Genomic DNA, 72089 nt, shown 5'->3' with positions numbered 1-72089 from the left:
CATACACTTGACTTTTATTTTACTATGTATTTATGACCTTGAATATCTTTATGTAATATCAATGAACTTGTATTTAAAAAGCCTATAAAATAAAAAATATAGCATTCCATTTTAAAAAATAAAATTTACTTTGTAATGCTCTCAATGTTTCAACTCATCAAATAATCGTTTATTACTATATGATGTCCCCCTTTGTACTGAATATGTCGGTATAAACTATTTTTTCATGTCTTCAAATTTCACAAATAATTTATTCGGTTATGTTATATGTGTGTGTGTGTGTGTGTGTGTGTGGTGTGTGTGTAAATATATACGGGGTCATCGAAAAGTATCGGACCTCCCTAATATTTTCAGTTAGAATGCATTTTGGAGAAAATGTCCAATAGCAAAGTTGTATGGTTTCAAGCGGGGAGTAAAATGATGACCTTGAATTTGACCTTGACCATGTCCTTCAAGGTCATTTCAAGATCAACTTTTTTTTTAAATGAAACCCTCTACTTTTTATTGCATATTCTTATAGCTTATCTCGAGAGCTTTCCAAAAACCTATAATAAAGTATTTTTTCATGGAGTACTTTTTGAGTTATAAAGGTTTGAAGTTAACAATTTTTTGACACAAAATGTAAAATATCTTGTAAATTATTTATTTTTCGGTAATCATACCTTAAACTTTTGTGCTTGGAATAATGAGAGCAATCAATTGGTTTAAAGAAAACAGGTTATGATTACCGAAAACTACATATTTTACAAGATATTTTACATTTTGAGTAAAAAAATTGTTTCAAACCTTTATAACTCAAAAAGTACTCTATGAAAAAATATTTTATTATAAGTTTTTGGAAAGCTCTCCAGATAAGCTATAAGAATATGCAATAAAAAGTAAGGGGTTCCATTAAAAAAAATTAAGTTGATCTTGAAGGACATGGTCAAGGTCAAAGTCAAGGTCATCATCTTACTCCCCGCTTGAAACCATACAACTTTGCTATTGGACATTTTCTCCAAAATACATTCTAACTGAAAATATTAGGGGGATCCGATACTTTTCGATGACCCTGTGTATATATTGGATGATTGCAAAAGTTCGTGCCCGATTTGCATAGATGGTGGTAATAACTTCAAATCGGGCACGAACTTTTGCAATCATCCAATACATATATATATATATTTATATATATATATATATATATATATATATATATATATATATAGGTGTATACAATTTTAATATAAGTTTCAAATAGATGTTTTGGCGAAAAATTTATTTTCGAGTAAAATATCAAATATTAAATATAACATAAAAATTAAATATTAAATATATATAATATTAAAATATTTTTTTTTCTCTGAAAGATAATGCAATCCTTTGTTTACTTTTTCATGAAAATTATTATAATTTTATAGTAGTTAGTGCCAGAGGCGGTCTATTCGTGTGCTGGTTGTTTCATAAAATAATTCCAGAGGCGATCTATTCGTGTGCTGGTTGCTTTAAAATATAATTCCAGAGGCGATCTATTCGTGTGCTGGTTTTAAAATATAATTCCAGAGGCGATCTATTCGTGTGCTGGTTGTTTCACAAAATATTTTATACCAAATGCGGTTAGCATGTGCACTTTGGTTTAGTGAAAAATATGGCATTTATATTGTCTAAAAATTTTTAATAATAATTATTATTTCTATTATAAATCTACGATTTTAGATTTTATGAACAAAGGATTGCACTTATTTTTCAGAGACTTGTAACAAAGACTTGTAAAAAAATATTTTTAAATATATAGAATTGTTAGAAATCATGTTACAAATGTGGCATTTGATTTCTTTGCATAAGATTTTATAATATAATAATCTATTTATTTTTCTTTGCAGGCAACAATTTTTACAGGAATTGAAGGCCCAAGAAGCTAAAAACTCCAACATTATAAAGATTACCAAGGGTACTGACGACGAATCCATCGATTTTTGTAAATCAATGGGATCACCCAACATGGATTCGAAAATCAGTACCCAGGTAATGCAATGCTTGGAGTCAAATAAAGGTATGTATAATTAAAATGACAATTGCGATGATAACAATTCTGTTGTTATTGACAACGAAGCCCTTCCAGACAGTTCTTGTATACAAGAAAACTTGCCTGAAGGCCGTCGCAATGTCTTCTTCTTTTTGGCTGGAAGGCTTCAGAGAAACGGTCGCATTGTCGATGACAATTGCGATGATAACAATTCTGTTGTTATTGACAACGAAGCCCTTTCAGACAGTTCTTGTGTACAAGAAAACTTGCGTGAAGGCCGTCGCATTGTTAACAATTGCGATGATAACAATTCTGTTGTTATTGACGACGAAACCCTTTCAGACAGTTCTTGTGTACAAGAAAACTTGCGTGAAGGCCGTCGCATTGTTAACAATTGCGATGATAACAATTTTGTTGTTATTGACAACGAAGCCCTTTCAGACAGTTCTTGTGTACAAGAAAACTTGCGTGAAGGCCGTCGCATTGTTAACAATTGCGATGATAACAATTCTGTTGTTATTGACAACGAAGCCCTTTCAGACAGTTCTTGTGTACAAGAAAACTTGCGTGAAGGCCGTCGCATTGTTAACAATTGCGATGATAACAATTCTGTTGTTATTGACAACGAAGCTTCTGTAGACAGTTGTTGTATACAAGAAGACGTGCCTGAAGGCCGTCGCATTGTCGACATTTCACATATGTGGAATGAAATCCAAAGAACATTTAATAATCATATGCAAGGAATAGAGTGCCAATTTAGAGATTGGAAACTCATAAAGACTGATACCAAAGAGTTTAAGACGCATTTGACTTTCCAGTGCCAAATGTGCCATAGTAAAGCCACTATCTACTCAGAACCCGAAGAGCCAGAAACATTAGATATTGGTATGGCTGCTGTAGCAGGAACTGTTACAGTAGGAATTGACTATGCCCAGTTGAATGAGCAATGTGCAATCATGAATATTTCTTGCATATCCGAGTCAAAATACATAAAAAATAGAGAAAAATTAGTCGATGCTTTTGAAAAAACAGCCATGGAAAGTATGAAAATAGCTGGCGAAGTTGAAAAGCAACTCGCTCTTGAGAGAAACGAAGTTATAAACGGTAATATTCCGTATATAACAGTTGTAGCAGATGGTAGTTGGATGAAGAGATCGTATGGCAGTGCCTACAATTCTCCTTCCGGTATCGGAGCTATAATTGGTTATCGTACGAAAAAGATTCTCTTCGTCGGTGTCCGCAATAAATTTTGCGCAATATGTGAGATAGCAGAGCGAAAAGGTACTGAACCAAAAGCTCACAAATGCTACAAAAATTTTGATCGCAACGAAAGCTCCACAAGGATGGAGAGCGATGCCGTCGCGGAAGGTTTCAAATGTAGCCTCGAAATGCATGGGCTGATTTTTAAAACAGTTATTGCCGATGGTGATAGTAGTGTTTATCAGGCCATTATTGATAATAGACCATATAGTGAACAAATGGTTACAGTAAAAAAAATAGAATGCACGAATCATTTACTTCGCAATTTATGTAAAAAGCTCAAAGCTGTGGCAGAGACAATTCAGCCAAAAACGCAGAGGCAGCGTGGCTTTACAGAGTTACGAAATGTTGTGAAAAACAACATAAAACATATCAGAAAAGAGGTAGAAAAGGCAGCCGAATTACGAAGAAAAGACCAACAAACACCTCAACATTGTAAGGCTATGGAATTGCAGAAAGATATATTGAACATTCCTAGCCATGTTTTTGGCGAACATAAGCGATGCGAAGCACGCGGTCATATATGCGAAGAGAAGGATAGTAAAACAAACAAAAATTATGTTCCACTTTTGAAAATACATGGTTTATATCAAAAGATAGAAAGCGCTATCACATATCTAAGCGGTTATTCCGACAGCTTATTGCTGAATTTAACCAATAATCCTGCAGAATCGTTTAATTCGATAATCTGCAAAGAAATTGGTGGAAAGCGCATTCATTTTGATAAACGAGGCTCTTACAATGCCAGAGTTGCGGCAGCAGCTGTGCAATTTAATACGCAACAAGCGATTACAGAATTGCATAACAGCATGGATAAAACTGTTCCGCCCATTGTTGAGAAACTAGAAAAACAACGACAAATAAAAGTTGCAAAAACCAGAGAATCTCGACAAGTGCAAGGAAGGCAAAAAAATTCAAACAAGAGACAGGAACAGATCGTTATTATGGTCCGCAGTCTCAAAAACCAGATCTTTCATCTGATGTATTTGAGCAACTTCGGCAAAATCATTTAGAAAAATTGTCCGAAAATGCGAAAAACTGGAAAAAAATTGAATTCGATACGAGAGACCAAAGGGACTCGGAATTATGGTTATCATTGAGACGAGAAATGTTAACAGCATCCAATTTTGGACCTGTATGTCGCATGAGACCGACAACGTCTTGTGCAACAACAGTAAAAGCCATTTTATATCCTTCGTTCATTGATACCACAGCCCTAAAATATGGTCGCGAGAACGAAGAAGTAGCAAGGAAAGAATTGGCTATAAAATTAAATAAAGAAATAGAACCTTGCGGATTATTTATCGATACTGAAAATCCGTGCTTGGGTGCTTCTCCTGACGGAATTATTGATGAAAATGGTCTTAGTGGAAATAAAATGTCCTCTGTCAGCTGAACATTTGACAGCAGAAATAGCTGTAGAGACATTGCCTTCTTTGAAAGGTATTTTTGATAAAAAAGATGCACATAAAATAAATCGAAATCATCGATATTTTTATCAAGTTCAAGGTCAATTGAACATAACACGGCGAGAATATTGTATTTTTGCTGTTTGGACTCCACAAAGCATGAAAATATTGCGCATTGAGGCAGACAATATTTTTTGGAGAAATCAAATGCTGCCTTTCTTAACACGCTTCTATAATGAATGCATGCTTCCAGAAATCTTGGACAGTCGTCACAATAGGCATATGCCAATCAGAAATCCAAGATACATTATAGAAGCTAAAGAAGAAGCAACAAAAAAAATGACAATAAATCAAATAAAGAGACCAAATATAATAAAAAGTGAAAATGACATAGAAGAGAGCAAACGATTCAAACCGAACGTTTCGATGGAAGCAATAATAACTGATATTGCTGATATTGCTCTGAATAAAGAGCAAGATGATGATTGCATTATCATAAACTACACAAATAACGAACGAGCTATATCTGAAGATGATATAAAAAGAAATGAAAAACTGTTAAACACATTTGCTCCTCTTTATTTGGTAAAGGACAATATCTTGCGTGTGACAAGTCAATTAAACGATGAATCGTTGGATCTATTTTTGCGTATTATAAGAGAAACTTCTCATTTCGAAACGCAAAGTGTGCTATATATAGAATACCTTCACATGATTAAAGCTAGTCGTAGTGATAAAAGCTTACAAATAATTGGAGGGAATTGTAGTAATCACTGGAGATGTATTTCCTTTGACGGCACCAAACTTCGCGTGTACGATAGTCTACCTGGCTGTACATACGATAAATTGGTAGCTAAAGAAAAAAATTATATACATCTTCGTTACCCTACAGTAAACTCGAGTGACATCATTTTTGAAAAGGTTCAAACACAACCTGATGGAATATGTTGTGGAATTTTTGCTGCAGCTTTTGCCACGACTATAGCCTTAGGAGGCAATCCTTGCGAGGAAAAGTACTCCAAAAATGTAAAATACATGAGAGAACATTTCTATAAAATTCTAGAAAGCAATAAACTCTCACCTTTTCCAAAATAATAAGAAATTATTTTAAAAAATCTATTCTGGTAAGAATATAGACTTCAAAAATCTATACTCTATAATTGGCCAGAAAAAGCTGCATCAATCATCTAGATTGCAAATTATAATCGGAGAGACGAAAAACATATTGGTTGCGTTCTCACGGGAATGGACGGGGAGGGGTCCATTCTATATTTAAAATATTTAGAATATTGTAAAAGTATTCTGTTGCAATCGAGACAAACAATGTATTGTAAGTGTGTGTGCACACACATAATATTGAAGTAATAAATTTTTATCTGTTGATTATATCGATTGGAAATAATGAACTGTATTAGATAGATTGTGACTTATAGAAAGCTACATTATAAATATTCAGAATATATAAGTATTATATATTCATAAATACATGCATCATACATTTCTTATATTTACATGTATGCATACATACATAATATACGTATATATATATATATATATATATATATATATATATATACAAGATATTTTATTTGATACAGTGGATTATCAGAAAAATAAAACATTTGTGGGAAAAATGTTTTCTATAAAAATTATAAGATTTCGAAGGAGGATAATTTCGTGAAATTGTTCTTCAATGCATTTTTCAAAGATATTTAGAGAACCTAATTTTTTAAATGAACCTATCTTATTTTTATTATATAAATCGAATCTTCGCAATATAAAAAGTTATAAAATGGGTAGGAAATGAAATCGTTACAAGAAATTTTTATAATTACATAAACTATGAAATATATTTCATAAAATATTCATTTTTTTATAATCTTACCTCTACTTATGCACAAAATAATGAGATAAATAAATTAGTGTAAAAAATAGTTGTTTTCAAGAAAAAGTATCTAAATTGAAACTATAGCAGCTACATGTTTTTTTACAACTATATATTTCCTTTACACCAATTTTTTTTTATTTTGTGCATAAGTATTGAGGTAAAATTAACGAAAAATGAATATTTTATGAGATATTTCATAGTTTATATAAAATTATATCAATTATAAAATATCTCATAAAGATTTCATTTTTTAGCCATATCCTATAATTTTTTTTATTGAATGTTGCGAGAGTTCGATTTACATAATGCAAATAAGATAGTTCTAAAACAAACTAGATCTAAATATAATTGGAAAATGTTACTCAAGAGCAATTTCATGATATTGTCCCCCTTCAAAATCTTACAATTGTTATATAAAAAATTTTTACCGAAAATTTTTTATTTTTATGATAATATCTACTGTATCAAATAAAATATCTTGTATATATATGTATACGTATTATGTATGTATGTAAATATAAGAAATATATGACGCATACAGATGTATGTGTATAATACATATATATATAACTGGATATTATAATGTAACTTTCTAGTAAATTACAATCTAATGCAGTTCAATTTTTTGCAATTGATATAATCGACGATTATATAATCCAGCAAACACAGGAGATGTAACATATATCTATCAGAGTTATAACATGATGTATCATACCTAGCAAACACATGTATAACTGATATTTCCCGTTATATAAACAGAAAGTATCTGGAAAGTATCATTGATATGTAACTAATTTGTGTATATAATACATAAATGTGCTTTTGCTTATTTCATATATGTAAAAATAGCATATAAAAGATACGTAATTATACTACTATCTGATACGTATCATTATCTGTGAAACGATATTATGTAGCAGGGCCGGATTAACGTAATGGCCAACCCGGCTTTTGCCGGGGGCCTCGCAATTAGGGGGGCCTCAAGTTTGTTGAAATATTTTCCAAAAAAAAAGAAAAAAAACCATTTAACAGCAAATTAGCAAATGAAAACTTTTTTTTAATTTGTGAAAATTCTCGTAGCGCTCGGTGCTTGACGCTCAGTGATGCGCCGACGATGCCGACAGCGTCGAGCCGTCAAGCCGTCGAGCCGTCGAGCCGCCGAGCGCCGCCGAGTCGCCGAGCGCCGAGCCGCCGAGCACCGAGCTACGATTTTCATTTCTTGTATGCGCCCCCACCACGCGCTCCGGCAGCAGGCAGCTAGCGTAGCGTCCCGAAATCCGAAATCACTGATAGCTGATAGCGGCGGCAGCGGCGCGCGGCGCTTCGACTCTATTCGACAAGTCGGCAATAGGCTCCATTTGTCCGCTACTACTTCTTGCGCTCGCTAGAGAAATGTAACTCTAGATCAAGGAACAGCTTCGTATATTTTCTAAGAGATAATTTAGTTTTTTAGCGCTCAGGGTTAATGAAACTTCTAAGTTTTGATTGAGAATAAAGTAATTTATTTCAAACGCTTGTAATAAGAAATACTAAAAAAAGAGAAGCCAGGAAATTAATTAGTGTCTTTTTTGTTGCTTTGTGTCTTTCTATTTCCTTGTCTTTTGCTATTTTTTACGGCACATTTATAGCAAAATGAAACGAAATTTTGAAAGTGGAGCTCAAAAAAGGAAAAAAGTTAAAAAAGAAGAATTATTCATTAAAAATCTGAAAAATATAAATTCGTATTTTCAAACAACAAATACTAGCACTGAAAATAGTACAGATGTCACTACTCTGTCTGTTAATTTAGATTCATCTGTGTCTAATTCTTCTTCCATTTTACCTGTCGATCAAAATGATAATACTGAAACTGTCATTTCTTATTCTGACAATGACAACGGATCTAAAGAACAGAGTACAGATCCACCATTGGAACCACACGTTTTGGAAATCGGTCCATCTACATCTAATACTCCCAACTATATTGAATCAAATTATACTGATGATCGGATAAATGATAATGGACAAAGTGCTATTCCTCATATTTCTGATAGTCAATTAAATGAACCAAGTTCAGATCCAGCTTTATGGGAGCTTTTTCGAGGAAGTCGAAACGCATTACAGGAATACTGGATTAAAAATGGATTTACAAAATGCCAAAATTTCGATATACATGCGGATTATAAGGCGTCAGTTCGAAACTATGAAAGTATTGAAGGAAACAAAAAAATCAATCGACCCAGAAAATTACAAAATTCCTATTTTTACCGGGAACTTCAAAATGGAGAAAAGGTTAAACGCGAGTGGGTTTTACATTCGCCGTCTCAAGGCAAAATTTTTTGCTTTCCTTGTAAATTGTTCAATGAGTCGGATACTTCATTTACAACTGGCTTTAATGATTGGAAACATGGATTAAAATCCATTTCAGATCATGAAAATAGCTCTGAGCATAGAAAAAATTTATATACTTATATCAGGCGCACAAAAGTAGTCGGAAGAATAGATACTGAACTACAACTTCAACTTAACGAAGAACGTAATTACTGGATCGAAGTATTTCGAAGAATAGTTGCTGTAATAAAATTTCTAGCATCAAGAGGTTTGCCTTTTAGAGGTAGCAATGAAATTTTCGGTTCTAACAGAAATGGTAATTACTTAGGAATGTTAGAACTAATAAGCGAATTTGATCCATTTTTGCGCGAACATATAAAAAAGTTTGGAAATAGTGGACGAGGAAAAACTTCTTTTCTTTCCTCAACAATATGTGAAGAATTAATCGAGATTATGGGGAAAAAAGTATTTATGGGAATTATAGCCGAGATACGACAAGCGAAATATTATTCTATTTCAATAGATTCAACGCCTGATGTAAGTCATGTAGATCAGTTGACTTTCATTATCCGATATTGTAAAAACGGTAAATCAGTTGAACGATTCTTAAAGTTTATACCGATTTATGGGCACGACGCAGAGAATCTGTGTGAAGTTGTCATCAAGTTTCTAAATGAAAATGATATATCCATTTCAAATTGCCGAGGCCAGTCGTATGATAATGCCGCAAATATGGCTGGACGATATAATGGATTGCAGGTCAGAATTAATGACATTAATTCTTTAGCATTTTTTATTCCCTGTAGTGCACATTCTCTAAATCTTGTTGGCGTTCAGGCCGCAGAATCAACAGAAGAAGTTTGTAAATATTTTGATTTCGTTCAAAACCTATATACTTTCTTTTCTGCGTCAACGCACCGATGGGCTGTATTAATAAGAGCATTAGCTACTTTAGGTCCAAGACAAAAAGTAGTTAAAAATTTGTCTAATACGCGCTGGTCAGCTCGTGATGCTGTTTTCGCATTAAATAATGGATATAAACCTATCAAAACAGCTTTAGAAACACTCATTACTGCTGAAAATGAATCCGAAGAAACTAAAACCCGAGCTACTGGTTTGAAGAAAAATATGGAAAGATTGGAAACGGTTTTTCTAACTATTTTTTGGAACGATGTATTAATGAGACTTAATAAAACGAATAAGATGTTACAGAAAACAACGTTGACCTTGTCTGTTGCTGTCAAAATGTTGAAATCTTTAACGTTATATATTAGCGAAAAGAGAAATAAATTTGATTGGTACGAAAAGCGTGCAAATGAGATTGCGCCAAATTCTGTTTACAAAGATATTAACGCATCAAAAAACGTAGTACTCGTTTGACTTATTTCGATAATACAGATACACCAGATCCAGATGTGATTCTAGAAGGAAGTGAAAAATTTAAAATTGAAACTTTCTTGCCTATTATTGACACACTTTTAAATAATTTGACTAAACGCTCTAAAGCTTATGAAAACATTTTTGAAATATTTGGATTTTTGGAAATTTTGACTGATATAAATGAACAAACGTTGACAAATTCATGTACACATTTTGCTTCTATTTACAATAAGGACGTAAATGAAACAGAATTGATATCAGAATGTTTTCATTTAAGAGCATATTTGAAAAATGAATTAAAAATTAATTCACACTTATTGCAAAAAGAAAAATTTTCTACAGAGAAGGAGGAATTTAAAGATGGGACAAAAGATATAGAAGGTCAGGAAAAAATAAAAAAGCAGGAGGAAGAAATGAGTGAATCGGAAAGAACTACCAATAGAGAAAGTGACAGTGATCAAGAAGCAGATCTTAATGAAGAAAAATCTGAAAATGCCTCAATACAAAAATTAAATTTAAAAAGTTTGTATTACTATTTATATGAAAATCACCTCTTTGAAGCTTTTCCAAATGTAGAAATAGCATTGCGCATTCATCTCTGTATGATGATCAGTAATGCTACAGGGGAGAGATCATTTTCAAAATTGAAATTAATTAAGAATGTTTTAAGAAATACAATGACAGAAGGAAGATTGAACAATTTGAGTATTATTAGCATTGAAAACGAGTTTTTTAAAACATTAAATTTCAATGATGTTATTCAAGATTTCGCGAATAAAAAGTTAAGAAGACGTTTGGTACATTAATGTGATTTATTTGAAAATTATATATATATATATATATATATATATATACTAATATTAACACTAAGATATATATTAAAAGAAAGACAAATAAAAATTTTTTATTGTTCATTAAAAAGTAAAAAAAAAACAAAAATCTCAAAAAAATAATTAAAAAAAATCATAAAAATCATAAAAACTATACAATAAAAAAACATAAAAACTATAAAAACACAAAAAAAACAAGAAGAAAAAACTCCATTGACGGGTCTCCACCTTGACGTGGTAATGGAGCTTAGGAATACGATTTCTGACCAAGAGAAACCCAATATTTAATAAAGCCAAATAGCCAGTATTATTGGACATGGTACTAAGGGGCCTCATTACAAGAGATAGCCGGGGGCCCCAAACATGTTTAATCCAGCCCTGTTATGTAGTATAGTAGCATGATTATGTAACATAAATATATTTACATTATATAGATATATCTCTGATATATCAGAGAAGTACTTTTGTTGCTGACATTTAGCAGTACATGTAACATACATGTATGTTACTTATTATGTAACTATATATAACTATGATACGTATCAGATAATAATATAATTATGTATCTTTTGTGCTATTTTTACATATACGAAATGTAAAGCAAAAGCACATTTATGTATTATATACATAAATTAGTTACATATCAATGATACTTTCCAGATACTTTCTGGTTATATAACGGGAAATATCAGTTACATGTGTGTTTGCTGGGAATAATAATGTATTATTTATATAAACATTATAAGTATATATATGTTTGATTATATAAATAAGTATATTTATATAAATATAATTACATATATGTAATAGATATTTATAAGCGCAATACGCTCACACATATAAACAATTGTGTTGAAACATGTAATAAAGGCAGACACACATATGATATACTGTTATCTATGCGCTTCGCTTCGATACTTTTTGATACGCGTGTAAAGCGATAGAATAATAGAAATATATGATGTTGTCTTTTCAATATATTGAACACAATTTTTATTCGCTTTTTTATTGCCCTGTAACATGTATAACGCTGTCGGTAATGGCAGAACTACAATTATCGATAATTATCGACAATTTTAGTTCCGCTCAGATGAGGGCGCAAATCCGTCGGAGTTCGACCATCCGACTAGGATCCCCTTAACACGCGAAATTATGAACTCTTTCGCACATCTGATTTACGCGAGTGGTATGAGCGGCACGTCATCGAATCCATTTTGGCGTCTCTCGAAGAATTCCAGGAACGTGATAGCGGATGGGCATTGTCACGAATCCTTGATCTTACGGTCAATATCAACAAGTGCAATCCTATGCGTGTTATTTAAACTTGCCGCGAGAAATTGTGACGAAGAGAGCAGTGGTGAACGTGCGATCAACGGACAATGCATGTTTCGCATGGTTAGTGGTGGCCGCTCTGTACCCCGCAGAAAGACATGTGGAACGAGAATTTTCATATCCCCATTACACGACAGTGTTAAATCTTCAGGACATTGAGTTTCCGATGACGTTAAACCAAATTAAAAAGTTTGAACTGGCAAATAACATCTCAATCAACGTCTACGGCATTGAGAGGAAGAAGGAATTATCTATTCTTCCGATACAGCGATCGGAAGAGAGAAAAACATGTAAATATGCTGTATGTGGAGGAGGACGACAACGTTGGGCATTTCGCGTATATCAAAAATCTGTCTCGCCTCGTAAGCTCGCAACTGAGCAAACACAATGGTCAAAAATATATCTGCGATCGGTACGTATATTTATTGCAAACTATATAATAATTGTAAATAAAATTGTAATTTTCATTTTACAGATGCTTGCACTTCTTTAATTTGAGCGAAAAATTGGAGGCTCACATTGCGGACTGTCGAGAAATGAACGACTGCGCTAACCAAGTGATAAAGACAAGTGGCTCGACTTCGACAACTACAACAGAAAGGAGCGACTTCCATTCGTGGTGTACGCCGACTTGGAGTGTGTGCTGAAGAAGACGCCGGAACATGCGTCATACTCCCAACATCACGAGGTATTCAGCATCGCTTATTATATACATTGTTCGTACGACAACTCGTTATCCGCGTATAATTCTCGCCGTAGTATCGATTGCGTTTCATGGTTCGCCGAAGAACTTAAAAATTTAGCGCATCGCGTAAAGGGTATTTTGTTTGATAATGTCCCCATGACAAAATTAACGCAAGATGAATGGGAAAAATTTCATAGCGCCACGTATTGTCATATATGCGAGAAACTGTTCGTACAAGACGATACACGCGTACGCGATCATTGTCATCTGACCGGGCGATACAGGGGTCCCGCGCACTCAAACAGTAATATAAATTACAAAGACTCTTATGTCATTCCTGTAGTTTTCCATAATCTATCCGGCTATGACGCACATTTCATCATAAAAGAAATAGCTACCGCGTATAAAGGATGCGTAGATGTGCTTCCAATAACAAAAGAAAAATACATTTCATTTACGAAGACTGTCAATAGTACCGATGACGACAAAGATTGGAAAACTTTCGTGAAATTACGATTCATCGATTCATACAAATTTCTCAGTGCTAGTCTTGACAAATTGGCATCCTTCCTCGATAAGAGTAAGTTAAAAATTTTGCGTTCCAATTTTTCCGCATTATCCGCTAACAATTTTGAATTATTAACGCGAAAAGGTGTCTTTCCGTACGAGTACATTGACTGCGTGGACAAGCTGCAGGACACGCGTTTACCACCACGCGAATCGTTTTACAGTTCTTTAACCGGTGACACTGTATCCGAGAGCGACTACGCACACGCCGTCAACGTGTGGCAGCAGTTCTCCATTCAAATTTTGGGTGAATACAGCGATCTGTACTTAAAAACTGATGTCTTGTTGTTGGCAGATATATTTGAAAACGGCATTTGAGTGGCGTCCCATTGAAAAGTATTCTCTTATCGTATTTTGTTTGTCGCACGCCACGTCATCGAAAACGAAAATCGATTTTGGACATGCTTCACTCGGTGGAATGACGTCACTGTTATTGGAGATTGTAAAATAGCCGATTTCATCGATCGACGTCAACAAATTCTCCAGATACTGATATTTTAGCTGTTGCAACGACTTTGAGTACACGTACACGTTTTCAAAGCGGACGCCGTGCGGGCTTTCAATCAAACTAATCAACACGTTAGTTTTACCACAATTCGAGGGGCCGCAAACGATCGCGCGTATAGTAGTCGGCGGTATCGTACCGTGTCTACGCATCTCCGCGTTGTCCCCCATCGATCGTAATCTGGCGTCGTAATTCATCACGCGTATCGCGAAAGGTTGTCGCACGAAATTCATTTTCACACTCCTGACTGGATCGAACGTCTGCCTATTTATAGCTGCGCGGAACCGCGAATTGCTCAGTAACGAAAAAATGTTTGTCTTGCTATCAAGTCCTTACGATATTTGTAATTTGAACGCCGAACAGCTACAATTTGTGTCGAAAACAGTTTTATTGCGAATGTGCGGCAATTACGTCCACTACGTGTGGGACAAGCTTCCGGAACATATAAAGGCGGATTTGGAGGTTCAAACCTATCGCCGCTGTTTCGAACATTACAATCGACCGTGGCAGCAAACGCACATTGACGGCCCAGCGCCGATGATAAAAGATTGCAGCGAATGTCAACGAAAATAGGTAGAGGCCTATTAAATCTCGCGATAAACGCACTTCCGATCGAATTCCATATCCCCGGTTATCAGTTTTGCGGTCCGGGCACGCGACTACAAAAGCGATTAGCCAGAGGCGATCGAGGTATCAACCCATTGGACGCGGCGTGCCGTGAACACGATATAGCGTACTCTCGAAGCAACGATCTCATCGAGAGACACGCGGCAGATAGGATACTCGCCAAGGAAGCGCAAACTCGCATCGTTGCGAGAGATTCGACTCTCGGTGAGAGAGCCGCCGCCACAGCTGTCTGGGCAGCGATGAAAGCCAAGACGAAGTTCGGTATGGGCCTGAAGACGACAAAGACGAAGACGAAGAAAAAGATGGCGAAGAAACGAATACTTCCGGTAGCGAAACGTGGGGGTGTATTACCGATTTTACCAATGTTGGGCGCGCTCGGATCTCTGGTCGGTGGAGCGGCTGGTGTAGCAAAGATGGTGAACGACGGAAAAGCTGCACAACGTCAGTTGCAAGAGATGCTACGTCACAATCGCGCCATGGAAGGTCAGGGATTGTATCTCGCTCCATATAAACACGGACGAGGAGTTTCAACGAGAAAAAAGGGGGGGAAAAAACGCTAAAGAGACGCTAAAAATGCCACAGGGCGTAACTACCAACATACAATTGCTACAACTGGCAAAACGTATGCACATTCCGTATTTTAGAGGTGTTTTCATGCGTGATTCATTACCGATCGATGGTATATATCGAAACGAGAGCGGCATCGTAAATTTGGATAACGCTAAAGGATCGGGTACTCATTGGGTAGCGTATGCAAAGAGGGGGGATCGCGCTATATATTTTGACAGTTTCGGCAATCTTCGACCGCCGAATGAATTGGTGCGATATTTAAATGTGACAAAGATACAATTACACACCTGTTCAAACTTACAATCAAAGCATCTGTGGACAATTGTGCTTACAGTTTCTCCGAGCGGTCGATGCACGTGAATTTAAAGACTGACATTGCGCTATTTAACTCAGTATTCGTTTAACAGTTTTGTCAACATGTCTATGACATTCACATTGACCGGGAAGAGTAGTGTTCTCGCGGTAAACTACTTTCCCGCCGTAGATTTGAGCGACGATGAATACGAGCTAGGTCTAGCGGATTTTGAGACTTATTATACGATATCGAACGTGAATTCCTCGAATAATAAATTTTATTTTGGCAAAGATGACGCGGAAATTACGATTCCCGAGGGATCGTACGAGCTGCAAGCGATACATGAGTTTTTGAAACATGCAATTTCACGAAAACGTCCGCGACACGCTGTTCGTGACGATGATAAAAAACACGCTGACACCACGCATATTCGGACGAATGACGACGGTGACTTTGAAGATGGAGAATATCCGATAGTGCTCCGCGCTAATTATAATACGATGAGGAGAGAGATTAAATGCGCCTACTGAATGAATTTTAGCAAGCCTAACAACATTGGATCGCTGCTAGGATTCTCGAACCGTATACTACAGCCGCGAAAATGGTACAAGTCGGACATGCCGATTAATATTATCAACGTGAACATTATCCGCGTAGAATGTAATGTGACCGCGGGCGCGTACAGCAACGGCAAACTCGTTCATACGATACATGAATTTTCATCGAGGGTACCACCAGGATATAAGATATCGGAAACACCGGCGCACATCATTTACCTGCCGATCATCGTGCGGAGCATTACAGATTTAACGTTACGCATTGTCGACCAGGACAGACGATTGCTCAATTTTCGAGGAGAAGAGATCACCACTAGATTGCACGTACGACGACGACAGCGATAACGTACGTGTGCGGCGTATGAGATGCTCGTGTTGAACGGATCGAAAGATACGAGAGAGACACAATCTTTACGGAGCCAGCGACAACAACAACAACGTCGGCATTCACTAATATCCAATCATCCGGTTGCACTAAGAAAAAGAAACTGAACGCATCAAACGTTGCGTTTTTACAATCTTTGGGATTCGCGGTGCGAAACATCTGAACAATGATCGACATCCTCAACATTGGAGACGAGCCAATCTTCGACGATCGTATTGTCAAGAGACTCACACGTACAACCCGTTCGCTAACACAACATTCGGACACAGTGATGAGATAAGAATACCCATACAACAACAGGATCTGTATACGTTGCCGTATGAGAGTTTCCTATACATCGAGGGAGAACTAAAGATAAATAAACCAGCCGAAGGATCTGCTGTGATACTGGGAAATAATTGTGTCGCATTCATGTTCGATGAGATTCGATACGAACTCGATGCGTGGAGATTGATCGCAACAGAAACGTGGGAATAACAAGTTTGCTCAAAAACTATGTAACGATATCTTCCGATAGAAGCCTGATTATGAGAAACGCCGGCTGGACTGATCCGACTACTGCGAATGGAAACTTCAATTTTTGCGTACCGCTCTACATGTTATTGGGATTTTGCGAGGATTACAGACGAGTGGTGATTAACGCTCGTCATGAGTTAATCTTAATACGATCGCGCAACGACAACAATTGTCTGGTTGGAGATTCGACGCTGGAGCCTGTGATCAACATATTCAAGATACAATGGCGAATGCCACATGTGTTGTTGAGCGAGATTAAGAAGCTGTCGATGCTGCGCGCTCTGGAAAGCGGGCATTACCTCAGCATGGGTTTTCGCTCGTGGGATCTGTATGAGTATCCGCTATTGCAGCGTACAACCAAGCATTCATGGGCCATTAAGACAGCGACCCAGCTGAGAAGCCACGATATGTTATCTTCTCTCTGCAGACAGGTCGGAAAAATATCATGTCTGAGGATATGAGTCGATTCGACGATTGCAAGATGACCAATGTGAAACTCTATCTGAACTCGGAATGTTATCCGTACGACGATATCAATCTGGATTTCGATAAAAACAGATGGTCGATTCTGTACGATACGTATGCGCGTTTCTGCAAGAACTATTATGGATACGAGTATCTCGAGCCGAGTCTCATCGTCTCAATGTTTCTACGTAACGGCCCATTCGTAATCATCGATTGTTCTCAACAAAACGAATCGATCAAGAGCGCAACCGTGGATGTGAGATTGGAATTTGAGTGTAAGGAAAACGTGCCGATGAATACTTCTGCATACTGTCTCATCATACACGATCGCGTGATCCAGTACAACCCGTTGACCAACGTTGTGCGCAAAATCACCTAAACGCACCAACAATTTAGAGAGAGGGGGAAGCATAGCAGAATATAAATCAAAGTGTTATGAGATGGTTGTCATTCTTCTTTTTTAACTGATACATCGAAGAGAGAGAGATCTCATCATGTCCGTATTAACGTTTATGGATCTACAGGGGTTTATCCTCAATAAACAATTCATTGTAAAGGAAGCGGCAATCTTGAGAAGAGGATTTATTTTGTCACATTATTTTTTCGCATGTCCTGTACCATGGGGTGTGCTCATAAAATCGGAGAGACACCAAGCCTCATGGTTGACTCGAAATCATCATGGATTGCAATGGGAAGATGGAAACGTTCCATACAGCATGGCTCAGCGTTTGATTACAACAGCTATCGTTGGTGGACCACATGAAGAAGAAGAAGAATCCATTCTCGTATATGTAAAAGGACTTGAGAAGCGAGAATGGTTAGCCGATATATTGGATGATGCGGGAAACGGTTTCATTATTGAGACCTTGGATGCTGATTATGACGATATCGAGTCTCTAAATAATCTAGATGTTAAAAACACTATGCGATGTGGAAAACATGTTAAGAATTGCGCATTACAAAATGTATTCAAAATATTTAACTGGTGGTCGCAACGCCAGAAATAATTGCAAGATTTGGAAAAATAAAATATTTAAACATTAATGTGTTTTATCTCTTATTCCCCTTCCCCAATCCTTTCCTCACGAATCGTTTCTAAGAATTCTTTTTATCCGAGCACCGTTTCCCCTTCTCCTAAATTTCATAGCGCTAATAGTATTCTAGAATCTCCCACCACATTTACCCCACTACTTTTAAAAATAAGCGTCATGTATATTCTTAATTTTATACGATCAATGTTGCGTTAACCGTTCGTGCTGGTGGTTCACTTTTAAAATCTGGAAATATGTACTACGCTGAAAGAAGCAGTGGCTCCGGCAGACGTGTGAATAATTACGTACCGAGTCGTGATGACACTCCATCGTTTGAGAATAAATGTGACGAGTAAGTTTTGTTTAACTTCTTTCTATCTTTATATTTTTTTTTACAAATTGTATTATTTTCAAACTAATTTTATTTTTTTTTTTTACAGCATTTCGTTAGAGCGTCGTGTGGTTCGTATACTAGGCAGACGATACGCATTGACAGCTACGGAATTTAAATTCCTCGAAATTGGTATCAAAGTGGATCCACCGAGTTACGTGGAAATCGCCATAGGAGATCATCGAGGAAAGGAACTGATACTATCTCTCGAAGCGTGGAAAGGACTCTACGAGCAACGTCACAATATTCAGAATCTGCTTCGAAACGATTCTAAAGATGCCTACAGTTTTATAAGCGTTGGACCGTGCGAGTTCGTACGATCAACGATGCCAAGTTAATAAGTCTTGAATCTTCAAATGTATGTATGATGATGATTGAATCGACGTTACACCGTATGTTCGATCTCGATCCATGCATTGATGTAACTTTTGACCGATTGGTTAAAATTACCAATACAGTCGATATCAAGTTTACGCAATTTTCAAATATCGCGTCCAATGTAACGAATCCTTTTTTTTTTTTTTTTTTTACGATGAGGAATGTGCTCTACACATACCCGTCGCCTCGGAGGAGACTTTGGGTTATGCGGGGATGGGGTGGTAGCAGAAGGCTACACCCCGACCGCGCTAAACCTCACCGATGGCTACTTAATACTATACAGCAGCCTTCCAGGGGCCGCTCGTCGCATACTTCTGGAAGAATGTAACGAATCCTAAAGAAGTATCAAATGTAATACGCGCTAGCGACGCCTTCAACAAGCATCAGCTCATCGATTGCGAGCTGGCAGCTTTAGTTTTTAGTCCATAATATGTAAGAAAAAAAAAAAAAAAAAAATATTTAAAAGAAGAATAAAGAGTTTTTAAGTCTAAATTATGATGTAATTTCTTTGCACGCATTTCCATTCCACACTCTCTCCCACCTGTAAACAGTTCCCTAGCTTTTATACGTATAGCTCCCAATAGTTGCTTGGTCCTTGCGGGGGATGACGTCATGCGGAAGGGGGAACGTGACGCTAGAGACTGAGAGACTAGGGATCGCGAGGCTAGGGACCGAGAGGCTAGGGATCGCGAGGCTAGGGACCGAGAGGCTAGGGACTGCGAGGCTAGGGATCGCGAAAGATAGCGCTTAGAGGAGACTAGGGACCGCAAGAGAGGTGTCGCAGCGAGAAACATGAAAGAGAGAGAGATAGCGCGAGGTTAGGGACTGCTAGAGAGATAGCGCTTAGGCGAGAAAGAGAGAGCGCGAGGTGAATGCGAGAGACAGAGATAGCGAGAGGCGCACGCGAGAGATGACGCAGTGAAGGAAAAGAAGAGGAATTTTTAAAATGAATATATTAATTTAATATTAATTATTTTTAATTATGAATAAATGTGTATTATACATTTGTGTGTGTGTGTGTTTAAAAGAATATAAATGGATATAAATGTATATAAATGTATATAAATGTGAATATATAAATGTGAATATAAAATAGATATAAAATTATAATATAAAATGGATATAAATTTTTTAAAAAATATAAATGAATATGAAGATAAGAATATAAAGATGAGAAACAAATGAATATTATAATATATAAAAATTGTCGGTGGTGGAGGTGGCTATGGTGGAGCCGACGATTGTGGATGCGAGGCGGTGAGGCGGCCGGGCGGCTGTGCCGACGATGGTGGGGGTGGTAAGGCGACGGCCGTGGGACTGCTGCGAGGCGGGACTCCTGCATAACAGAAAAAACATTAATAATCTTAAAATTTTTTTATTTATTATTATTATAAAATTAAAACTTACAATATAATCTTGCCCTCTTCACCACCAAATTCTCGGGCTCCTCGGGCTCCTCGGGCTCCTGGGGATTCCAATCTTCTATTATATCTTCAGGATATGGTTCCAATCCGAAGAGCTCGCGAAGTGAAAGTATATCTACCCGCATCCACGGGTTGTTTTCCTCCTACTCGCGGGCGTCCACAGTATCACCCCACATGTGATCAAACCAATACCTATCATCGCGGCGCACCATGCGTATCCACCGACGATTCTCAATGTTCATAAAGCCATCAATTCTAATTGAGTCCATTGTTATTATAGCGTCCTGGAAAAAATTTTTATTATACATATATAAGTAACATAAGGAAATTTAATAATTCAATTCACACACAATAAAAAACAATACTTACAGGCGAAACGAACATCAAAAATATGGTCCTAATGACGCTCTCAATAAACCGCGTTCCAAAAAATGTATCCTTAAAAATCTCCTTCGATCCTAGGAAAGGAACATTTGTGAATATTCTCCTAAACAGGTTCTTCCAAAAACTTGGCCCGAAAATGTCTCCTGATTCAAAATCCATTTTAACACTTTATTCACTGGCACTTCGCTCGGCGACTGTTCGAGACTTTTTGATGTGGAGACGGACCCTCTCTCCATAAGCTTCAACCCCCATCCCTCTCAAAATTATCGCAATTCTTCCTTAAAAAATATTAAGGAAAATGTTTCGCTCTCGTTTACGACCGATTTTCTGCTAGGGTACAAAACTGCTGAACGTTGGCGCCGATACGTTGCATTCTTCCTTAAAAAATATTAAGGAAGATGTTTCGCTCTCGTTTTTATGGGAGATTTTTCGCGAGGGTACAAAGCTGCCGAACGTCAACGCTTTTACATTTGCACCCCTATAAATAACGTTTGACATGTTCGTCGCAGCGTCGGCCCTAAAATCTTCATTCCTTTCCTAATGATAAAATGTCCATAAAATGAAAAACATAGTTTTATGGCTTCGGATAGCCATAAATCACAAAGATAATCAGTTGCCGAACATGGTTAGCCCTCCCCTTCTTTATCGAAACATCCCCTCCACCCGCGTGACGTCAGCCCCCGCGCCGCCGAGATACCCCCGCCCCGCGTGACGTCATACCCCTCGCCACGGAGAACCCCCCGCGCCCCGCACCCCCCTCAGAGGACCTGGGTTAGAACTCTCATAGTATATCTACTCCCGCTGTCGGTGGAGGACCAGGGGCGTCGTCGGCGAGACCGGGATGGACGGAAAGCCGAGAGGTCGACGTGGAGCCGGCTGCCGACGGGAGAACCGAATTGCCAGAATCGAGGCGGGTGCGGTGTTATCGGTGCGGCGAGGTGGGGCACGTTGCGGCGCGGTGCGGGCGGCCGCCGACGGACCGTGCATGCTATTTTTGCGGAGCGTCAGGGCACTTGACGGCGGAGTGTCCCGGGAGGCCGGCGGGGGCGAGGCCGGCGACGGGGTCGGCGGAGATCGCGTCGACGGATGTGGCTCGGCCCGGTGCGTTTCCGGAGCCTTATATGGTTGATGTGAATATCTCGGCGGCGGACGAAAACGCGAATTATGATCGTGCCGACGGTGCGGTGGTCGACTCGGGATCACCGATCAGCCTCATTAAAAGTAATAACGTTCCGAGTGAATTATGTTCGCCTGTCGATAGAGGCGCGGGTCAGTTTCGCGGAATTGATGGCTCGTTGCTTCGCGTTAATAGTATTTTTTATAAATAGTTATGTAAAAATTCAGGACGTCCGCATAGAAATAAAGTTTTACACCGTTTCGGACGATGCCATGATCTACAATGTCCTCCTCGGTAGAGATTTCCTGACTTGTCCGTTGATACGAGTTTCGTTCGGAGAAACTATCGAAATTGCAGCGGTTAAGGCGGCGTGCGTTGGTGGCGAAATAATGTCGATCGAAAGCTGCGACGAGTCGGTTAACATGCGTGATAAACTCCGAATTAACGAGGATATCGGCTTATCGGAAAACATTAAGAAAAATTACGAGAGCGAGATTGTTCACCGCCCGGGGGGGCGCGCGAGCTGCGTGGATGCGCTCGGTCGTTGCCGCGGCGTCCTCGTGCTTGAGGGCAATATATTTAAGCGTACGATTTGCCAAGATCGCGACGAGGAGATCACAAAAACTCGTGACGAGCTCGAAAAGAGCGAAATGAAATTTTATGAATTACGCGACGGATTAATGTATCGAAGAGATAAAAATAAAGAACTGTTATTTTATGTGTCACGATCGACGGAAAATAACGTGATTGGAACCTGTCACGATGACCTTAGTCATGTCGGTGTTGACAGGGTTATCGGTAGTGCAGCTAAAATTCACTGGTTCCCGCGGAGGCGAGATAAGATCAGGGAATTTGTGGCGCCCGATCAAATGCGTCCATACGTAAAATTTTAATTAAAGTAAGTTTCTCGGACATGCGCTCATTCGAGATGCGATGAATGTATATTATATTTATTTCGCGTCATTTTTTGTGACTAGGGGTACTTTCCGATTCACGCATGATGCGCATGAAGTGACAGAAAATCTATAGTTTATGTCACGCATATTATACATTTTCTGTCACTTCATGCGCATCATGCATGAATCGGAAAGTACCCTATGTTAGGCCGGGACGGCCTAATGTCAGAATGGCCGAACTGTTAGCGGTATCTAATGTAGCGGGATGTCCGGGAAATCACCTTATGTATTGTTATTATTATCGTGTCGGGTCGTTGTCGTGTTTTCGTATATACTTATATCTGTCCGTTGCTTCGATATTTTATCTAGTATTTCTGACGAAACGTGCCCTGCCATGATTGGCGTCATTTAAAAGAATAAGCGTTTGAACTGTTTTGTATATAAACGGCGACCGCTCGATCATACGCGGCTCTCTCTCTGAGAATTTATAAGAGTAAAGTAATAAAGTGTTTATATACGATTCTGAATTATAACGAGTTGAAGAATATTTAATATATATATATCTCCTATCGACATCCGAAATCCGCTAACACGTTACAATAATTAATTGTGCACGGGGCACGAAAATTTACTTGGTATACTGCCAAGGCTTATGAGGAATTTTACTTAATTCCTGTGTTCCCCTCTAACCCCCCTAAAGAAATTATTATTATTATTATTATTATTATTATTATTATATTATTAATAATTTGCAATAATTTAAATATATTTCTATTGCAGACACAAAATAAAAGGAACACACAATTTAAAACTTAAAGAATGTTTCAAGAATTAAATTATTAAAATTATTTAAAATTATTTAAAATTTAAATCGGTAATAGATAGGCTATTCGAGCCGTACGCGGATGTCGGTGCGTCGATTCCAACGAAAATTAATTTTTCGTTGGAATTAACTAATTGTGCACGGGGCACACATTTTGCTTGGTACACCGCCAAGACTTTATTACGGAACAATCTCAATTCGAGATTTTTAATTCCACATTTTGCTTGGTACACCGCCAAGTTTATTACGGAACAATCTCAATTCGAGATTTTTAATTCCAAAGATCCCCTCTAACCCCCCTACAGAATTATAGGCGAGAAAAATATAGATCCGAAAGTCGCTGTTTCCGAAAGTTATTTACAAATAGTTATTTATCAAGACAGAGAAAAATATAGAGTCGAAGGGTCTGAATAGCTCAGATGGTGAGAGCAGTCGTCCGGCAAGCGAAAGGTCTTGGGTTCGATTCCCGATTCAGCGACTTTCGGATCTATATTTTTCTCGCCTATAATTCTGTAGGGGGGTTAGAGGGGATCTTTGGAATTAAAAATCTCGAATTGAGATTGTTCCGTAATAAACTTGGCGGTGTACCAAGCAAAATGTGTGCCCCGTGCACAATTAGTTAATTCCAAGAAAAATTAATTTTCGTTGGAATCGACGCACCGACATCCACGTACGGCTCGAATAGCCTATCTATTACCGATTTATATTTGATATATATCGAGCCTTTATATTCTTAGTTATTTAAAATTATTATTTAATTATTTAAATTATTCAATTAATTCTTTTTAATTATATGGTAAATGTAATTATTATTAATTAATATTATTATGTAAATATTATTATGTGATTAAATTATTGAAAATAAATGTTATTTTTTGCAACAAAAAACAATTTTAAAAAATATATTTGTATTATTCCTTCTTCTACTTTATTATCCACTTATTAATTAATTTTTAATTTATTTCTATATTTTAAATTTAAATTTGTAAATTGTTATAAAAACTTTATTAAATATTTTACTCACAAATATTACATAATTGTTTTCTTAAAATTTAAAATAATTAAATGATAAATTGTAATTAATACATTTTTTTATTTATTTATTTAATAATTTATTTCTAATAATGTAAACAATTAAAGGGCGCGCGCGATGCGCGCGCCTGTGTTGTTCTAGTATGATAATATATGAAGTAATGTCATGTAAATAGCTACTCAAGGATATATGTAACAAGAATGTTATTCGATTATTACTATGTTGATAGAAATCAATAACATACAGTTAATCTGTTCTCCTAAAGATAACATACAGTTAATCTGTCTCTAAAAGATATACTTTAGCTTTTACATTTAATAAAATAATTTTTCGTGAAAAGAAAATTTATATCTTTTATTGTCTGATATAAATTTTCTTTTTATGAATTAAAAAGTTAAAGTTCAAATAAGATTTAAAAAAAAATATTTTTTAGGGGAATTATGGAAAAATATAATAAAAAACGCAAACGGCTACGTGAAATGTCAGTTAGGCATTTGAGAAGACTTGTGCAAAATGAAACAAATTTGTTAGACTATAATGATCAGGAAAAGATCAGAAAAGATCAGGAAAAATTATCCGAAAATCATACATTGCCAAGTACAAGTGCCAAATTTTATGAAAATGATCATGTAAATGAATATGTAAATAAATCTGATAATCATATAGAATTTATATGCAGTGAAACCGAAAATGACAATATGAATATAATACATGAATTAAATGAAATAACAAATAATACAGGAAATAATGCAGTTTATTTAGACAATCCAAATACTGAGAATGTTAAAGAGGAAAGAAACTTTAAATTCTTATTACGTGACTGGGCTGTAACAAATAACGTTAATCACATTACACTAAGTCAACTTTTGAAAATTCTTCGTATGCATGAATGCTTTTCTGATTTACCAGTAGATCCTAGAACTTTATTGCAAACGCCAAAAAATACTACAATCAAAACTGTTTTACCTGGTTTATATTCTCATTTTGGAGTTCGTGTTATATTAGAGCAGAAATATTGTAGAAAATATAATCACAGATTTCATAATATACATACAATAAATCTAGGAATCAATATTGATGGTTTACCTATATCAAGATCTTCAACATCATCATTATGGCCAATCTTAGGATGTGTTTTGCCATATAAAGAAATTTTTATAATTGGTGCATATTATGGATTTAAGAAACCAGCAAATTGCAATGAGTATTTACAAGATTTTGTCGAAGAAATGATAGAATTGATAAATAATGGAATTTTTCTGTATGAGAAATTATATAATATCAAAATTAAACAAATTTTATGCGATGCTCCTGCAAAATCTTTTATATTAAATGTAGAAGGTCACAATGGTTACTTCAGTTGCACAAAGTGCATAATTGAAGGTGAATATCGAAACGGACGTATTTGTTTTGCAGATATTTATGCTGCAAAAAGAACAAATAATGATTTTTTAAATGAAACCGATGAAAATTTCCACTTAGACTACACCAATTTAAAACAAATACCGCAGACATTTTATAGAAAATATTCCTCTTGATTATATGCATCTACTTTGTCTCGGAATTATGAGAAAATGTTTGTATATGTGGACAACAGGTGATTTAAAAATTCGTTTGCAACATCGTAAATGTCAAACAATATCAAACAATTTAGAAACTATTAAACAGACTGTACCAGTTGAATTTGGTAGAAAACCGAGATCTTTGGATTATTTAAAACAATGGAAGGCAACTGAATATCGACAAATTTTATTATATACAGGCCCTGTTGTTTTTCAAGGAATACTTCAAAATGATTTATATGATCATTTTCTAACTCTTCACGTAGCTATTAGAATTTTATGCAGCAAAAATTTATGTAAGGATTATTTGAATTATGCTGAAGAATTATTGAATCATTATGTCAAAAGTTTTAAAATTTTGTATGGAGAATACAATGTCTCTCATAATGTTTACGGTCTGATTCATTTATGCGACGATGTTCGAATACATGGCACTTTAGATTTATTTAGTGCTTTTAAATATGAGAACTTTTTACAAGAAGTAAAGAGCGCAATTCGCAAAGCTGATAAACCGTTACAACAATTACATAGAAGATACGTAGAGAAAGATGCTATATGTAACAATGAAGTTTTGATATACAAAGAAAATCCTAAAATACAGTTACTTAAGGAACATTCTAATGGTCCCATTATTCAAAACTGCACAAATCCTCAGTATGAAGTTATTAATATTTCAAATTATGTTGTAAAAGTGAATGATAATGCTAATAATTGTTGTCTTATGAAAGATGAAAGTATTATATAAAAGTTGAAAATATTGCATATTGTAACACAAGAAAATGCTTAGTTGTCATCGGTAGAAAATATATGATTAAACAAGATTTATTTCATGTTCCATGTGTGTCATCATTACTTGAAATTTATAAAGTTAGCAATTTGTCTGAATTATGTTCATGGCCCATATCGGATATCAGCAAGAAAATGTTTATTATGCAATACTCAAACAATGATGCATTCGTTGTTTTACCGTTATTGCATATTGAATAATTAATAAAAAATTTAATTTGTAGATATTTAAAATAAAATAAAAATAAACAATATCTCTCTCACACACACACATTATGAGTAAGAAATATTATATTGTCGAATTTGAAGATGGTCTTCAAATTATATCTAACAATTGGTTTACGTGTGAAAAAAAATCTGCAGCATATTGGCCAAATTTGACAAATCAAAAGAAATATGATAAAGCAGTTGAGAAAATGAAAGAATATAATAATATTAATCCAACAATTGTATCCATTAAAAGAATATTTGGAAGTACAGGTACAAGTTTAATTTATTTTGTTGCTGAAATTTTTATTTACAGCTTTAAGAAAAAAATATTTTTAAAATATTATTGTTTTCAAATAATTTCCTTAATGCAAAAAATAAGCTAAAATTAGCTGAAAAATTATCAGATTTGAATTCAGATGAAGATGACGCAGAAATTGTAAAAAAAAGGAGAAGACTTTATGCAACAAAAGTATTTTCTTCAAGCAATGAAGAGGAAATTGATAACCTTGTTACAAATAAAAAAATTGATAATTATCCAAAAGTACCACAAATTTCGAAGGGTTCTAATAAATCACGTCGCATGTTGCAAGATAAAGAAAACTGTCCATCAGAACAAAAAAATGAAACGCAACATGCACGATTTGAACAAAATTATAATTTTTCTTCAAATATTCATCAAACAATAAAAGGTAACAATTAGATACTTATATCTGCTGTGTATTATAACGATGTATAGATGAATGTATGTCCAAGATAATGAAACTTCTTAATTTTATTTTATTACATATATAGATATACTTTAAAAAAAATATATTATAATATTATAAAATATATTAAAATATATAAAAATATTTTAAAACAGAAGAAATTTTAATTTATAATTATTGTTTTATTAAAAATAAGACAAATTTTTTTTATAATTATTTAATATATTTTTACATAGTTTTTGAAATTTTTTGTTTCTTTAAATAAAATAGATGTTATAGCATTATTTATATAGAGCTCTACAATTACAGATTCGCAAAATGTCCATCGAGTTTCAAATCAAAACGTTTCTTGTGGAAATATTTCTAATGTTCAACATGACACAACAGGTATAGAATTTCTTATGTTTATTTAAATTTTAAAGTAATTACTATTATATTTTTACATAGTTTTTAAAATTTTTTGTTTCTTTACATAAAATAGATGTAATATAGCATTATTTATATAGAGCTCTATACTGCAATTTCAGATTCGCGAAATGTCCAGCGAGTTTCAAATCAAAACGTTTCTTGTGGAAGTATTTCCAATATTCAACATGACACAACAGGTATAGAATTTCTTATGTTTATTTAAAATTAATAACATTATTTATATAGAGCTTTACAATTTCAGATTCGCAGCGAGTGTCAAATCAAAACGTTTCTTGTAGTCGAAGTATTTATAATGTTCAACATGACACAACAGGTATAGAATTTCCTATGTTTATTTAAATTTTAAAGTAATTACTATATTTTAATACACATTTTTGTATATTAAATAGAAAGATTTGTTTTTTAAAACTATATAAATAAAATCATATTTTCTATCAAACTGTATGTATTTTGAATATTTTTCTCTTTTAGGATTTGATGAATTTAAGCATCACGTATATAGAAGCCTTTCTCTGCTTAAGCAGAAATTAGATTTGATTTTACAAAATCAATTAGATTTCCACGAACAATGGCAAAATGACAATACAAGACGCATCCCCAATGAAGATGATGATGTAGATGTTATGTTACAATTTCCAATAGAAACTGATAACAGTTTGAATCAATTAGAATTAGAAGAAGCTCTTATTGATAATAATTATCGTACTAAATTGGTAAAATAAAATAATATGTTATATATACCTATATTAATTATATCTTTACAAGATTTATAAATTATAAATAATATACCCATTTATTCGTTGATTTTTCGATGTTTATCTATTATCAAAAAATAAAACATTTTGTTTGCATTTTTATTACAGTTAATAAAATTATAATTAATTTAACATTTTATATTTGTTTATTAAAATATTTTATTTTCTAGGTAAATAAACTTTCAAAAATTGGTGGCAAAAATTTAAGACAACTTGTTTTAAATTTAATGAAAAGAATTTTTGCAGTAACCGTTGCAAAAGAGTATAGTTTTGGTATGGAAAAAAACAAAACAAAACTTTCTCAGATTTAAAACTTTGCTCAGTTATTATCAATGAGTATATGTATAATATATATTATATATGTATATATTTATATTATTTATTAAAATATATTTATATGTATACACTTAAATTATAACTTATCAAATGTACATATACATTAGATCTAGTTATAAATATAATAATTATATTTATTATATATTATATTTAAATTAGATTCATGAGAGAGTGAGAGAGAGAGAGAGAGAGTGAGAGAGAGAGAGAGAGAGAGAGAGAGAGAGAGAGAGAGAGAGAGAGAGAGAGAGAGAGAGAGAGAGAGAGAGAGAGAGAGAGAGAGAGAGAGAGAGAGAGAGAGAGAGAGAGAGAGAGAGAGAGAGAGAGAGAGAGAGAGAGAGAGAGAGAGAGAATGTATTTATTTATGCTCTGGGATTTCTCTCTTGAGAGCAATAAGCAACAGTATACAATATACTTACAATAAAGATCAATTCGATGTTTGTACCCGAGTGCTAAAGCTATACTTTAGTATTGGTACATGTGGTAACGCGTAATTATAATTGTGAATTTACAACAATAATAAGGAACAGAGAAAAAAAAACAAAAAAACAACAGACAAAATAAGTGATTTCGAGAATGGGCAATGCTAGCGAGAACAACAAAGAAATTTGATGTACTGACTTATTGACTTATTGACTAAAATCGTGAGCACTTCTTCACTCGTGCGTCGGGCGCGTCCGCGTACGGTTGTGTGAACGTGCGATGGATGAGTGTGTGAGTAAGAGTGAGCCCCCTTTCGGAAATTCCTCACTATACTCTTCATTAGAGTCCACTTTTGAGTACCTCATGACATATTATTTCACTTTGTCTATTTAATGGGATATCGATAGGGGGGCTCACGGCTTTTGCGCTGCGTGCGGTAGTATGTAGATTCCCCATTATAATTTATTGTATTAAATTTACTGAATAAGGTCCAAAGAAAGGACTGAAACGTTTAGATTCAATAAATTTGTTATTCCAACAAGTTTGTTTTTAATATTTGCGTACCTACACCCTACGCGTGGCTCCATATAGCCTCCTTTTGAATTTGTAATTTATCAATGCAGGGAGCCTACATTGTTACTTATTAATATATATTATATGTTTATATGTATTCTAGGTCCAGTTCAAGTTAAATATCCACAGGCTACTGAATATGAAATTTCGGAACCAATCAAATCATGGCTTCGTCATGCATCTGAAAAAGCACAAAAAATGAATGCTGCTGGCGTATAATTTAATTAATGATCAATTGTGATGATTTCTATTATATTTTTATTATCTTTTGACCCTCCAATCCAATTCTATGAATACACAGAATTACGTATGTATTTTATATTTTTCGAATTTTACATCAATATAGCCGAAAGACAAGGGAAATCTTTAAGACTATTAGATTGATAAGTATTAGATTTTAATAAGATTTAAGATATAGTTTGTTAATTTCAAAATGATTAACTTTTTGCATTGTTTTGTTTTTATTTATCACTTGTTTATTAGACAGTAGTAGATTTTAATAAGGTTTATAAGATATAATTTTTTAATTTAAAAATGATTAACTTTTTGCAAAATATGTTTTGTTTTTATTTATCATTTGTTTATTAGGCAGCATTACAATTTATCCGAAGCAAGATTTGACTATGGATTTTTTATAAGTAAATTATTTAAAACAAAAGTGATAAAAGTCGTTCATAGTTTCGAAGATATTAAAATAAATCTAATTTTTTTCATTCGAAAAACGAAATATACACACACGCACAAACTGAAACAAATTTATGCGAATTATTTCGTTTCTCCAAAGTTGCAATAAAATAAAGTTGATATCTCCAAGCGGCGATGTAGCACTTTTTAAACTTTTGTTCTAAGTGGTCCAGTTATAAAGAATCCATTAGACAAATTTGGACGCCTCGAATAAAGTATCCTCGTTTATTAAAATAATATAAGATTATATAAGATAATTATATAATTATATGATAATCGTTTATTATTTTTCGGAGTCACTATTAGAATGCCTCTTTTTTATATATTGCCGATTGCTATGTTTTCCTTTTACATTACACGTCCTGGCGTTTTTGTTTGTAACGCGTTAATATTGCCACGACAGGCGCACTCTCTCGATTAAATGTTGAAAAAATATATATATATAATACATATAATATGTACAAAAAAAAATATATATATGTACATTTTTTAAAATAAAGTTTAATTATTTTAACGAGACTTTTATTATCATTTTAGTTATAACTTTTTCTATTTATAATATAAAGATGAGATTGCATTCTTATAAGAATTTTATACGTAAATAATATTATATAAGCTTTTAAGAAAGTTGTAAATATAATTTTACATCTATCTTAAGAAATTGATATTTGAACATTTATCGATAGTTAAGAAAAACTAACACGTTAACATATTTATATTATATACATATATTAAATATATTTCATAAAATATAAGGTAAACATGTTACTTCAACGACTTTTATTTTTAGAGAAGCTTCATTAGCTGATCATTTTTCTTTTATATCTGGTGACTCATTTTAAATGCCTATTCACTTAAAATGAAACAACATTTGTCAGAAATATTTGTCGAATAATGTATCCAAGATATTTTAGGTAAGCATTTAAAATCCTTAACAGCACACATATCCGAAAGACGTTTAGAGGACATCCATAAAACATCCAAATACCCTCTGGATGTCCTCTGAACATCTTTAGGATATGTAACGCTGTTAGGATGGATTACCCTATATATTCAATTACTGCATATCGATCAACCTAGGATAGCAAAAAGGTATTTATAGAAACATCCAGTGGACATTGTTGGGATCGAATTTTGTTATATAATTATATCCTAAGGATATCCATTTTTAGATCTCTCACAGATATCTTATGAGCGGACATTTAAACATCCTCAGTATATCCTAAATACATCCTCATCGTTTAACCGAAGATTAAAGTTAACCGACGTTGGTGAAATTGGTCCTTAATGTGTTATTAAGGAGATATTAATTATATTATTTTTTGTATAAGTATATTATTTAAATATATATTGCAATATATTACAAATATATATTGCACGAAATAATGTACTAGCATTTTTTAGACTCAAATTATAGATATTAACTCGATTTAAAATACAAATTAAAATATGAATATTATAATTTCTCTAACAATATCAGTTAATATGTGTCAATCTTACCTTTTTATTTTGTTTCTTTATTAACTATATCTACATCATTTTTTAAAATTTATATCATTTAAAAAATTGAGATTTAAAAAAAATATATTTTAAAATATTGTAATTTAAGAAAACTTGAAGCTTTTGGGATAAATATAAATTTTATCACGTAAGTAGATAAGTTAAATTTTAAATATATAATAAATGGATTAGAAAATAATCTGATAATTACCATTTTTGTTTGTTAATGTAATACTTATGCATTATAATGAACTTTACATGATCGCATAAACTATTAACTGTGCGCAGCCCCTATATTTGTATATTTTAATATATAACACAAAAATAATAAAACAATTTTTATCATGTTCATGAATATGTAAATGTACCATGTACATATAAAAAAAATAAGAATTTTTAATACTTTTATTTGCTTGGCATATATTTTTTAGTTTTTTAAAGAAAATTATGTAAGTTATTGTTTTAATGAAAAAGTTAACATACAATTTCTTAAATTTTTTTATATGAAATTAACATAATTTCTTAACTTTTTTTTCTGAAATTGCGCTCTAGTTAATTTTTGATGATTAATATACATATACAATGTTATATATGTATATGTATACATGCAATACACTCACCGATACAATGTGCAACAGCAGAGCTCTAGTACAAAGCGTTGATCTATAATCTATAACATAAAAAATACAAATTATATGTATACAATATAGTTTTTAAAATAATTAATATTTGAAAAAGTCAATAATGCGCAATTAAATTTTTATTTGTACCGTAAGATATATAGGTGATCAAAACAAATCATACGAAATGTGTTTTTAATTTTTAATTTATATTCCCAAATAACACAGTCTGGCTATATTCGCTGCGACAGCAAAAATGTAGCTGGTATAACGCCCTGCCAGCCTTAATTACATCTATTTGGCAGCAAATGCTATTTTGTTGGATTTTTAACTGCAAAAGCGCTGTGATAGTTAATAAAAAAGTCAAAATACAGCCACAGCTATTTTAGCTGTATTAATAGCTGTAAAGTCGCTGTGACAGCGATCAGAAAAGCCAAAATGTAGCCAAAGCTATTTTAGCTGTATTAACAGCTGTAAAGTCGCTGTGACAGCGATCAGAAAAGCCAAAATGTAGCCACAGCTATTTTAGCTGTATTAATAGCTGTAAAGTCGCTGTGACAGCGATCAGAAAAGCCAAAATGTAGCCACAGCTATTTTAGCTGTATAAAAAGCTGTAAAGTCGTTGTGACAGCAATAAAAAAACCAAAATTAGCCACAGCGATTTTAGCTGCATTAATTGCTATGAATTTGTTGTGATAGCAATAATAAAAAGCAAAAATTTAGCCACAGCTATTTTAGCTGTATTAATGATTGTAAAGACATCATGACAACTATTAAGAAAGGCAAGGAGTAACATGACTATCAGTTTTATGTTAAATTTAGCATATATCAGCGATGGTCAGCGGACCTAATGCGTTCATTTATGCGGCTCTAAAATTATTACTTAAGGATTTGTATGTAGTTCTGTAATCACTGTACTTATGAATTTGCGTCCGCTCTAGTATACTTATATGTAAGTTATAAATTGTAATAATTTGCAATGATTAATTAATCTTTTTTTTTATCTAAGTTTACCTAAGTTTTTGAAGCGAAGGTTTCGGGTTGTCAGAAGTTCAATCCCAGTTAAAGTAAAAAAATTTTTTAAATATTCTTTTCAATCTTTTTACATAATTTTAAAATTAAAATTTAACTTTTATTGAATATTAATTTACCATATGAAAAACATTATCCATTTATTAATTATATCCGTTATTTTTATATCTTTACTCCGACTGCCGTAATGTGGCTATGACAACGTCTTTACAGCAAAATAGCTGTGCAACCATATGGCTGTGACATCATTTTCAAAGCCTAAAAATGTTGTCCCATTTTTGCTGCTACGACTTTGTCAAAACGTCACAATGACGTTGTGGCAGTAGCTGTGGTAGACAAAAATGCTGCAGTTTAAGCTACGACAACGTTATCGCAGACGTTTTAAAGCTTCATGTGCTACTTGGGTTATAAAAATGATCAAATGGTGATGCTACAATTCACGCCTATTAACTGTAAAATATGCAGAGAATAATAATTGAATTAAAAAGGAACATGTAAATGTTTTCTTCAAGAGACTAAATAAAATATATTTTAAATAATTAAAATTCTATAATTTTCTTTCACATATTTATATATCCCATACAGCACAGAACATTGCAGTTACATTGCGGCAATGTTACAATCTTGCAAGTTGCAATGTAACGTTGTAGAGACATTACAGAAACATACAATTGTAATATTTCATGAGAATGTTACAGCAACATTCCAGAACATTACAAAAGCTATATATATATATAGATAGCGGCACGGGTGACCTCACCGATACGGTAATCTCTCTCCTTGGGCACCTCTGCGTCTCCGGTGATTCGGGATATCGTTGCCTCGATATCAACTGAATGGAGCGAACACGCGACGCGCAGGACAGGCAGCACAAGAGTGTCGGATCTACTGCCCCGAATCGATATCGGGAATCGGGACTCAATCCTGCGCGAAAGGGGTTGCGCGGACGCCCATCCAATTATCGCTTCGCACGACTGATCGCCGCCGCGCGGTTTACGCACGGCCGTACTTAGGGCAACAGCGCCCTTATCGAGAATTCGCGATAATTGTTTTCGGCGTTAATTACGCCGTGTTCTTGGCGGCTTCGCCGGTCCTCGGGCCTTGTAATATCCGGAGGGGTGTCCGAGATTACTTTTCGGTCCCTCTGAACGGTAGCTCGATAAGATCCGCCCTCGTGGATCTGGGGTGACTTTCTCGCCCTTGCGATGTGCGTCCTTGCCCTGTTTTGAGGATTGACGTGATCCGCGCTGTAACGGCCGTGCCCTTGAGTCAGCCAAATGCCAATTTTTGTAAATAAGGTTGTTTTTTATGTCCTTTCCAAGTTGTCGGTATTATTTCGCTCTTTCCTCTCGACAACGCTCCGTGTACGACAAAAAAAATAAAAATAAACGCGAATTAATAAATGTGATCTCGATGTCGCAAGCCGTTTCTCCGGGGAAAATCGGTGGCTCTCGTGCTCTCTCTCTCTCGCGTGGCGCGGCCACTCGGCCCTTGCCCCGCGATTTCGGCTGGAGGGACGCGCGTCGTGACGGCAACGTCACAATATATTCAATTTTTATTTATAGTCGCTAAATTTGTTTATTTATACCGTTATGACGAATCTTAGATCTGCTAACTATTCATTCTTAATTAATTTTCTGTAATTATAAATAAACTATTAGTCTTAAAACTATGAAAATATATTCCTAAATTTGTCCAAATGATTCTCAAATGATTACAATAAGAAAAAATAAGAAATAATAAAGAAAAATAAGAAATATAAAATTTGTCTAATTGATGTCTAATAAATGTACTTTAAACTTGATTTTCAGATAAAATAATTATTTCCCAAAGGCTAAGAACATTACAGACGTGTTTCCCAAATAATTTCACGTCAATTACAATAAAAAAAAATATTTTTTAAATTTATGTCTGCTAACTATACGCTCAATTTATTTTAAATAATTATAAATAAACTACTATTTCCTAAACTATGAGAATCTATTCCTAAATTTGCCCAAATGATTCCCAAGCGATTGGTATAATAGAAAATAAGAAATCTCTAATTCGTCTGCTAACTATATGGAGGTGTGTACGACTCTGGGCTCACGGTACGCCGGTAGCCGGCGCCTGTGGCGCTGCGCGCGCCGCCGATAATCGATCCTTGATCCTTTTTCGACACTAGTCGATCCTTGCGGGCCTCGTTGCTCCGGTAATTTCGAAACCGCTCTCGGTACGTTTCGGAATGTTGGTGCGGATTATATGGCTGCTCGCTGTACGTCCCGAATAACTGCTTCTCTCCTTCTCTAATGGTTGTCGACTTGCTGACGGACTCGCCGAGAGGTGATCAGTCTCCGACGGTTCCGATTTCTTCGGGACGATGCCGGCGGCCCCATTGGAGTAGTCATCCCTGTCTTGAGATGTCGGTACCCTTTTATGTGCTCCTCCGCTCAGTTCCTTCCGCTATCCGAGGCTGTAAAACGTATTCGGCAGTAACGGGCCCTTGCTTACTATTTCATTTATTTTACGATAAAGACCTTACTTGACTGCGTTATCCGGCGTCCCCGAACGCACCGCTTCCACCCAGGTCGTCCATTCTTGCTGCAAATTTCCGCCATCCCACGATGGCTGCTCCCTTCGATACATTAGGGCCTTCTCCGACCACTCACTTCCACTCGGTAAATCTACGGGACTTAAATAACTAAAGGCGAGTCGACGAAGAAAAGTTCGTCGCTCGCCGACCAAAATTCGCCCTCTCTCTCGACCCTTCCTCGGCCGGGCTGTTCCGGCCCTGTGACGGGGGTAAAAAACGTCACGTCACAATATATATATATATATATATATATATATATATATATATATAATATTATATATAATATTTATTAAGATTATATCTCTTTAATTAATTTATTATATAACTGTTTCTTCTTCTTTAAAAATTCTTTAAGAAAGGAGGCAAAGAATTAAAAGGAAAGGACAGATCAAAGAAAAGTTCAGAGAAAGAAAAAGGGAAAAATTAGAAAATACTAAAGGATCAGAAAATTTTTAAAAGAAATATATTCAGGTATGTAAATAAGAAAGATGTTTAGATATATTTAATACATAAAAAGAATTTTATTTTAATTGTCTTAAAATTAATTGATTTATTAATTTTATAAATATATAATAAATATATTTTACATATATATATATATATATATATATATATATATATATATATATATGTCCAGAGGCAGTTTTCAGGACATTTTTATACTACCTGATTTTATTATCTTATATTACGCAGAGCATTAATAGATACCTATATATATCTCTCTTTTATTTTTATATGCTATATTTTCTTTGGCCAATTTAGTTATATATGGATGGGCAGTTTTCCGGACTTTCTTTTATTTTGTATATATTACGCTACAAACGGTATAGAATCACTTTCCATCAATAGAAATACATTTAGGAAATAGAATCTAATAATTTTAATTATAAGAAATTGCGTTTAATATTTATCAAAGGCAAAATATAATAATGTACTGAAATATGCCCTTTTGTAGCTATACAACTTTATATAAAGCCGCGGTTTCCAGGACATAATAATATTTTTGATATTTATTGTTATACAATAGAAATATCTGTAACTTTTTTAATAATAGTAATAATCATTATTCAATTTCAAAAATTACATTGCAAGAGATTCAGTTATTTAATACTAAATCTATTGAAAGTTATTATATAATGTTCCGAAAACTGCCACTATATATAGTATGTGGCAGCTTTGGGGACCGAAAAATCATTGACAATGTCTGTGTTTGGAACACTAACAATAAGCGTAATATGAAGACAAATAGTTACTTAAATAATTAATATTTGATAATTTAAGGAATTTCTCTTTATATAATTGTTATATATCTGCCACATGTATCTGTAACAGTCAATTGCGGTACCTGGGTCTATTTACTAGAGATTATGAAGTTATTAGTGAAAGTAAAAGTTGTTAGATTACCAAACATTAATTTCGGTCATTTATTTAATTGTCTTAATATTATTCTTAACTTTTAAGGCATTGACTATGATTTATCTAAAGACCTCAAAACTGCCACATTATCATACAATGGCAGTCTCCGGGACATAATTATTTTCAATACATAAGTATAATAAGATGTATAATATTACATAATCGAATCACACACATGTGATTTTAGAAAATGAATAATGACTATTAATATAGTTGTATAAATAGTTATTGTATATATAAAAAAATAGTTATTAAACGATGTTAGGTTAGGTATAGACATCAACAATAACAATAAATATCAATTCAATCTATTTTATTGGTAGTGCAGTTATGAAAGTGTAAAAAATATAATGTGCAATTCGTTTTGGAGTTGTATTCCAGCTGCTATGTTCGATTTTTATGTGTCAACATTCATTATTGGGGTTTATATTAGTCTTAGTTTTGCGAACGGTTTGTTTTATACGAAATTAAAGTTATATTAATTATTATATTAATGATAAAAGAATATCAATTGCAAATTATATGAATGATGGTAATGTGTATTGTATATGTATGTACGAATTAGAAGTTGTAACAATAATATTTTTACTTTTACGAATGATTTAATGTTATAAATATATATAATGTGTCAATTAAATATTACATTTAACAACTAAAGACTTTTCTTAAAAATAAATGACTTGTTTTTAATGTATATCTGACCATATATGGACCTGAAAACATCTAAAATTTTCAAGATAAGCACATTTTTATACAAATAAATGTTGCCATTGTATACATATAGCTATATATTAAATTTACAATGCATACTTGCATATTATGTTCTTTACACTTTCATAATTTAAATTAAGTTAATTTAAATTAAGCAAATTTATGATACTTGTTACTATTGATTTATGTTACTATTAATTTATACGTAACATCGTTTTAATAATTAATAGCATTATTCTATTTCGAAAGTTACAATGCAACAGACTCAGTCTTTATTATTAGATCTATTGAAAATAGTAATGTTCCAGAAGTTGCCATTGTATAGAATGTTGCAGTTTTAAGGATTGATAAGAATCAGAAAGAGCATAGTTGATGTCTGCGTTTTAGAACAATTATTTAATTGTAAGTAATTAATGTCGAAATTAACTATTAATTTGCCAGTTTGGACGAGAGAAAAGGAGTTATTAATTATTATTTTTATTAACTGGTGATTCCCAACATCTATCTCAAAAAATAACTATTAATTTATTTCTTTCAACGATCTAATGAATTTAAATGTTATTATGTAAAGGTAAGAAATACAGAAAGATAAAACATTAAACGTACAGATAATAGAAGTTGTAAAAATATATTTTTTATGTATAATCGCACAAAAGAGTATTATTTTATATTTATTTAAAGTAGTTTAAAATATATTTGTACATATTTGTATATATATGTATATTATATATAAAAAATAGCAATGCATATAAGCATATATATATATATATATATATATATATATATATATACATAAGAGTAATAACATAAATCTAATAGTACATATAATAGCATATTATACATGTAATCAGGAAAACATAATATCAGTATATGAAAAAATAAAAATGAATGGTTTTGCGCAATATCGCATCTCTAACTTTCTTTTTTATAAAATTCTTGAAACAACGAGTTAACTTTTCATTTATTGTGTCGAAATAACTAAAATTAAGTATACTACTTATTTTTGAATTTGCTTAAATACAAGTAATCCACGTATTATTTTTGAATAAAATACTTCTGAATAAACATTTATGCACTTATTGTTAGTGATGCTTAATTTTGCAGATATACAGTTATGGATCCATATTTTAATTTGACAACAGATCAATTAACAAAGAATTTATATATATATTTTTCTAACAATACAAATTTTTATTTTTTTCTATTACATAGGCAATTTCCTTGTTAGATGGCAGTTAAATGTGAAGTGATAATTTTCTTTTGAAATTCTTTAATTATTATATTACATTCTTCTTCCATCCTACGTCCTTTTGTTGAACCAAATGGAGATGCTACTAAATAAATTAATCATCTATTATAATTAATAAGACTTCTACAATGTGTGTAATGGTCCATTTGAACCTTATTTAAATTTCCATTTACTTATATTACCCAGCGAGAAATGATTGGTCGAATCGACGTCAATTCAACATCAATTCAACAAAATTGACGTTGATTCAACGTCGAATCGACATCGATTCGACCATCATTTCTCACTGGGTAACTTTTCTGATTATTTTAAAATTCTCTTCAAAGTACTGAAAAATGTTTAATTTAATAATAAAATATCAAAATTATAATTATAAGAATATATGAAAATAGTAATCTATGTAGAAATAAAAAGATATAGAATAATATAAAAATAAAAAATATAAATAATATAAATAAATGAAAATTTAAATTAAACTAATGTGGGACCAATGTTAATTAATCATTTTTAAATTAAATAGTTATTATGTATATTAAAATTGTAGTAAAATGTATTATATATAAAAGCTTTATACATATATATACTTTGACATAATCACATGAAAACACAACATTAAATAATATTTAAGAGAATACACTATTATTTAATAAATTTGTAAAAGCTAAATAAAATATGTAGAAATGAAAATAAACTTACTACTGCGACGTTTCTTTATCTTTGGGGAATAAGTTTTATCAGAATCAATATCGTTATTCGCAACTGCATGACTTTGACGCATAATTATCCTTTTTACAAATTTTTCTAGCCTATCTGTTATGCAAATTTTAGGAAATTTGCTTCCAGTTTGTACTGAAAAAGGCTTACGTGAACTTATCATATATGTTTTGGCATTGCTTTCCGATTCTACACTCGAGATATCTTTATTTATATTTTGCACTTCTTCTTCTGTTTAATAATATAAAATTATGATAATTATGTAAATATATGTAATTTTTATGTAAATATATGTAATTTTTATGTAAATATATGTAATTGTTATATGTAAATATATATATTGTTATATAAATATATATAAACCGTTTTTAAACTAAGGCTACTATGTGCCACAACCGCGGTGTTATTGCATAGAAATTGAGCAAAGCAGAATGAACGCAATAATGAAATGTATCGTTCTCAATTTGGACCACTTTTAGTCAACAAAGTATAAATATATCATATTTATATTTGACATTCAATGTATTTTGACTTAAGAATATCCAAATTGGTAACGAAATGTTTCATTGTTGCATTTATTGCTAATTCGCTTGATTTTTATGTATAGACAATCGTGGTTGTGACACACATTAGTCTTAATTTCGTAAATTTCAGTTTATGTAGTCTTGCCTAATTTTCTCTTCTGATTAAATAGATATAATAAAATTACAGATAAATGAAAAAAAGTATACAATAATTAACGTATCTTATAAAAAAAACTCGTAAATTTAGAATAATTTATATAGAATAATACATATATAGAATAATTAACATATAGAATAATATATATAGAATAAACAATACATATAGAATAAGAAAACAAATAGTGCATTTACTTGAATCACTATTATTGGATTGTTGTTGCACATTTTCATCTAATGCTGCTTGAAGAAACTTCATCATACAAATAATCTCTACTGCTGCTATTGATTACCGATAATAGCGTTTATGAATTTTTTCGTGACGTCCCCCATGTCGCCAAATCATCCACTTCATTTTCAGATAAATTCAACGTAATGCACGTTGTAGCAGTGTTTACGTAATTCAGTACCCCTTAATGAATGCGGTATTTGTGTACCACATTTTTTTAGAAAAATATCGCATAAGGTAAGTATTTGAAATAGCACTTAATACTCCTAGATGCCAAATATGTATAAATTCTTTTTCAGAAACATTTGCATCTTTTCAATGCTTCAAAATTAGTTCAATACATTAAACTAATTCCATGTCTAAAATTACAGATACTATGCGTCCCGATTTCCCACGAATTAAGAATCTTACGTATTTATTCAGCAACCTATATACAAAAGTTATAGATTATTATTTTGCATTGTATATTATATTTTGCATTACTTACACATAAAAAATAATTAATACCTGTTGTAAATTTATGTATAATGATTTGTATAAATCTAAATGAGTTATTTTTGTTATACCTTCGCGAGTATGGAAATCTTCTATAGTAACACGTTCGATTTCTCCTGTTTTTCTTCTATTAAATGTAAGTTCTTGTGCGTTAGTGTAACTTTTACAACGTTAGTGTAACTTTTACAAATTTCAGCCATGTTTTGTGCATAAATTTCTCCTGAAGCTTTGCATACAATAATTTTCTTTTGCTTTTTAAATGGGTGTAACATTCTGATATTATTTTTAGTAAACCATCCTTTACATCTTGTGCAACTGGTACTGTTTTACAACTATTCTTGGCAAGCCTCTAATAAATTAATTCTCACGTGTTTATGAAGGAATCTGTATTATATATGAAATCCCCTTCCTTCCTAATAGATTCTATAATTTTTTTTCTTTCTAAATTACCTACAATAAAAATAATATTAAATAATGTATATTAATAAAAATTATAACAAATTATTAATATTATATTAAGAAGACATATTAACAAGATTATTAATATTTACAAAAAATATACAATAAAATTTTATAGAATTCTACAGAATTAAATATGATCACTTTTTGATAATAATAAAATTTTTTTTACTTTAGGTTCTAATTTATTTACCTTTTATAAATAAATATAATAACGTGCACTTTAACTCTGAAGTTTTTAGCAATAGTAGCAAAAATTCTTTTTTCGAAGTCCCTTAAGTTGAGAGAATAGTAGTTTCTTTGTCAATTGTAATTTCCCATACTGAAAGTAGATATTTGTAAGTATTTGATGTTTACACAAGCAAAGTTGTTAATAATATATTCATCATACAGAAAAACATATTATTATCATTATCATTATAAATCATAGATGTTTTGACGTTACTGAGATTATATAACAGACTAAAATTATTATTATTGTCAAAGGAAAATATAGCAGTATTGAGAACAATAGTTTCAGAAACATTGGTATTGTTATTGTCACAGGAAAATGTCACATTATAAGAATTATTACTATTCTTAAATTATTGATATTAGTATCACTATCTACATTGCAGTTATTGGCATTATCACAAGAAAATATTACGTTATTATCAAAACCAGTATTATTCCAAAATTTGTTGACATTAATAGTACCATCTACTATGTTATAATCGTTATTATTATTGCAGGAAAAAGATATATCGATTAGGATCATTATCATTCATAGAAATATTAATTATTATTAATTAGTGGTATTGATATCACCATCTATACCGTTTCACAGCCATTGCTCTTATCATAAGAAAATATCATCTTATTATCAAATTCAGTATTATTTGTAGAATTATTGGCATTAGTAGTATTATCTATTATGATCATTATCGCAGGGATTTAATATATTATTTTTGGAATTATTGTCACTCGTACAATTATTAATATTGATACAATTATTAGTAGTTACTGATTATGTTGCTATTACCATAAGAAGCTATTATATTAAGATTCACAGCCTTCACTGCGCTATATTTATTATCACAGTCCTTTGAAAATATGACATTATCAGAATCAACATGTTTCATAAGATTATTGATGTCAGTTTCACCATTTAATGCATTGTCGCCGTGTCTATTATTAAGAAAAGATACTATATTATTGTCAAAATCAGCATTACTCAAACTGTTAGTATTAATATTCTTATTAGTATAATTCATATTGATAGCGCAAGCATCTTGTGGTATTTTTGTAGTTCCTGCAAGGAAAAGTAATTACTGTAGAAAATAGAAATGTAATATATTGCATGTAATTTTAGAATTTTAAACTGTAATACTTACTGTTGTTATCATTGACAACTAATTTTATATTCTCCAAAACAATGTGTGGATTATTTGTATTTAAACTTTTAGCAATTGCAAAATGATCGTCATCTTTATTTTCTGTAAAAATAAATAAAATAATTTTAATTATTTAGATGCAATTAACCAGAAATTAATGCGTTGATGCAAGAATTTAACTGAAAGAAAAACTAAAAAAGCGGTGTCGTGCAAAAACTTTTACGTTTAAAGTTTTACGACTTATATTAATATTAATCACAAAAATCAAATAAATAGGTTATGTGCTGTTATGCTCAATGCACTATACTATTACGCTGAAAACATTTTATATCACTTTATATAAATATAGAATGGTGATACTTAATATTCTGTGCAATTGTACGTATAATACATGTTTTTTTACGATTCCTATTAACTGGATATTTAACGCGTATTCTCCCGTGTTTTATATTTGTCACATGATATTTATGATAATTACAAAAGAATAATATATATTGTGACATTTTTCACATAATGTGATTCAATCATGTACAAACTAAACGAAACGAAATGATTTTTATTGAAAATAAACCGAAATTTTAATCAAGCATTTCTTGCAATGTTGCCAAATTCGGAAGGTACAGGCCCGCCAAATCAGTAGAAAAGATATCAATCGAAAGCCGCGTATACATGAACTCGACGCTTCGGCTAAGGCCGAATTTCCACTGAGCGCGTCACGCGTCGCGTCAACGAGTTATAACCAATCAAAACATCCCATTGTAATAATGTTATTACAATGGAATGTTTTGATTGGTTATAACTCGTTGACGCGACGCGTGACACGCTCAGTGGAAACTCGGCCTAAGGCCCTGCGCACAATAGAGAAAATATTAGGAATAAATATTAAATATTAGACACTAAGAATTAAAAATCTCGAATTGAGATTGTTCCTTAATAAAGTCTTGGCGGTGTACCAAGCAAAATGTGTGCCCCGTGCACAATTAGTTAATTCCAACGAAAAATTAATTTTCGTTGGAATCGACGCACCGACATCCGCGTACGGCTCGAATAGCCAATCTATTCCCGATTTATATTTGATTAAATATTAGATTGTAAAATAATAAACTCAAAAAGACTGATATAAAAATACAAATTCGGATATAAAGGACTAGTAAAAGGGTTAATAAGCTAATAAGAGCCCTTTATACCCGAATTTGTATTTTTATATCAGAGTTTTTTTATTTTATTATTTTAAAATAATTCTTATTCTTAATATTTAATATTTATTCCTAATATTTTGTCTATTGTGCGCAGGGCCTAATTCATGTATACGCGGCTTGATCATGATACGCGATCACGATACGATACGGTGATACGACATAAGTCTGGACGCGGTTTATCAATTCTTTTCCATTCCGAGTTTGAAAAAATATTATAATCTAGAATTATAAAGTGTGCTTTAGATAAATATTTAATATTTTATATAAAAAAATATATTGGTATAAATTATATAAAATGTTTTAAAAAATTAAATAAATTGAGTTAATCAAATTAATTAATTTAATAAAATTTTGATTATCTTATGCGAATACTTTTATGTGCAGTAAATAAAATAATATACAGGGTGTCTCAGAGCACTTGTGCCAACGCTCGTGAGCGATAGCTTTTTTGTATTATATATTTATATTACAATTGGAAGAAAATAAATTACTGTATTAAAGCAATACAGCTTTAAATAATATTATTTTTATTTAAGTATATACAGGGTGTCCCAGAGCACTTGTGCCAACGCTTGTGAGCAGATAGGGCACAGTAACTGAACAGAAAAGTCTTATACCATTTTGCTAAATTCGCAATAATTATTGAGTTATTAATTATAATATCTGAGCGAATGAGCGGATGGAAAGCGGTAGGCCGGAATCGGTAAACATGTGGGATGGCTTATTTGTTTATGTCGCTTAGTAACAAAAGCAGTATCATATTTCTCGGCGCGGTGAGATTGCTTGCCGCTCGCTCAGATGCTGCTTTTGTTACTAAGCGACGTAAACAAATAAGTCATTTTACATGCCCACCAATTCCGGCCTACCGCTTTCCATTCGCTCATTCGCTCAAATATTTTAATTAATAACGCAATAATTATTGCGAATTTAGCAAAATGATATAAAGACTTTTCTGTTCAGTTACTGTGCCCTATCTGCTCACGAGCGTTGGCACAAGTGCTCTGGGACACCCTGTATATACTTAAATAAAAATAATATTATTTAAAGCTGTATTGCTTTAATACAGTAATTTATTTTCTTCCAATTGTAATATAAATATATAATACAAAAAAGCTGCAAAAAAACATGTAAAGCTATAAATATGTAACGCTGTAACATGTCACACATATCAAATATCATATCGTTGCCGGTTTGGTGGGAAGGAGATAGAAAATCATACATCTATCTTCTTTTGCTTTTCCGAAACTTATGGCTTTTTTCGAAAAGCTGTACGCTCATTGGATATCGCGCGTCGCGTGTCGCGAAATTGCGCTGGTCTGCCAGAGCCATTAGACGAAGCGTCGAGTTCATGTATACGCGGCTTTCGATTAGTATCTTCTCTACTGTGATTTGGCGGGAACTGCGCCTCCGAATTTGACAACATTGCATGAGATGCTTGATATGTTTAAGAAGATTTCGGTTTACTTTTAATAAAAATTATTTCGTTTAGTTTGTACATTGAATCACATTAAGTGAAAAATGTCACAATATATATTATTCTTTTGTAATTATCATAAATATCATGTGACAAATATAAAACACGGGAGAATACACGTTAAATGTCCAGTTAATAGGAATCGTAAAAAAACATGTATTATACGTACAATTGCACAGAATAGTAAGTATCACCACTCTATATTTATTTAAAGTAATATAAAATGTTTTCGTCGCAATAGTATTGTGTAGAGAACCTCGGTTCTCTAGTATTGTGCATATTAAGCACATAACTCATTTATTTGATTTTTGACAGGTTAATATTAATATAAAAAAAAAAAGTTTTTGCACAGCACCACTTTTTTAATTTTCTTTTCAGTTAAATTCTTGCATCAAACGCGTTTATTTCTGGTTAATTGTATCCAAATAATTTAAATTACTTTATATATTTTTACAGAAAATAAAGACGATCTTTCTGCAATTGCTAAAAGTTTAAATGCAAATAATCCACGTATTGTTTTGGAGAATGTAAAATTAGTTGTCAATGATAATAACAGTAAGTATTACAGTTTAAAATTCTAAAATTACATGCAATATATTGCATTCCTATTTTCTACAATAATTACTTTTCCTTGCAGGAACTACAGAAATACCACAAGATGCTTGTGCTATCAATATGAATTATACTAATAAGAATATTAATACTAACAGTTTGAATAATGCTATTGCTTTTGACAATAATTTAGTATCTTTTCTTGATAATAGACACGACGACAATGCATTAAATGGTGAAACTGACATCAATAATCTTATAAAACATGTGCCTTCTAACAACGGATGTAAAACGGTAATCAGTGATATTACTGATAATTCTGCAAATAATAATGATCCTGATAATAATATATTGTTTTCCTGCGATAATAATAAAAGTAATAGCATAGTGAATAATACTATTAATACCAATAATTCTACGAATGATACTGATTTAGATGAAAACGTTACATTTTCTAATGAACATGATCACAGTGCAATAAATGATGAAAGTTGTGTCAATCCTAAGAAACATGCTGATTGTGATAAGGCCATATTTTCGAAGGACTGTGATAATATGCATAGTACAGTAAAGACAATGAATCTTAATTTAACTACTTCTTATGATAATAGCAATAGATATAAAACAGTAACTACTAATATTAATACAAATAATTCTACGAATGATAATAATCTTGATAATAATATATTATTTCTCTGCGGTAATGACAAAGATAATGATATAATAGATAGTACTACTAATGCCATTACTTCTACAAATAATATTAATTTTGATAATAATGTGATATTTTTTTATGATAACGGTGGCTGTAAAACGGTAAATAATATCAATACCGATAATTCTACGAATAATAATGATCCTGATAATAATATATTATTTTCCTGCGATAATAATAAAAGTAATAGCATAGTGGATAATACTATTAATACCAATAATTCTACGAATGGTACTGATTTAGATGAGAACGTTACATTTTCTAATGAACATGATCACAGTGCAATAAATGATAAAAGTTGTGTCAATAATAATCCTAAGAAAAATGTTGGTTGTAATAATGCCATGAGATTTTCCAATGATAATAAGCAGAATAGAATAAAGGCTACCAAACTTAACGTTACATTTTCCTGTAATGACAGAAATTATAATGTAGTAGATAGTACTATTAATGCCAACAATTCTACAAATGACACTGATTTTGATAATAACGTGATATTTTTTTGTGATAATGACAATAACTGTCATGTAGATACTGATATTAATATCAATAATTTTATGAATAGTAATAATTCTTATAATAATGTGACATTTTCCTGTGACAATAACAATTCCAATGTGTCTGAAACTGGTGTTGTTCTCAATGACGTCATGATATTTCCCTTTGACGATGATAATAATTCTAGTATCTTAAATGATCTCACTAACGCCAAAACTTCTATGAATTATAATGATAGTGATAATAATATAATGACTTCCTGTGATGATGAAAATATTAATGACAACATTGCTTGTGCAAACATATCAAGTACTTCTGAATATCTACCTTCAGCATCGGAAATTACAATTGACAAAGAAACTACAGAACATGAAAGCATCCACAATAACGTTTCTACAGCTAATGATAAAAATTCTTCAGAGTCACTGATAGACCTTTCTTCTATAAATACATTTGGTTGTAGAGAAGACAATTTATATGTTCCATTCTCTCAACCTAAGGGACTTCAAAAAAAAAATTTTTGCTACTATTGCAAAAAGTTTCAGAGTAAAATTGCACGTCATTTAGAAAACGTGCATAAATTGGAACCTGAAGTAAAAAAATTTTTATTATTACCAAAAGGTGATCATATTTTTTAATTCTGTAGAATTCTATAAAATTTTATTGTATATTTTTTATAAATATTAATAATCTTGTTAATTTATTTTGTTAATATATTAATATATTATAATTTTTATTAATATACATTATCTAATATTATTCTTATTGCAGGTAATTTAGAAAGAAAAAAAATTATAGAGTCTATTAGGAAGAAAGGGAATTTCATATACAATACAGATCCTTCTTTAAATACGGGAGAATTAATTGTTTGTCGAAGGCCTGCCAAAAATAGTTGCAAAACAGTACAAGATTTTACGAGTTGCGCAAAGTGTAAAGGATGGTTCACTAAAAATAATATCAGGCATCATTTTAAGGAATGTGTAGGTGTATCCAAAGGCAGAAATGTACAAATTTTAGGACGTGCTGTGATGGGAAGAATCCATGAATGTGCAAGTGAGACAGTAAGAAAAGTTTTATTCCCAGTTTTGACGGAAGATGATGTTACATAATGTATTAAATACGATAAATTATTAATAACATATGCAAATAAATTATGTATCAAGTATAATCATCAACACCAACAAGATATGATACGTGCTAGACTTCGATTATTAGGAAGGTTTCTTATCGCAGTGAAAGAGTATAACTCTAACGTAACAGAGTTTTCTGATATATATAATCCTTCCATATATGATGATTGTCTTAAAGCAGTAAATAAAGTAGCTCATTTTGATGATATTAATAGAAAATACGGTGCACCATCAGTTGCGTCAAATATTGGGACAAATTTAAAACAAATTGGTAATTTGTTAATAACAGAATGCATAAAAGCTAATGATATAGAAAAGCAAAATACTACAGAAAACTTTTTGAAATTAGTACAAGAAGATATCTATAAACAAAACAGTAAAAGAAAATATAACACAAAATAAAAGACAGAAAAAAGTTACGCTTCCATCTATGGAAGATATAAAAAAGTTACACTCATATCTAAATAGCGAAAGAAAATTATTATACGCAAAACTTCAGAAGAAATTTCAATACGCAACATGGCTAGAACTTGCAAGAGTTACATTTACGTCCGCACAAGTTTTTAATAGAAGAAGAGCAGGAGAAATAGAACGGATTACTATCGAAGATTTTCATACTCGCGAAGGTATAACGAAAGAAACTCATTTAGATTTATATAAATCATTAGGCACAAAATTACAGCAGGTAAAAATTATTATTACTATTATTTATTTATAATAATAATTATTATTAGTATTAGTATTGTTATTAATTATTATTTATATATAAATATTATTTTTGTGTGTAATTAAATTACGCAAAATATGGTATATAATGCAAAATAATATGTAAAATAATAATCTATAACTTTTGTATATATGTATATGTAGGTTGCTGATAAATACGTAAGATTCTTAATTCGTGGGAAATTGGGACGCACAGTGCCTGTGATTTTAGACATTGAATTAGTTCAATGTATTGAACTAATTTTGAAGCATCGAAAGGATGCAAATGTTCCTGAAAAAAGTCCATATGTGTTTGGCATACCTAGTAGCACTAAACGCCATTTCAAATATTTAAGAGCGTGTATCCTTATGCGATATTTTTCTAAAAAATGTGGTGCACAAATACCACATTTATTAAGAGGTACTGAATTACGTAAACATATTGCTACAACGTGCATTACGTTGAATTTATCTGAAAATGAAGTGGATGATTTGGCGAACTTTATGGGACATCACGAGAAAATTCATAAACGCCACTATCGGCAGTCAATAGCAGCTATAGAGATCGTTCGTATGACGAAATTTCTTCAAGCAGCATTAGGTGAAAATGAGCAACAGCAATCGAATAATAGTGATTTAGGTATATGCACTATTTATTTTATTATTATATATGTACACAAGTTCTTTTCATAATATATATTAATTATTGTATTCCTTTTTTCAATTTTTCTGTATTTTTAATATATCTATTTAATTAGAAGAAAAAATCGGACAAAATAAGTACCTATAAACCAAGATTTAAGAGATTAAGGCTAATGTGTACCACGATTATGGATGTCTTTGCGTAGAAATCGAGCGGAGTAGTAATGAATGCAACAATAAAACGTTACGTTTGAATCCTACTAAGTCAAAGTATGAATATGTCAAGTATAAATATGATATATTCATACTTTGTTTACTGAAATGGGCACAAATTGAGAATGATACGTTTCATTATTGCGTTCATTCTGCTTTACTCAATTTCTACGCATCAACATCCGCGATTGTGGCACATAATAGCCTTATAGTTTCAAGAATTGGTTTATATATATTTACATAATAATTATCATAATATTGTATTATTACTAACAGAAGAAGAAGAGATGCAAGGTACAAACAAAGATACCTCGAGTGTAGAATCGGAAAGCGATGCCGAAACATGTATGATAAGTTCACGTAAGCCTCCTTTAGTACAAACAGGAAGCAAAATTCCTAAAATTTGCATAACAGATGGACAACAAAAATCTGTAAAAAGGAAAATTATGCGTCCAAATCATGCAATTATGAATAACGACAATGATTCTGACGAAACTTATTCCCCAAAGATAAAGAAACGTCGCAGTAGTAAGTTTATTTTCCCACTTTTACATATTTTATTCAACTTTTATAAATTTATCAAATCAGAGTGAATTCTCTTAAATATTATCTAGTGTTGTGTTTTCATATGGCTATGTCAAAGTATATATATTGAGCTTTTATGTATAATGCATTTTGATACAACGTTAATGTACATAATAACAATATTTGGTTAAAAAAATAATAATGATAAATGATAGTGATCCCACACATATTAGCTTAATTTAAATTTATATTTATTTATATTATTTATATTTTTTATTTTTATATTATTTTATATTTTTTTATTTTTGTATTATTATTTCTTTTCATTCTTATAATTATAATTTTAATATTTTATTATTAATGAAAGTCTGTCAGTACTCTGAAGAGAATTTTAAAGTAATCCATTAGTAGTATAAATAAATAGAAATTTAAATAAAATTTAAGTAAATCATTGCTTTTTAGAAGTGTTATTCATCTGACAGATGATTAATTTATTTTGTAGCATCCCCATTTGGTCCAACAAAAAGAAGACGTTCGACGGAAGAAGAACGTAATACAATAATTAAAGAATTTCAAAAGAAAATTACCACTTCAAAGCTGCCATCTAACAAACAAATTTCCTATGTAAAAGAAAAAAATAAGTGCTTAGTTAAGGTTGATTCAAACTATACGGCACGGACCGTCACGTTCCGGCAACGGCACGTATCGACACCGACACGACAAAACATTAAAACATGCGTTTTAAATGAGACTGTCCACACTAACCGACATCGACCTGCACGTTCCGTTAACGGAACGTACCGGCATTGACCGACATTATCGCAAAGAATATTTTGACGGTCCGTGCCGGTCCGTATCGGTACGTGTCGGTGCTGGGTCTGCCAGTATGAATTAGATCAGGCCTGCGGCCGGGTTGCATTTCGGCTAATATAATATAATATAATATAATATAATATATATATATATATATATTATATATATTATATTATATACATATATATATATATATATATATATATAATATAATATAATATATATATACACACATATATATATAATATAATATATAATATATAATATATATAATATAATATATATATACATATATATATATATAATATAATATAATATATATACATATATATATATATATACATATATATATATACATATATATATCGCAGACATAAGACGCTCGAGTTCAGGGATGATATACAGCTAATATCATTCCTGAGCTCAAGCGTCTTATGTATAACAGTAGTGAACGGACGCAGCAAAAAATGGATCAAGAAAAATTAATTGAAAATGTTAAATCCTGTGACTCTTTATATGTAATGAGCCATGCAAAATATAGTGACAATGTATTTAAAGAAAATGCTTGGAGAAGAATTGCGAAAGAAATGAACCAGCCAGGTAAGTTTAATAATTTATTCTACTTATACAATAGTTTCTAATTTATTGTGTCTTGCCATTCAACACGGCCATGTTCCGTGATAAAAAATTCTTTGAATGCGTCTCGAACAATAAATGCAGTATTTGCTGCACTTCCTCCTTGTCGTGGTAAATTTTGCAAACCAGCGTCAATGCTATTATTATGCGCACCATCTTGTACGTTAATATTATAATCTCGGATATAATTGTGCAAAATGCACATAGTCAAAATGATTTTATCTGCATTTTCTGGTTTTAACTTCAGTCTTCGATTGTAAAGCTGAAATTTTTGACTCAGTATTCCGAACACATTTTCTGAAACTCTTCGTGCGCGTGAGAGACGGTAATTAAAAATTCTTTTTGATCTATCTCCCTGAATTTGCGAACCAGGATATGGTCTCAGTAAATATTTTTTTAATGGAAATGCCTCATCGCCAACTATGACATAAGGCATAACGTTCTGCGTATTAGGAAGCGCATTGTCTTTCGGGACATTCAATTAATTTTTTTCGAGAGCTTTGCCTAATTTAGAATTGGCAAATAGGCCTCCATCGCTATTCTTACCATATCCGCCTATATCTACCGCGATAAATCTGTAATGTGCATCGACTAATGCTAAGAGGACAATGGAAAACGTTTTCTTATAATTAAAAAATTGAGATCCACTATTTGCGGGAGCTTGAATGAGAAAAAAAAAGCGTGAAACAAAAAGTGGACAGGCCGCCTCAAAAATAAAAAAATGGAAATTTGAAGATGAAATGTCGTTTCTGTTACCATTCATGCAGGAAAGAGACACATGCAGTAATTTAGAAGATGTTAGTGATGATGATAATGAAGATGAACCGAATGAAAACGAATATAATGAAAAAAACAATGAGAAAGGAGATGATCGAAACGATGAGAAAGGAGATGATCGAAATGATGATAAAGGAGATGATCGAAATGATGATAAAGAAGATAATCGAAACGATGATAAGGACAATAGTGATGATGTGGATGAAGAATCACAAAAAGAAATAAAGTCACAAAAACAAAAAGAAATTAAAAGAAAAAGTATCACTAATGTGGCTAGGATTAAGGGAAAATATCAAACACAACCAGAAACGGCATCAACAGTGATGATGAAATATTTGCTGGAGAAAAAAAATATTAAAGCGCAAACTCCACCTACTCAACAATGCAGTCCAATAGACACATTTTTTTCAAGTATTGCAGCAAGTGTAAAAAAATTTTCTCCTTATTACCAAAACATAGCCAAGTCGCAAATATTCTCCATCATCACTGACTTGGAAATGAAACAAATTATGCAGGAACAACCATTTTTTGCACCTAATACACCCACACAACATAATTCTACACAACATTCCACACAACATCATTCTACACAACATTCTACACCTACACAAATACAATTCTATCACATTGGATACAATGCATCACATCCTTCATCATCACCATCACTATCATCGTCACCGTCGATATCAACAATATCAGCATCTTTTTCACCTTCAAGAATCGCAACTCAATCGCCATCATATTTTGAATTATGAAATTGAAATTGTAAAATGTGTCCAATAAAAAATCTTTACCTTAAACAAACTGCAAGTCTTTCTGTCGGTGAAATTGCCTCACGAAACGACGTATTTTGTTTTTGCAATATTGGTTCAATTAATTTTAATAAATCAAAAAATTGGCATTGCGGCATTCTAAAATATTGATAAAATTTGTCTTCATATTTTAATAAATCTTTAAACAAAGTCCAATGCTCTCCTTCAAGTTTTCTTTGTTTTAATATGGGATGTACCCATTTTCGTTTTTTTCTTTCTTTACTTTTTTTTACATCGGATTCATTTTCATCTAAAAGTAAGGCTATAAGAGCCAATTCATCATCGCTAGATAATTCGTCCATTTTGTGACTGCTGTAAAACTGACGGACGGATGACGGACGATTGTCGAACCAGTCTGAATATAAGCAAAAATTTGTCGTGTCGGTGTCGATACGTGCCGTTGCCGGAACGTGACGGTCCGTGCCGTATAGTCTGAATCAACCTTTAATCGATCTGTTGCTCAAATTAAATCATGGATCCATAACTATATATCTGGCAAAATTAAGCGTCACTAAATGCATAAATGTTTATTCAGAGAATGTTTATTCAGTCAAATCAGCAGTATTTTAATATTTTATTCAAAAATAATACATAGATTACTTGTATTTAAGCAAATGCAAAAATAAGTAGAATACCTCATTTTAATTATTTCAACACATTGAACTAAAAGTTGACACGTTGTTGCGAGAATTTTATAAAAATGAAAGTTAGAGAAGCCGCACTGCACAAAGCCATTTATTTTTATTTCTTCATATACTTATATTATATGTAAAGAAGCAGTACTGCGCAAAGCCATTTATTTTTATTTTTTCATTGATATTATGTATTCATGATTACATGTGCAATATGCTATTATACGTTTAAGTATTAGATTTGTGTTATTGTATATACAATATATATATGCTCATATTCATATTATTTTACTAAATATATTTTAAATCGATTTAAATAAATATAAAAGAATACTCTTTTGTGCGATTATACATAAAATATATATTCTTACAATTCCTATTATCTGCACGTTTAATGTTTTATCCTTCTATTTTTTACTTTTTACATAACATTTAAATCCACCAGATTGTAGAAAGAAATAAATCAGTAATTAATTTCGACACTAATTACTGAAATAATTGTTCTAAAACACAGACATCCATTATACTCTTTCTGATTAATCCTTAAATTTGCAATATTTTATACAATTGCAACTTCTGGAACATTATTATTTTTAATAGATCTAATAATAAAGAACTGAGTCTGTTGCATTGATATTTTTGTAATTTTTTAAAATTGATTTCTTGGATTAAAAAAATTATAAAGGTAGGATAACCAAGAAATAAATAGTTTACGGTATTTTGCACTTTAATTATAATTTTGATATTTTATTATTAATGAAAGTGACATAATATTTTACATAAACTATAAAATATCTCATAAAACATTCAGTTTTCGATTATATTATCTCAATACTTTTATGCATTAAATAATGAAAGGAATCAATAGGTGTAAAGAGAACACATAGTTGTTTAAAAAAAAATATGTAACTGCTAATTGCAAATTACATTTTTTTTTTTAAACAACTATGTATTTTCTTTACACCAGTAGATTTCTTTCATTATTCCATTGCATAAAAGTACTGGAAAAAAAATCATAGGAAAATGAATATTTTAAGTTTACGGAATTTTTTGCCCTTTTTACAATACGATTTTTGCTAACATGAAAGAACTCGAGTGTTTTATCGACGTGAGACAAGTGGATGTATTATAATATGACACATTATAATTAGAAGTGAGTACTTTTGTTATATTTTCACAGTTTATAAATAATACAAGAGTATATAACATATGCCTAATAATTGTTTAGTTAATACATTTTTTTATTGATAGTGGAATCTTTGCTAGAAATATTGTGGATGGTATCTCTGCGATAGCAGTTCTGGGATAACTATTGTGCAACTGCACTAACTACAGCATGAAATGTTTTCAAGCATTGCCTATTTCTTACTGTTTATGAAACTTAATTGAAGGAAGCCTGAATTATTATGACAATTACAAGGGTAAGAATGCAGTACAAAGCTAATATCTTTATCATGCTGTCTATTAATACATAATCATATTTATTATTTCATTTTAGCAGAAGATAACGATTGGTGAATAATAATGTGCAAACCACCGATCCAAGTTCCACTGAATGTCAAAGAGGAATCCATTACAAAGCATGAGAATCTTTTAAGCGAGAGTTTAATATTATAGTCTCCGCTAATAGAATCTTGTGATATGTAATGGAATAATCAACGCTCATTGATTTATTTGCAGAGATTTGTGAAATATTAACGATTTTATATTGTTGACGTGTTAGAAGATTGAAGGATCACTTATACTGCTATTCAGTTAGTGAATACGTCAAGAAATTTAATGCTTAACATGTCATACTTATAGGCAGCATGTTGTATTATATATAATATATGTATTATATGTATATATACATTTCTGTGTCACAAGATAAAAATTTTATAATATTTTGTTTTTAATCAATTAATCAATCTTACAATTAAATTGGACTGTGTGTATAAACATATAACTTTCTAAAGAAATCAATCTGTATAGCTAATATATATAATTATAATTGTAATAATTATACTCAAGGATTTATATGTATGTATGTACTGTCTCACATAATGTATATCTTAAAATATGGTATTAAAATAGATATATCTTCAAAATTGCACATCGATGTTTTTCGTATGGTATGCTGTCTGTAAATAATTGAGAATTGTACTGTACTCTTTCGCAATTAAAATCTCACGTATGTCGGAGCATGACCTACAAATCTCCAAGACTCCTTTACCTACTTCTTTTTCTGCGATATTTTAACGACTCCTTCGAATTTCTTTAACACCTATGTGTTCAATTTTTTAACTCAAAGTCATTTCCGAATTATTTAATTTATAAATTAAAATGAGTCACCCTATATGTAACATTATTATATTATGTATTACATATTATGTATCTTTTGATGTATATTTCATTACAGAAAGAAGTAACGGTCTTTAATAATGCAATTGATATAAAAAGGCACTTTTCAGGACTTAAGTATTTTACTTGAGAATATATTAAATAAGAAATATATACATATATATATAACTTATATTTACCAGAATTGTTAATAGAGATCCTTTCTTGAAAATATATATTGTGATTCACGATATTTATGCATCGGTACATATTAATTTTGCAATTTTGTTAACATGTCCTGAGAAGAACCATTATACAAATAAATTTATGTATTTTTAAAGTATATATTAAATAAGAAGTTATATATAAAGATTATATTTACTAGAATCGTTACTAGAGATCCTTCTTTGAAAATATATATTGTATTTCACAATATATATACATCAGTACATATTAATTTCTAAATTTTCTTAATATGTCCTGAAATACACTATTATACAAATAAATTTATATATATAAACAATATATATCAAGAGGTACATTTCAAGACAGCTCCTTTATATGTCCAAAGACAGTTTTCGCCCTGAAAACTGCCGTTAGATATATAATTTTTTTCGGGACAGTCCTGGAAACTGCCATTACGGCGCACAAAATGTCTCGAAAACTACCTCATACATATATCTATATATGGTATATAAGTGCCGTCCGTCTGTATGTATGTACGCGAACTACTTCTACATTTATGGACCGATTCTCACGAAATTGGTACCAAAGTGTTGGAAATTCTTCGGGGAAGGCTGCTATGTGGTTTTTTTTTAAATTTTTATACACCCACGCATCCACCCACGCGCATGCGCATTTATGGACCGGTTTTCACGAAATTGGTATCAAAATTTCGCAAATTTTTCGGGGATGGCGACGATGGTGGTTTTTTTTAAATTTTACATCTCCACCCACGCACCCACCCACGCATTAACACATTTATTGACCGATTTTCACGAAATTGGTACCAAAATTTCGCAAGTGTTGCAAATTTTTCGGGGATGGCTTCTATGTGGTTCTTTTTTTAAGTTTTGCCCACCCACGCACCCACCCATGTATCCACCCACGCGCATGCGTTTTATGGACCGATTTTCACGAAATAGGTACCAAAATTTCGCAAATTTTTCGGGGATGGCGACGATGATGGTTTTTTTTAAGTTTTACATCTCCACCCACGCATTAACACATTTATTGACCGATTTTCACGAAATTGATACCAAAATTTCGCAAGTGTTGCAAATTTTTCGGGGATGGCTGCTATGTGGTTCTTTTTTTAAGTTTTGCCCACCCACGCGCATGCGCATTTATGGACCGATTTTCACGAAATTGGTACCAAAATTTCGCAAATTTTTCGGGGCGACGATGGTGGTTTCTTTAAGTTTTACACCCCCACTCATCCATGCGTGGGTGGATGTAAGAGGGTGTAAAACTTTGTAAAATTAAAAAAAACCATCATCGTCGTCATCCCCGAAAAATTTGCAAAATTTAGATACCGATTTATACCAAATCGGTCAATAAATGTATGAGTGCGTGGGTGGGTGGATAAAGGTGTAAAACTTAAAAAAAACCACATAGAAGCCATCACCTAAAAATTTGCAAAAGTGCGTAGGTGGGTGCGTGGATGGATGGGTGTGGAGATGTAAAAATTAAAAAAAAAAAAACATCCATCTCCGTAACATTAAAAACATTGTGGTACCTGTTTCACGAAAATCAATAAATAAATGTACAAGTAATTCGCGGTCAAACAGACAGAACAACTAATTTTCTCTGCTAAAGCAGGTTTTATACAGGCTTTGAGGACCGCGCGAAGCGCGGTCCGAAACGCTAGTATATATATATATATATATATATATATATACACACACACACACACACAGGATGTCCAATTTTAATCTATCATCCCGTGTAACTTTGCAGGAAGCGATTGTAGAGAAAAACGGTTTGATCTTGGATAGTTGTTTGAAGATCCCATGAAGATCACTTTCAATTTCTTAAATAGAACCTACTATTTTTCATTGTATTTTCTTATAACTTATCTCGAGAGCTTTCCAAAATATTATAATAAAATGTTTTTCTGTTAAGTATTTTTCGAGTTATGAGGCTTGAAGTTAACAATTTTTTGTTATAAAATGTAAAATATCTTGCAAAATATTTAGTTTTCAGTAATCTTACCTTTAATAGTTTTATGCGCGGAATAATGAGACCAATCAATTTGTGTAAAAAAAACACATAATTGTTTTAAAAAAATTTTTGTAATTTGCAACATGCAGCTGCGTTCTTTTTTTAAAAGCAACTGTGTTTTCTTTATATCAATTGATTGGTCTCATTATTCTGTGCATAGAAGTATTAAGATAAGATTACCGAAAACTGAATGTTATACAAGATATTTTGCATTCTACGTCAAAATACTGATGAAGGTTTATTTAAAAATTTCAAGGTGATCTTCATGTAATCTTGACAATGCTATTCACAAGGTTACAATAATACTACTATATAATGCGTCACTTAGGCCCTGCGCACAATAGAGAAAATATTATGAATAAATATTAAATATTAGGAATAATAATTATTTTAAAATAATAAAATAAAAAAAACTCTAATATAAAAATACAAATTCGAGTATAAAGAACTAGTAAGGGCTAATAAACTAGTAAGAATCCTTTATACCCCCTATTATATGGAAAATAACAGTAATTAAAAATATCTGTGAACGATTTCTAGATTTTTTAAATTTTCAGATTTTTTTCATTGATACCTTGTATTTTGAAAGAAAAGCAATTTCGGACTTATATTTATAGGACCTTTTTATAGATCATCTTCAATTTTTAATACTTATTTAGTAAACACTTTACATATTGTAGGTTTGTTTGTTATTTAGTATTAATCTTTTTTTTACATCATTATTTAAGATCCATATATTTACCTAGCATTGAAAAATCGAGTTCGGCTATAATGCATAATTTAATTATTCATTTTTTTATTAATGTGTAAAAGCAATAAATTTGTTCTTAGAACAATAAATTAACAAAAAATTAGCACTTAATTATGCACTATAGCCAAATCCAATTTTTTATGGTAAAGGTGCCAGGTTAATATAGATTCATTTAAGTAGAATGGATACTTTAAATTTGCAAAAAAATAGGTCTTGAGAATCGATTGTAACAAATTATTTGATAAATAAGATATACAGAATAATAAAAAACTTTTTGGTTTTGCGCTAACCTATATGCAAAGTTTCAAAATTTTAAATGACACATTTTCTTAGTTTTTGGATTCAGTTTATAGAAAAAATAATTACAAACACATACAATTTAAATAATCTTTGATATTTACATTTGTTCTTGAGACATTCATGTAAAAGTTAATACTAAATAGTAAATTTATTTATATTTGTAAATATATTTTTATCTGTAAATTTATTTATATTTTTCGAACAATTTTTTTGAATTTAAAAGTATCCATTCTTTTTAAATGATGTTAGTGACAAAAAAGAAGTTATATTTTTTTGCGCAGGATTACCTCCAGGACTTACGTCTTCAAAATTTAGCGGTTTTTGAAGCAGAAGTAGCGGTAATAGCATAAGTTATCATACAAAAAAGCTGCTGTGCGCCAATACAGAGCTGCTGTGCGCCTGTAAAAAAAGGCTGCTGTGCGCCTATAAAAATTGGCTGCTGTGCGCCGATGCAGAGCTGCTGTGCACCTGTAAAAAAGGGCTGCTGTGCGCCTATAAAAAACGGCTGCTGTGCGCCGATACAGAGCTGCTGTGCGCCTGTGAAAAACGGCTGCTGTGCGCCGATACAGAGCTGCTGTGCGCCTGTGAAAAACGGCTGCTGTGCGCCTGTAAAAAGAGGCTGCTGTGCGCCTGTGAAAAACGAATTGCTTTGCAATATATAGCGCCAATATACTGCGCGATTGAGAAGCGCGGCTACTGCGTACTTATAATAAAAGAGTCTATAAAACAATTTGTCTTCATTATATACATACAAAATGTCTCTTGAAACAAAGAAGCATATGGTTCTATCCTCTAAAGAAAAAGATATAATTATTCAAGGTGAATGGTTAACTGACATGCATATGGAACATTTCGGTCGTCTTTTACAAAATTGTTCAGATTTTAGACCTGTCGAAACCTGGCGAGTGCAATGTCTCGATACGATTCAATCTATGCCAGTAGATAAAAAACATATACAAATATTGCATAGTTCATCGAGTCCATTCGATGGACACTGGGTATGCAGTTATTATGACACGAAAGATATATTCATTTATGATTCTTTAAATTCTAAGAAATTACATGAGCATCATAAGCAATTCTTAACAAGATTATTTCCAATATATAATTTTGAAAAACGTCGTGTAAAATTTCCTACTGTGCAACGTCAACCAAACTGTAACGATTGTGGTGTTTTTGCAATAGCTTTTGCGATTTCATTGTTATTTAATATTAAACCTGAAAAAGTAAAGTATGATCATAGTTTGATGCGTCTGCATTTGCTAAAAATTTTTGAAACAAATGTAATTGAGCATTTTCCTCAAGATTTACTATAATATAATACTCAAAAAGTATTTCCATTAGCAGTAATAAGAGCAAAACAGATTGACGCTGCTCGTGTGTGTAAGAGACGTCAATATGAGACACATCAAAAATTAAAATCAAAGGAAATTTTCGACATTGCTCAAACCAGTGATGCAAGATTTCACGCGCGACAGCCACTTCGTGACAGCCATCTTGCAGTGGAGGGGGTAGGTCGGCAGCGCAGAGCGCACCGAAAAGATGAGAATCCTTGTCCTTCGAACATATGTATGGTAGAAGAGGACAGGTATATCTTTTGTCCTTTATTTTCTTTTGATAGAATAGAGCTACGAATTTCGAGCGAATCCGGAATACTGGCGATAGCGAGTAGGCGATGCGACCCAATATGCAAAAAGAAAATATATAATATAAAAAATATATTTAATATTATAAAATAATATTAATAAAATTAATATATTTTAAACATAAATTAAGTAACTTATATTTAAAATTTTAATTAAAAATAATTATTAATTAATAATAATTATAATTAATAATTATAAGTATATTTTATATATAAAAATCCACTCTTGGCCAATATATACGGCTTTCTATTAAAAATGATTTTTTATCTTTAAAGAAATAATTGTAATAAAATAATATTTTAATTTATAAATATTGTTTAAGATTTTATTCTTTTTATTCCCTATTTATTTTGTACTAATGTACGACGTACATATTGTTGCTCAACGGAAACCGCGAGAAGGTGGTGGTTTCTTCCGTCAAAAAATTTAAAATATTGTATATTGGGAAATGTCATTATTAAAAAAATATTAAAATTATAAAATAATAAAAATAAATAAATAAGTAATTAAAATAAAAAAAAATTAATAAAAAAATTAATAAAATAAATAAAAAAGAAATAAAAAGTCAATTATATATAATTAATTAATAAAAAGTGAATTGCATCCCAATATACTTCGTCATATAAATATATTATGTGTATATGTGTGTATGTATATATATATACATATATGTTTACATTGTATGCATATATATATATTATATATTATATACATATATGCATATAATTGTATACGTATATATATATTTATTTATATATATATATTTATTATATATTTATATACACAATTTTCTTACATGCTTATAAGCATGACTTTTAAATAAAATGTATTATTAATAAGACGAGGGACCAGGTATGTCGGCAACATCAGCGTCTGCAGCGTGTAGCTTTAAAATATTTTTATTTTTTTTACAGCAGTAGCATATAATTTGTCCGCCGACATAAGAAACAAATGTTTTTCATTAACTTGCATGTTTATAGGTGTTTCTCCCCTCGTTTTTAATGCAGATTTAAATACACAAATAGCATTAACAGAAGCCGACGAAAATTTATTACGTTTTTTTGTTTTTACATTATTTAAAAGAGAAAACATTCTCTCCGGATCGTCATTAGAATTTGGAAGCGATCTAATAGTATTTATAACATTTTTTAAATTAGGATATTTAGCATTATTATTGGTGTCTCGACGTTGTAAAATTTCTTTCCAAGCATTATCAAAATTTAATTTAGTGAGGCTTTGTTTTTCTTCCATTGTAAAATCTGATGCTAATGCAATCCATTCTTTTTTTAAAGCATCTTCATCAAAACCGCTAATAGTTTTAATGACGAAAGAAACGTTATTGAATGATGTTTCTCTATTATAAAATAAGCTTACAAATGGTTGAAAAACTATTAATTGTGATAAAAATGTGTCATTTATTGGTAATCTTTTATGAATTTCTTCTGCAGCAGTCACATAAAATGTTAAACAATTTTCTCGAATAATTTTAACAATGTCTACGTGACCTTCCAGTAGTAATTCGTTAAGATATTCCTCACATTCTGAACCCAAAGTAACTCCATTAAGATCTTTTTGATTCTCCTTTAGAGAGAATGCAATATTTTCAGAAAATGGTTGTAAATGCTCTTCTTTTAAAAAATTTTTGCAGATTTGGAAAAAAAATTTTTTGGATTTTGGTTGTAATAAATGAATTCTGGTTTCTAATGCTTGAAAAAATGCATTAAATGCATTAAAGAAATTTAAAGTATATTTAAAAAAAAGAAAATAAGCTTTTAGTTCTACGTTGTTCATCATAGACAGTAGATATTCTCCAGAATTTTTTTTTTCCCTTACAACCATTTCGGTAAGAAAATATTTAATTGTATCCCAAGATTCAAGAAGTCGTTCGACACATAAATAATGAGACAGCCAGCGTGTATCACATAATTTTAATATTTTGCGATTTGTTTCTTGGAAACATTCACAAAATTCTTTGAAAATTGCTGTACGTTTTGGGCTGCTGTTCAAATAATTAGAAATTTTTTTTATAAATTCATTGCAATACGCAGGTATTTTATTACATGCAGTATGCGCTGCTAATGCAGCGGAGTGGCAAGGGCATGTTAAAGTTAGTAAACGTGGACATAGTTCTTCCAACTTTTTTTTGAACGATAAATATTTCCCTGTCATAACAGATGCGTTATCGCACGATAAGGCAACAATATTTGGAAATGGTATCTGCAGTTTCCACATTTCACATTTAAATGCCTGAAACAACTTTTCTGCGCTTGAATCTTTGGCATCAATATCGATTAATTTGACTAATTGCGAGCGAACATCTAATGTCTCCGAATCAACGTATCGGACAAAAAAGTCATCCATTTATTATTAGATATGTCTGATGTTTCGTCAATAAAAACTGAAAACTTTGTATTTTGAATTTTATTGACGACACGATCCGTCTCAATCGGACACAAAACGTTTGTAATAATGCTTTTACATTTCGTTCGACTCATGCTCATGCTTTTCAATACGTCCGGATCTTCTCCTATTTGTTGAAAAAATGTAAGAATGTCTCTGTTGCATTTTGATGAGAAATGTTTTTATCAGCAATTAATGCTGCATATCTGATTTCCGCGGATTTTTTACGCTCATTAAATGGCAAAAAAGATTTATTTTGCATATTTAAATCTTCTAAATTTGATTGATTTTTTTCTAGATATTTTTTATATATATTTATATGTGTTTTGGATTCTGCATGACGATGGATTTGCGATAAACTACTAGCGATAGATTTATCGCAAATCAAACAAGAAAATAAACTTTCGTCATGTGGCACTTCACGCAACCAAAGTTTAAATTCTTCAATATCTAACCATTCTTTTTTAAATATTGATTTACGCGATTTTTTTATTGGTATCTCAACATTATCATTACTATTATTATCAGATGATAATGTATTCTTTTTAATATTATTTTGATGATACGCGGAGTCAGCATGTCTTAATATGTATGTTAAATTGCACGAAAAAGTTTTATTGCATATACTGCAATAAAATAAAGACTACTATCAGATACTTTACACACCCAAGATTTATATCGGTCGTCTGTAAGCCAAGCTTCTGCAAAACTTCGCTTACGAGCTTTTCGGGGCTTCGTTAATTCAACACATATTTTTCGTTACTTTATACTATTTGTTAAAGCGAAATATACATACTGATCAAGAGCTAATTGCTCGAAAACGAGAGATGTTTATAGTAAAACGGTCTATAGCTGACTCGACGAATTTCGAAGACATAAATGTCAAAAACCTGTCGCTAGATTGTTATTGTGTCAAACAGCTGATTGGAGAGTTGCTTGACAAGACGAAACGCGCGGTAAAACGATCAACACGCGCAAAAAAGGTAAACACGGCTCGTCGGGAAGCCGAATATAATGATTGAAATACATTTCCCAATATACAATATTTTAAATTTTTTGACGGAAGAAACCACCACCTTCTCGCGGTTTCCGTTGAGCAACAATATGTACGTCGTACATTAGTACAAAATAAATAGGGAATAAAAAGAATAAAATCTTAAACAATATTTATAAATTAAAATATTATTTTATTACAATTATTTCTTTAAAGATAAAAAATCATTTTTAATAGAAAGCCGTATATATTGGCCAAGAGTGGATTTTTATATATAAAATATACTTATAATTATTAATTATAATTATTATTAATTAATAATTATTTTTAATTAAAATTTTAAATATAAGTTACTTAATTTATGTTTAAAATATATTAATTTTATTAATATTATTTTATAATATTAAATATATTTTTTATATTTTATATTTTCTTTTTGCATATTGGGTCGCATCGCCTACTCGCTATCGCCAGTATTCCGGATTCGCTCGAAATTCGTAACTCTATTCTATCAAAAGAAAATAAAGGACAAAAGATATACCTGTCCTCTTCTACATATGTTCGAAGGACAAGGGTTCTCATCTTTTCGGTGCGCTCTGCGCTGCCGACCTACCCCCTCCACTGCAAGATGGCTGTCACGAAGTGGCTGTCGCGCGTGAAATCTTGCATCACTGGCGCAAACTAAAAAAGCTTTGAATAATAGTCAGTTGCAAACAAAATGCATTTCAAATCAATGTTCAGAAACATTAAATAATCTTAATATTGAACAAATTAATAAATATTCTTCAGATGATAAAGAAAATAAAATTTACGATATAAATAAAAATTTTGGAAATAAATGTATTCAATATCAATATGAAAATATTGTACAATTAGAAGATATCAAAAAGGAAAGAATCAAATATAATTGGAAAATCAAGATAAAAAAGAACAGATTTTATATTTAAAAGAAAGTCAAAATTTAGAAAATAGTACTAATTTAGAAAATAATTGTGCTAAAATGTCGCAGCAATATGCACAAGATTTGGAGAATAAATGCGCTAAAAAGCGGCAGCTATATGCACGGAATTTGGAAAATAATCGCGCTAAAATGCGGCAGCTATACGCACAGAATTTTGAATATAATCGCGCTAAAATGCGACATCGATATGCAGAAGATTTTGAAAATAATCGCGCTAAAAAGCGACAGCGATATGCAGAAGATTTTGAAAATAATCGCGCTAAAAAGCGACAGCGATATGCAGAAGATTTTGAAAATAATCGCGCTAAAAAGCGACAGCGATATGCAGAAGATTTTGAAAATAATCGCGCTAAAAAGCGACAGCGATATGCAAAAAATTTGAAAAATCAATATAAACAAGATTCACAAAATAATTGTGTTAAAAAGGAAAATCAACAGAAGCAATATTCTAAAATAAGCACAAAATCTGTACCTACAATTAAAAATTTCAATTTTTCAAAACAAGTTATTAAAAAATATAAAAAAATTTTATCGAAAAACTCTATAAAATTTCGTCATTCTTTAGAAATAATTATACAAAATATTACAGAGAAACTCAATATTAAAGGTCATATTGAAAAACGACTAAAAGCCGAAAAAATCGTAAGATGGTGTATGTATATTAGGAACAATCTTGTTCGCAATTTATACAAATTGTTAGCTTTAATTAAAAAGAAATCAGAAGTAAGTTTGACACTTGTCGCTGAATGTTCTACAATTGAAGAAAAAATAAATGTGTTATGTGGCGAATTTAGATATGCAGCTTCATCCGAAAATTATTTTATTGATTCTACATATCATCATGTAACTTCAAAAGAACCTTTGGATACGAAAAAAGAAGTTCTGAATATATTACCGTTAATAAAAAATGTAACTTCATCGAAATCTTTGGTAATAGATACGAAAGGACAAGTTGTGAATATATTACCGTTACAAGAATCACTAGCAAAATCTTGGTTGTGCAATAGTTCATGTAAAATTGATCCGTCTTTAATTGATCGTTATCAAAAGTTCATGCAAACTATAGATAAATGTACTTTAAAAAATGTACCAGAATTGATACAAAACCTTCAGATGTACTATGAAAACCTCAAATGAGAAATTGGGTCATACGCGTAGCTGTCATATTGATTTAACACTTTATAAAGGAATGTTTCTTCCAGTTCAATTATTATCGCCTCATTTTCCAAAAGTAAGATATATTAAGCGTTTAATTTATCAAATGACAGCTTTTTATCGAAAGATGGAAAATCTCGATAAAGCATTAACTCATGCTGATTTAAACGCATTAAATGAAATTGTAACTTCTGCACAAGAAAAAGCAGATATATACAAACATCAACAGACAGATACAATTCTGAGTGATGATGATATTTTTTCAAAATATCATGAAGCATTTAAAGCTTTAACTAAACGTTCAGAAGATACACCACGGCATATTTGCGTATCATGTGAGAGATTGTGTTATAAAAAAAATTTATTTAAACATTAAGAATTATTATTTAAGCTCTTCTGTATTAAATACAAATATATAAGAGGTAGGCCTTTTATTAAGAGCCAAACGCGGGTGTTGATGCGTATTCCAGCGAAATTTAATTTTTCGCTGGAATTAAATTAATTGTGCACTGGGTACTAATTTTAATACTTGGTATACTGCCAAGTCTTTGTATGGAATGATCTCTTACTTGAGATTTTTATTCCATATATCCCCTCTAACCCCCCTAAAGAATTTTCTCTCGCATTTAATTCTTTAGGGGGGTTAGAGGGGATATATGGAATAAAAATCTCAAGTAAGAGATCATTCCATACAAAGACTTGGCAGTATACCAAGTATTAAAATTAGTGCAAGTATTAAAATTAGTGCCCAGTGCACAATTAATTTAATTCCAGCGAAAAATTAAATTTCGCTGGAATACGCATCAACACCCGCGTTTGGCTCTTAATAAAAGGCCTACCTCTTATATATTTGTATTTGAATTTATTTAAAGTTAGTAATATTCAAGTACAAATAGACATTCAAATTTGGAGAGATTTAATGGCACATGTTCAACAACAAAAAATTAATGCAGAATATATATGTAATTATTGTGCAGGCAAATTTCGTAAAGGTCTAATACCTGCATATTGCATTTTGAATAATCTCATTACAAATGTTGTGCCCGAAGTAATATCATCTCTTAACACATTTGAAAAAATTCTTATACAAAGAGCTAAAGCATTTCAAACTATTCTCAAAATGGAAACTGTTATGAATAAAAAGTTGCCTCAAAGGCAAATGATACAAAAAGTTAAAGGTAGAACATTTCATTTACCACTTCCGTTACAGGAGACATGGAATAAATTATGTCATAATACTGATGCGATAAATATTAATCATGAATTATATATATTAGTTAGGGGTATTCCGACAAAATCAAAGATTATTTGGGAAGAGATGGTTAATGTTAAAAAAGTATTTGATGCTTTAACATGGTTAAAGCACAACAATGATTTATACTCTCACATTATACTGCCAAATAATCATAATAAGTTATGTTTGGAAAAGTTAGAAAATTTAGTATTCCAAGTGGAAGAGATAGAAAATAATACAGAAGCAATATTAGATAACAACTCTGAATTATCAAATAATTTGATAAAAGAGACAAAAAAATGATATAGAAGTAATATTAGAAGATCCACAAAAAGCAATATTAACTCAGGTTACTGACGAAAATGATGGCTATTACGAGCAATATACTATCTATCCCTTATATGAAAAAAAAGCAAATAAAACTGCGACAAGTTTATATCAAATGTTAAAAATTCAGGATTTGCCTTTGGATAATCGTGAAAAATGTTTAGATTTAATGTGTTTTCCAGATATACAGGGTGATTCAAAACAACCTGATGTCCTTAAAATGTCATATTCTTGAACGAATTCTAAGACGATTTTTCCTTTTGCAAAATTTTGTCCGAAGCTTAGTTTTTTAATTATAACAGGAAAAAGTTAGCGAATGACGAGTCCGGTACAATGGGCAGGCAGGAACGGCGCAACGCGTCGCGAGATCAATGTGGCCCCACACTTCCCTAGACAGTCAATATTATTGACACAATATTTGATATTGATTTCTTGAAGCTTATTGAATTATTGCAGTTTCTAAACAATATTTTATAATATTATTCACCGTCTAGGGGGTTATAATATAACTGTTAAAGTCGGAAAGAATAAATTCATATATGTTAAAATCGCGAATAATAAATTTACACCTGTTAAATTCGAGAATAATAAATTTATATATAAAACTCGAACATAATAAAATCTTATCGCCGTGCTGCCTTTACAAAGCGGATAATCCGCAAATACGCGTTCAATAACAAACGTCTTTGTTCTCAATGTGTTTTCTCGTCTTCGTATTTATATCTCATATGTAATCAACAGACAACCGTTTCCACGTTTCATGGAAATATTCGACGATTACCCGGAGCTTGGGATTCCCTTTCTCCGTTCTTCGAAATTTCTAGACGTTTCCCCGAAGAGTTTAAATACCGAGGATACGACTGTCTCGGGTCTCTTATCGAAAATATAATCGAGTAATAAACATACGCTAATATAAATCTGAGTTAAGTGCGAACACGGCGATAGATTAACTTTCTGTACTGCGATCGCAAATCTTTCAGTGACTGCGAGTGCGAAAAAGACGAACTCTTTATAAAAGACGTGACTTTAATGGTGCTCGGACACTTCAAGAGTTAATTTAATCTATGTATTAATCGCGTCCGCATTTTCGACATTACTAAAATAAAGACATTCTTTTCTAATAACGGATCGCCTGTATTATCGCACTTCTCTTAAACTCTCAATCTCCTCTTTCGCTCTCACTCTTTCTCTCTCACTCTCTCACTCTATCACGCTCCGTTATCTCTAAACCTCAACCGTCAAGCTGATACACAATAGCATTCGCTATCCTTTTCGCTCCTCAGTCTTAGCGGAATCACATTCCCTCTTTCCGACTTCGATTCTCTCTCGCGATCAGCAAACTCTCTCTTCTCAATTCGCCGCGACGAACAAAAAAAACGGACAACTCGCGCGTGAACAATAACGCTTGAGAATAAAATATTCAAACGCGTATTTTACATTAAATGGCAAATAAACTGGAAATGGACGAATGAAGAATGAAGTAATAATCGTAATTTGATTAAATATTCTTATCTTTAAGATAAAATCAACGCATTTTTATTCCTTTACGGAGATCGTTCATCATATAAATAACAGTTTCTAAATTTCAAATGACATTTCACAATTTCACAATAAAAATATTAATATTTTAGTACTTTATTATCACTTGAAAATATTAACTTCTACATAAATTAAGACAAAAATATTCCATGATAAAAAGCGATTAGACATATCTCTCTCTCTCTCTCTCTCTCTCTCTCTCACTCTTTGAATGTTTCATACAAACTACATAATTATTTAGTCGTATAAACTGCATAAAATTTATATTTTTTAAGCTTAATTACACTGATCAACACAAATAAATTCGGAGATTCCTTAAGTGTTTTCTTGTAGATATTTTAG

General features: G+C 31.8%; 1 protein-coding gene and 4 pseudogenes across 1 annotated transcript; all 5 read left to right on the top strand.

The window, feature by feature from the left end:
• Positions 1-1590: 1590 nt before the first annotated feature.
• Positions 1591-5769, top strand: LOC145937838 (uncharacterized; annotated as a pseudogene).
• Positions 5770-26629: 20860 nt separating this feature from the next.
• On the top strand, positions 26630-27612 carry LOC145937229 (uncharacterized; annotated as a pseudogene).
• Positions 27613-27686: 74 nt separating this feature from the next.
• On the top strand, positions 27687-31060 carry LOC145937837 (uncharacterized; annotated as a pseudogene).
• A 16232-nt stretch (positions 31061-47292) lies between these two features.
• LOC145937247 (uncharacterized) lies at positions 47293-55781 on the top strand. Its single transcript, XM_083040184.1, has 5 exons — positions 47293-47431; positions 51270-51488; positions 51983-52048; positions 52731-52876; positions 55698-55781. Exons 1-5 carry the CDS (start codon positions 47293-47295, stop codon positions 55779-55781), a joined length of 654 nt encoding a protein of 217 aa, XP_082896310.1.
• A 12483-nt stretch (positions 55782-68264) lies between these two features.
• Positions 68265-72089, top strand: part of LOC145937836 (uncharacterized) — a 9757-nt pseudogene continuing 5932 nt past the window's right edge.

Source organism: Prenolepis imparis, unplaced genomic scaffold (genome assembly GCF_030444845.1).
Source record: "Prenolepis imparis isolate NDT839.2.m4 unplaced genomic scaffold, iyPreImpa1.0 SCAF_6, whole genome shotgun sequence".
NCBI classification, from domain to species: Eukaryota; Metazoa; Arthropoda; class Insecta; order Hymenoptera; family Formicidae; genus Prenolepis; species Prenolepis imparis.
This window is presented reverse-complemented; position numbering and strand designations above follow the sequence as displayed.

What these genes read in the sequence shown, in the direction of transcription:
- LOC145937247 (XM_083040184.1), top strand. Translation starts at nt 47,293, where the DNA reads ATGTCACAATATATATTATTCTTTTGTAATTATCATAAATATCATGTG. An exon ending in GGAAAGCGATGCCGAAACAT is followed by an intron (nt 52,049 to 52,730) that starts GTATGATAAGTT and finishes TTTATTTTGTAG; the next exon opens with CATCCCCATTTGGTCCAACA. An exon ending in AAGAAAAAAATAAGTGCTTA is followed by an intron (nt 52,877 to 55,697) that starts GTTAAGGTTGAT and finishes CGTGCCGTATAG; the next exon opens with TCTGAATCAACCTTTAATCG.